General features: G+C 47.3%; 2 protein-coding genes across 2 annotated transcripts in view; one reads left to right on the top strand and one right to left on the bottom strand.

Moving 5' to 3' along the window:
* Positions 1 to 12,435: 12,435 nt before the first annotated feature.
* Slc34a2 (solute carrier family 34 member 2) lies at positions 12,436 to 33,239 on the top strand. The gene is made up of 13 exons (XM_052735894.1): positions 12,436 to 12,810; positions 21,528 to 21,642; positions 21,739 to 21,873; positions 22,643 to 22,771; positions 24,347 to 24,490; positions 25,005 to 25,116; positions 27,423 to 27,618; positions 28,212 to 28,307; positions 28,958 to 29,078; positions 30,205 to 30,372; positions 31,241 to 31,357; positions 31,452 to 31,576; positions 32,185 to 33,239. The coding sequence occupies exons 1-13, from the start codon at positions 12,694 to 12,696 to the stop codon at positions 32,812 to 32,814; spliced, it is 2,205 nt and encodes a 734-aa protein (XP_052591854.1). The 5' UTR covers positions 12,436 to 12,693; the 3' UTR covers positions 32,815 to 33,239.
* Positions 33,240 to 67,591: 34,352 nt separating this feature from the next.
* Positions 67,592 to 71,424, bottom strand: part of Sel1l3 (SEL1L family member 3) — a 112,054-nt gene continuing 108,221 nt past the window's right edge. Inside the window, exon 24 of the mRNA XM_052734937.1 lies at positions 67,592 to 68,721. Within this exon, the coding sequence (XP_052590897.1) occupies positions 68,582 to 68,721 (140 nt within the window). The 3' untranslated portion in view covers positions 67,592 to 68,581. The remainder of the gene's footprint in view (positions 68,722 to 71,424) is intronic.

A 71,424-nucleotide genomic window follows, 5' to 3' on the forward strand; every position in this document is an offset into this window, starting at 1 on the left:
CTACATAGTGAGTTCCAGGCCAGCTTGAACTACAGCATGAAACACTGTCTTAAAAAAAAAATCCTTGACTTTAGGTGGTGATGCACACCTTTAATCCCAGCACTCCAGAGGCAAAAGCAAACAGATCTCTGAGTTTGAGGCCAGCATGGTCTGTAGTGTGAGTTCCAGGACACCAAGGCTACACAGAGAAACCCTGCCTTGAAAAACCACCACCACCACCAATAATAATAATAATAATAATAAATAACAGTAATAATAATAATCTTACCCAGGCTTGGTGGTTCACGCCTTTGATCCCAAGCCTGGGGAGACAGGGGCTGGTGTACCTCTATGAGCTTGAGGATAGCCAGAGCTATATAGCGAGACCCTGTCTCAAACAACAACAAAAAAATCCTTAGTTGGGTGTGGTGGCACACACCTTTAATCCCAACACTCTGAATTCAGGGCCAGCCTGGAGTTCTAGGCCAGCCAATGCTACATAGTCAGACACACCTCCCCCCACCTCAAAGACACACACACACACACAAAAAAAAACCAAGTAAGCAAGCAAAGACCAAAAACAAACAAAACCCAAAACCATTTGAGGTGGGAGAATCTCTCAGTGCTCATTCACAAGTACTGCCCCTTCCTCTCAAAAAAGAGAAAGGATTAGGTGGGTGCCGAGAGGTAGCTTCGATGACAGGGTTTAGAGGGAATTCTGGGTAGGGTTTTTTTTTTGTCCCTAAGGGTGGAGCTAAATTAGCCTGGCTATATAAAAGCTAGCCTCTTCTTGGTTCTTAGGCCAGTAGCTCCCTGTGGTGCTTAGCTCACCAATGGCTTCCAGCTCCTCAGCGGTTCCCAGCTCAGGCTCCCAGCTCTTCCGTTGTTCCAAGTTGTCCTGTTCCCAGGTATGAAAGCTGCTGTGGGGTCTGAGGGTTACAGCAGTGGTCTCTGGGGAAGTGTGTGGGGGGGGTGTCTGTGAAATATTGGAGGCAGGCCCAGTGAAGGTGGTCCTGTTTTCCAACCCTGATGGCTCTGTATATGTTGGTGACTACCTTTGCTTGGTGTAATGGGGTGTTCCTATAACTCACCCCTCAAGGCAGCCTGCTGGAGAACTAGGGAAGGGGTCATGTGAATCCATGCCTAGGCCTGTGGGAAGTTGGCTCTTAAGGGCCTGGCTCGTGCCTAGACACAGATGCTGTGTTCAAACTTGGGGCAGAACATGAACCTGTTATCTGCAAATGGAGGTAAAAATCACCAGATAATTTAACAGCACGTGTGTGGCCTGGATGGTTCAGGTGAGAAGTACAGGGTTCTGGCATCCTGGTTGGTTGTGTGGTGCAGGGATTCCGCAGCAGCAGGGTGATGGCTCCAGGCTCCCGGGTGGCTGAAGATTAAAGAGACTCAACCCAAAACCCAGGGCTTAGCCAGCCTCAACTCCTGTCACTCCATCTTTGGAAAATACGGTTTCTGGGTAGATTGCCTCTGCTTGGCAGGAGGTCTTCGCCCTCTTTCAGGCAAAGAAGGGTTGGTTGTTGCAGAGAGACGGGGCTCCTGCGTGGCTTGGCATCTTGGCTCAGTTAATGATCACTTTGCTGTTCTTACCGCTGGGGATGAAGGCTGGGAGGGAAGTAATGATCTTTGGGGTAGTTGTGGGGCTGACTCCTCCTTTGGAAGGAAGGGACCCACAGAGCCTGTTAATGCAGCAGAGGGTCCCTCTATGTACAGGGCTCCAACTCCATAAAAGATGGGAAGGAGGGAAAGGGGGAAGGCACAACTCTCAGCAAAACTGGAAAGTATTGTGAATGTGTATTTGGGGGTCCAGCCCCTTCAGAATATTTAGTGACAAGCTGTCAGAGCAACAGTGGCCATGCCTGAAGCAAACATTTGGAAGGCAGAGGAAGGAGGTTCAGTAGCTCAAAGGTTATCCTTGGCTACACAGAGAGTTCCAGGCCAGCCTGGGGTACATGAGACCCTCAAAATGATAATGGTGTTGGAGATTGTTCAATTGGCAGTGTATGCCTAGCATGCATGAACACCCTGAGTTTGAGCTACATAAAGTAGGCATGATGGTACTCACTGTAATCCTAGCAGCCTATAATCGATCCCAGTACTTGATTTCAATTCCAAGAATGGAGGAGGTAGGAAAATCAGAAGTTCAGGATTATTTTTTACTATCAAGAAAGTTCAGTCTGGGCTACACTAGACCCTATCCCAAACAAAACTCAGAGCCAGCCAAATTTGGTGGCACACTTTTTTTTTTTTTTTTTTTTTTTTTGGTTTTTCAAGACAGGATTTCTCTGTGTAGGTTTGTGCCTTTTTCCTGGAACTCACTTGGTAGCCCAGGCTGGCCTCAAACTCACAGAGAGCTGCCTGCCTCTGCCTCCCAAGAGCTGGGATTAAAGGCGTGTGCCACCACCGCCTGGCGGCACACACCTTTAATCCAGCACTTGGGAGGCAGAGGCAGATAGATCTCCTGGTCTACAGAGCAAGTTCCAGGACAGCCCAGGCTACACAGAGAAATCCTATCATGAAAAAAAAAAGAGTAAATATTAAAAATTAGAAAAAAGAGAATTCTCAGAGAAGAATTCAGGAGGAGACTGGAAACAGGAGTTATGTAAGGAACAACACAATCTTATTGCAGATGACATCCCATTTGCATGCTGGTGCTACAGAAGATCCTATTTACAAGGTCCCATCTGAACACTCTGGTTGTTTATCAGCTCTGAGTCTGGGGTGGCACAAAGTCCCGCAGAATGTGGAGTTAGGATGATTTGTGGCTTTTTCTTTTAGAAAAAGGGTGTCTTAGTCAGGTAGTGGTGTGCACGCCTTTAATCCCAGCACTCAGGAGGCAGAGGCAAGCGGATTTCTGAGTTCAAGGCCAGCCTGGTCCACAGAGAGAGTTCTACAATAGCCAGGGCTATGCAGAGAAACCCTGTCTTAAAACCACCCCCACCCCTAAAAGGGGAGGGGGATGTTTTGTAGCTGATGACATCAACTCCTGATCCTCCTCTTTCTATCTTAGAAACCCTGGGGTTACAGGAGTCTACCACCATGCCTGGCTTTGGGGGTTGGAACCCTTGCTTAAATATAAGGCTTATAAACACACAACTTTGGTACAGAGGAGAGAATTCACATTTTACACCATCTGACTGGCAGCGAGGTGGGTAAGCCAAGGACTCTAAATATGTCACTACTGAAGTAAGTGTCCTCCAAGCTTGCCCTTGACAGGAGCCCAGCTAGACAAGGTATGCCAGACCAGTGTAGATTGCTGAAGGCTCTCAGTTAAGACCTTCAGCGGGTCTTCCTCCTCACAGGGAATCGTAGAACAGCAGCCCATCAGGTGACAGATGGTGCCTGGATGATGTCTGGAGGGCTGCTGAACTTCCTTGGTGGGACTTCCTGAGTTAGTGACACCTGCCGCCTTCCTTCCTTCTCACTTATAGAATGATCGGGGTTCTATAAGCAGTGTATCTTGGGTTAGATTTGGTTTGCTTTGCACCAGAGCTTAAATGCTTCAGGGCAGCCGGGCGGCGGTGGTGGTGCACGCCTTTAATCCCGGCACTCGGGAGGCAGAGGCAGGCAGATCTCTGTGAGTTCGAGGCCAGCCTGGTCTACAGAGCAAGTTCCAGGACAGGCTCCAAAGTTACACAGAGAAATAAACTCTGTCTCGAAAAACAAAACAAAAATGCTTCAGGGTAGGGTTTGTTCTCTACTTAGAACAAACCCCCCACATATCTTCCTACACACACCTATCTCTATTTCTATCTTATCTTTTCTTTCTCTTCCCTCCCTCCCTTTCCTTTCTTTTTCCCTTCTTCCTTCCTTCCTTCCTTCCTCCCTATGTGTGTAGTACAAGGAGCAAGAACTACACCAGTAAGCCTACACCATCAGCCTCTTTTACCTATTCAGAGACAGTTTCAGTTGTCCAGGCTGGGCTCTCAGTTTACTCTGTAGCCCAGGCAGGTCTTGCACTTTGATCCTCTTGGCTCAGTCTTCTGTGTAGTTTGGATTATATATAGTCCTGCATTATCAGGTTGAGATTCATCAAAGTAAACACCACCGATTAGTCACTGGCCTTAGCTACTCAGAAGGACCTGTGAGTCGGAAACTCAACCTTAAGGAGCTCGTGGTCTGTGGGAAATGGAGAAAGTAAAATAAATACAGAGCGGAATTACGTGGTGATTAGTGTGAAGGAAAACTAGGCAAAGGAAAGGCAGAGAGGGAACGGGTGGATACACCCCGCATCCCAGGGCTTGGGAGTGAAGTAGGTGGACGAGTTCAAGTCATCCTCTACTAAAAATTTGAGGTAACCTAAGCTACATGAGACTCCGTCTCAAAACACGAACGAAAAACAACAACAACAAAAACCTGACCAAACAGCTTCCAGGCGGTTACAGAAGCCTTTCCAAAGCTGGTAACATCTGAGCAGAGATCAGAGAGGGTCAAGGAAACTGTTTGACTATCCAGGAAAGGGGACCAGGAAGGTCAACGGCCCTGAGACGGGAGCGAGCATGAGGGAGTCCAGGAAGACTGTACTGCCGTAGGTGGTTGTGAGGCCGGGCCAGCTTTGTTTGGTTCTGGAAGAGTTCCCACTGCTGGACAGTTAGCTGGAAGGTAGGAAAGGCTGGGGCTTGGAGCTTGTGATAGAGTACTTGCTTTGTATGCAAACCCAGGACTCTGCAAAAATAAAACAATAAAATAAAAAGGAGAAAAGGGCAGAAGCTGACTGGGACTCTGTCCTTTGTCTATCATACTGGAGAAAATACTGGAGTGGGTGTAGCTCAGGGTGACCCTAGAAATTCACACTGGGGAGGTCTGGGTTCCCAAATCACAAGTGCTGGGATAGCTCTGCTCTTTGAGCCCAGGCTAACTTAGAAACTGCTCTGTAGTTAGGTATAGCCTTTAACTCATGATCCCTCTCCCTCTGCGTCCCAAGTACTGGGATTGCAAGCATAAGCCATCAGCAGCTGCTATTGGTTCTTTTCTTTTTAGTTTATCTTTTTATTTCATGTTCATTGGTATTTTATGTGAGGTATAGGAAGTCCTGGAACTGGAGTTATAGGCAGGTTTGAGCTGCCATGTGGGTGCTGGGAATTGAACCTGGATCTTCTGGAAGAGCAACCAGTGCTCCTACTAACCGCTGAGCCAACTTCAGCCTCTTTTTAATTTTTGTTTTACAAGGTTTAGCTCGACTACAGATGTTTCATGCTTTTGTTTTCTGTGCTGAGGATCAACACTGGCTTTGAATGTGCTAGACAAGCGCTTGACGTTGCCTAAGTTTCCCAGCTCTCACTTCTGACATGTCTCTCTGTTTCCTCTTTCTTCTCCTGCGTTTGAATCAATTACACTTTATCTTGCTTGTAAGCTGCCCTAAATCTATGTTGGAGCAACAAGTGGAAAAATACCCACCACGAGAGAGCACTACTAAGAATGCTTTTGAGTACTGCTTTTCAGTACATCCTCTGCATATTTATGAACAAATCCAAGTGAGGTTGAAAATGGACTACCATTACATCAGCCCTGTGCTTTCCCCTCACGCTGCCTCATTTAAGCCTGGTTCTTTGAAGTCTGGTGCTTTCTTGTGACTATGAAATGTATTCTTTGACATTTCTCGAATTCTGGCCTGAAAGGATAGATTCCCTGGCAGTAAGCCTGACCAATCATTCTAAGATTATCGAAATTGCCATAGGGCCTGGGAGAAGCTCCTGAGGAATACTTTGAGCTCAAAGTGGGTTTGTTCAGGTGGTTTATTGGGAGCCACTGTCTCAAGCATGTATGACACAATCCACTTCTGGCCCCTTGCAGCTGCTCAAGGTCAGGAAAGAAAAGAGCCAACAGTTTGTTCAGTGGCTTCAGAGGAGACCCCAACAGGCAGGCACAGAACGCAGATGCCTCCTCTCTGCCCTCGCCTACTGGGTCAGCTTGGAACCATGCCGCCAGTATTGACCATCTTCTGGCTTAAGAACCTGGCGTGTTTGCACTGAGCAGGGCTAGTCTGGGCTCTCCCATTTCATTCCATTCTGGGATTTTCCCAGGCCTGATGACTCAGAGGGCGGGGCGGGGCCCCGAGGAAGAGAAACTAGAGCCTGGCTGTGGGTGGCCGGCTCCCTCTCACAGGACAGTCATCTCTGGGGGCCCCTGTAGAGTCTTTCCATCATTTCCAGTCCTTGAAGAGCTTCGTTCCAGTCAGTGGCTTCACCGACAACCAGGAAGAGAAGAGAGGGCCCATAGACGCTGGCCAGAAACAACAGGCACCGGAGATGACGTCAGGGTCAGAGTGAGCATTGGTAGTCCACATCTATTTTATTTGACTTTCCCAACATTTCAGTTTATTTATTTCTCACCCAGTAAATATTTACGTATTTATTTACTTATTTGTTTGAACTCACAAAGCCTGGGTGTCTGGCTTCTCCAGTGAAGTCCAAAGATCTACCAGATCAGATCATATCTTGCTGTACCTGCCCCTGACCAGTGCCCAGCTCCACCCAGGACTTTTCTCCTGTGACTGAACACAGCACTTCACTTGGCGTGCTCAGTTGCTGACTTCTTCACTCAGTGGGTCTGTTCCCTCACGTGCTTGACTGGACTCAGCTGAGGCTCCAACAGCCAGCGGTTAAAAATAAGATGTTTTCCTCTCATTCCCTGCTGTGACTCCCCACCCTCAACCCCACTCCCCACCACAGGCCACCAGCTCCAAAGGTGGGTGCTGTAGACTTGGAAGGCGGGGCGTTTGGGGAGGCAAGGTCTCTGAGAATGCTGGGTTCTAGGAAAGAATTGGTTCATCTGAAGGAAAGCAGCTTGAAAGATGTTTGGGGGGGGCTGGAGAGATGGCTCAGTGGTTAAGAGCACTGACTGCTCTTCCAGAGGTCTTGAGTTCAATTCCCAGCAACCACATAGTGGCTCACAACCATCTGTAATGAGATCTGGCATCCTCTTCTGGCCTGCAGGCAAACATGCTGTATACATAATAAATAAATCTTAAAAAAAAAAAAAAAAAAAAAAGATGTTTTGGGGAAGAGGTCTCAAGTGTGAGGTGGGTACCACGGTGGGTCCGCTGATATGAGGAAGGGCGCTACCACCCTTTTTAGCAGGTTTATCTTGCACCTGTTTACAAGTCACCAGTGTGTGCCCTTCAATACCCACACCATGTATTTGGCATGACAGACAGCATGTGTAGGCATCTATACTACGGTATAGGGTGGCCATCATCCATTCGTACAATTCTTTACAGTTCCGAACTGTACTAGAACATTTCAATGTGTGAGTTAGGTAAGGGCTCTGGTCTATACACTGTGCCCATTAAATAGGTGAGGAAACTGAGACTTGGATTAGCCAGCCTGTCTGTGCCAAGTAACAACTAAATGGGTGGATAACCATATCATAATTTTAAAGTGCTTTCAGATTTCAAAATTGGCGTGTTTGGATATAGATTTTTATAATGATAAGAATATGAATCTCCTTCTGTTATCCAGGCTCAGGTTGGCACCAATCATCTAACCTAGCCATGTGAAGGCGGTGGCTGCCTGCCTGCCTCTTCAGAGCCACTCCTTCCCATGGTTGGCTCGGTATGAAACAGAAAATACATTGTTTCTTTGGTCTATTTTCTACTGCTCACAATGTAATACCACACACTGGGTTAGTCACAAAGAAAATGTTTATTTTGGTTCAGAGTTCTGGTTCAGAGTTCATCTGATGGCCTTCTTGGCACAGCCCAGAAGTAGTGCTAAGAAGTTCTAGAGACACAGCCAAACTGGCTTTTATGGCAGACCCACTCTCCAGATAACCCATTAACCACTAGTCCACTAATTGCATGGGTAGATTCATTCATTCATGAGGACAGGGCCTTGATTAGCTCATAATGGAGATTATAATTTGGCCTGTCTCACTCTGCAGGGTGGGGTGGCTCATGTCTATAGCCCCAGCATTTAGGAAGCTGAGGTAGAAGGATTTGGAGTTTAAGGCCAGCTAGGGCTTTGCACTTTTTTTTTTTTTTTAAGATTAAACCCTCTTTCTATATATCAGTGTGAATAATGCAATGGATTTTAGACAGTGCCTCACTCCGTAGCCCAGGCTGGCCCAGAACTTGTGCTCTTTCCTCAGCCTCCAGAGTTGAGCTATACATCTATTTAATCTCTCTCCAACATTTGGCAATATTGTAATACAAATACATCATGCAGCAAAGACTGAAGGAAGAGATTCACCCCTAAAAATCCACACACAGACAAACGAAAAGCATGGCCTATGCAGAATAACCACTGTGATGCTTAAGGGATTATGGGGTGGCTTTAGGGTTAGTAAAATGATGATAGAGCTTCAGAAGGCTGTTCAATTTGCTTGTTCCCAGCAGGAAAATGTCTCTAGTTTGTCATGAGATGGGATCTCACTGTGTTTCTCAGGGCAACCGCATTCTGCGGGGCCTCATGCATGCGATCTTATGTCTCAGCCTCTCTGGTTACAGGGTTATAGGTGTTCATCACTGTCCGCCTTCTCCATTTTAATATTTTCATTGCATGGTGGGATAAACATTTGTGACACTGTGGTTTGGCTTAGAAGAAACGTATTCGGAATTAAACTACAAAGATTGCAGCAGAAAGCACAGATTTTTGATGACGTGCAAACGCCGGAGCCAGACTGCCTGGTTAGATTCTAGCACTTATCATGACTTTGGGCAAGACGGTCTCTATCTCGATTTGCTCATCAATAAAATGGAGATGATAAACTTATCTTGTAGGAAGAAATGAGTCAGTGTGTGGAAAAACTTAACAGTGTCCTTCCTGCACAGAGTAAACAGGCTTCATAGCTATGCTGACCACAGTACAGTTTATGTGACAGCCGGCAATCAGGTCAAGTCTCTAAAGCATTGGAATTGTTCTTCAACCAGACCCCACTTCACCACGCAGTCATGGTTCTGTATTGTAAACTGCATGCTTAATCAATGTGTGGTGGTCCTTACCTATAATGACCCTGTCTCAACCAAATCCAAATACACAAAATTAGCACAAGACACAATTCTAATTAGTAAAACTTGTGAATTGACCACAAAGGAAATGACCATTCCTAAGACTAGTTAGGGCCTCATGCCTGGGCAGTCGACACTATCTTCCCCGCAGAGTGACTTCTGTGGCAATGCCCTTGCTCCTGAACTTCGTAGTTACACCACTTAAGTATGCATTCCTGATGTTAACATTCAGCTGGGGCTGGTTTGGGGATTTTAAATTAATGGGAGCAACTAGGATCTCTCCTGACTTTGACTTAACTCTGTGTTGGTAAGATGCGCTTCCTTTAGAGTAAGTTGTTCATTTTCTTTGCTGTGTATCATCTGGCTGCTCTGACAACAATGGAAGTTAATCATTTGAGTATTTCTTGGTTCATTTCTATTTCTGGGATGAGTATCTGAGCCATTCAGAGCTGTGTTCTTCTGGTCTTGCTGTGTTGATCATATGTACACGTATTTTCTTTGATTTATTTGTGACCATTATTACCAGTGACTGTTACCCTCCACTCTGGCTTGCTCATGTGTTTTTTTTTTTTTTTTAAGTTTCTGGAGACAGGGTTTCTCCAAGTAACCTCTACGGCTGTCCTGGAACTCACTTTGTAGACCAGGCTGGCCTCCAACTCACAAGAGATCCACTTGCCTCTGCCTCCTGAGAGCTGGGATTGTAGGCGTACACCACCACCGTCTGGTTGCCCATGTGTTCTTTCTGTTTAATTTTATACATATGTATGTGACTTATTTACTCATTTATTGAGACAGCAACTCTCTCTCTACGTAGTCCTGGCTGTCCTGGAACTCACTATGCAGACCAGACTGGCCTTGAACTCACAGAGATCACTACCCTCTGCTTCCCAGTGCTGAGACTGATTAAAGCCACACCCCCAGCCTTGTTTAATTTTTTTTTTTGAGACAATGTCTCATGTAGCCCAGACCTGTCTTTCTACACAGTCAAGTATTCCCTTGAGCTCCTGATTCTCCTGCCTCTACCTCCCAGGACTGGAATTAACAGCTGTGCCCACTACTGGCTTCTCCATCATTTTAGAGGTGTGTTCTTTTAATGTCTGGAATATTAATGCTCCTAGACTGTTGTCTCGCCCCTCTGGATTCATTATGTGTGTCAGGTAAGGGGCAGGGTCCATTCCACTGGTTTTCATTTGATGGTTATCCATTTACTGGAGATTACTCTGCAGGATATCGCTGAGAATCAAGTGTCCCTTTGTACATTTATGGTGTTCGAGACACGGTCACATGTAGGTTAGGCTGGCCTTGAGTTCTGATCCTTCTGCCTTTATTTTGTAAGTTCTGAGATTACAGACGTGAGCCACCACACTTGGCTCTGGGTTCTCCTTCACTCCATTCACAAACAGGTACTTTTGGGTTCTATGAAGGAAAAGCCTATTAAAGAATAGGGAAAACCGTGCTGATATGAACTGGTTACATCTTAACTCAGTCACTTCTTAGTGCGGTGACTTTGCAAATAGGTCACAAATGGATGTCCTATCCTCGGTCTTATATATGAGTTTATATGAGAAATCAAACATGTTCTACTCAGTATTAGTGTATACATTTTTATAGTAAAAAAATCACAAAATCAGCCGGGCGGTGGTGGCGCACGCCTTTAATCCCAGCACTCGGGAGGCAGAGCCAGGCGGATCTCTGTGAGTTCGAGGCCAGCCTGGGCTACCAAGTGAGTTCCAGGAAAAGGCGCAAAGCTACACAGAGAAACCCTGTCTTGAAAAACCAAAAAAAAAAAAAAAAAAATCACAAAATCTAAAAAAGCCATGATTTAGAGTGTTTTCATCCCACTGGACTGTCTATTTCCCTAAACACCAGCCCCAGAGGCTCAGGCTTTACACTTGTACCAGTTGCACAGAACTATCTTTATGTAGCATAGGGAAGATGGTGTGAGCCTAAATTTCACATTAGTGACATGATTTACCAAATTCCACCTTATAGTGCAACATTAAGTAAGCCGAGCTGAGCTGGTGTGATCCACATTGGTGATAGACAGTATTTTAGAAGTTTATATGTAAACATATAAGCTTTATATCATCAAACGAGGATATTCAGTATCTGAGGTCAAATGAAACTATCAAATGAAGGCCCTATGGGAGTGTTCTTCTGCAGGCCACATTCTGATAAAGGGAGATGAGAGCGTGGACCCTGCAGAGAAGTAATGCAAGGAACTGCCGCCAAGCAGAGGCAAGCAGATGCCACCCTGGGAGCCATGCATACGCTGTAAAAAAGCCTCTTGGACTGACTTCCCTTGTCTACCAGAACATAAGGGAGCCTTCCCAAGGTTTTTGCAGAGCTGGTTTTCACACTTCACCTGCATTTGGGGGCGTGATTTTTTAAAGCTAGGGGAAGGCAGTTAGGTCCCTGCCTCATGAAAGCTTTTAGCCACTGGAGGCAGATTCGCAGGATGGATGACCAGAGAGTGACTGACTGCCTCAGGAAATCTGGAAACTTAGCGTAGGTGGAATGTGCAGCCTGTCTTGTCCACCGTTGACTACAGGCAAGGCTGAGCTCCTTGAACGTGTGGGGGTGGAATCCCTTTACTCTGGACTCCGTGCTACAAGCTGCTGGTTGAAGAGGTGCTTGTCGAGCCGAGCCACTTAAATGTCTTAAGTCCACCTTAGTGCAAGCATCATCCCTCAGCAGGGCCACCAGGCGGATTAGCTTTCTGCCCTGTCTTCAGCGAGTCCGTGCTTTGGGCTGCTGTAGGCAGTATTGGCATTGTGATCCATTTAATACCTTCCTATTCCTCCGAACACCACAAGCTCCCATTTGAAAGCAAGGGTAGTGAGTTAGCGCATTGAGTGCTGTGTGCGGCGGCTGCATTCCTGAGTTACACAGGAGGGGCAAACTGGACAGTGGAAAACAAGGGGGCAGAGCGGGGAATTAAAAGCAGACAGCTGAGCTCCTGAGGGCTTGTCCCAGGGCAGCACTTCAAATACTAGGTAGGGACATTTAGAAATCTGGAGTTGAGGCAGAAAGGAGTGGGCTAGCCTCTGTTTTAGCAGATCTAGAGTGAGCCTCTGCCATCACCCCTACGTCTTAAATCTTGGCTCCTTGGCCCTAGGCAAAGCTTTTATGCTCTGATCAGAGGTGATGTCTGTCCGCAGTGTTCAGTACTAGCCCGGGGGCTTCCCACGGCAGATCTCCCGGCCATGTTATAGGGGGTGGAGGTAGAGGAAACGGACTGAAAAGAGCCATGACAAACCCTGGGCTCTCACAGTGGAGACAGCAGCCCTTTTCCAAGCCTGCCCCTCAAGACCTGCCCCAAACACTCTTAAGATCCTCGCTGGCCTTGTTCTAAACTGCCCAGTCCAGACAGGTCTCAGGGCAGAGGCACCTCCGACAATCCAGGCTTTGTTGCGAACAATCAGTCCCTGAATTTCCAGTCTGTGGCTCAGTGTCTAACCTCTATCCAGCCCCGGGAGACCGGAAGGCTCAGGCTCCCGGGGAGATGGAGTTAGAGGGCAGGGGGCGCCGCTGACCGGCCGGCGTTCACAGGCACCCCGCGTGGGAGGGCAGCCGGGGGATTCGGGGGCTCGCGGGGCGCCATCCGGGCGCAAGGCCGTTCGGCCGTTCGTACTGCCGGCCTGCTCTGAGGTTACTTCCCGCAGCCCTCGAGGTCGCGATGGGCTCATTAAGCCGGCAGGTAGGCAGTGCCGTGGCGGCGGCAGGCGGTCCTGGAATGTGCGAGGGGCGTGATGACAGCGACTGCCGCCGGCCTCTTTGCGCAACACCTTCTCTGTATATATACCGGGCGCTCAGCTGCGCTCCACCTGGGTGCCTCCTGCAGTCCCTTACCTGCGAAGGGAGCGCTGGTGAGTACACCCGCCCGCCGCTGCTACCACGCTGCCGGCTGCTTCTGCCCTCAAGGACCTTCACTGAGTTCTTAAGTGACTTCATTCTTTGTAGACGGCCCCTCCATGCTCAGCACAAGAGACTTCGCTGGCTTCCCTGGCTCGGGGCTGCAGAGGAGGAAATAGAACATTTAATCTTTCGGAAACTTTCAGATCTTTGCTGTCAGGAACGACTCTTGTTACATGAGTGAGGTGGACACGCCTCACCTGGAACTTCTGGGATAGCTGGCTTGGGGTGGGATCTCTACCCGGCTGGGCTCACTCTTTGAAAGGTCACTTGTGTGACTCCCTTCAGGTCCCTGCCATGCAGTTGCCCTCCTGATGACACTTGGGTCTTTTCGGCAAATTATATGTTTCTGGCTGCTGGAGGATGAGTCGCCTCAAGGGGGACTCAGCTAAAGGCTTCCTCCTCCTCAGATGTGTTGAACAGAACTTAGGATATGATTCCTGTTTAAGGCAGAGAGTACTAGGGAACCAGGTGTTAGTAACTTGAAGGAAGAATATATGCACAGGGTTGGGGAAACCCAGCATGTTCAGGCCAGAAAGAGGAGAGTGCCTGTTTTGGAGTTCAAGTTCCATGGGGGCAGATGCCTGCCATAGGTGCTGTGATTAACTTCTTAAACCTATGCTTTCCTAGGGAGTCTTCAGGAGAGTTTTTGTGCTAGCAGGGATGGCTCTGTCATACTGTGTCCACTTTCCTAACTTGGAAACTGTAACTTGCCCTCTGTTAGGCATTTTCTAGAAAACCTCAGCCTCCCCTCAGTGGCCATTGTTTGGGATTGGGAGACTGTCTTATCTTATGCCAGCTGATAATGACCCTTTGTTTTGTAAACTTGTAAATGGATGGCAAGAAGGGCAGGCTTTATAATAGTTTTAGATGCTACACAAGCTACCCCTCTCTGTTCCAGCCTCCTCAAGGCTACCACAACTGTGGCTGCTAGATACAAGCCAGGCACAGACTAAACTTATGGATAAAACAGCCTTTGGGGGATTTGGAGTACACTAGCTTTTGATAATGATGGCAGTATGCTTACAAATTCAGCTTTTTAAACTCCCACAAACAAGGCAGAATATAGTTACAGGTCAGCTACCAAACTCAATTGCAACCTAAGGGTTGAACTCAGAACCTTGTCAGGCTAGGTAGTCACTATGGCACTGGGATACACCACCAACTTCTGGGTTTTTGAGACGGAGTCTCATATAGGTCAAATAGTCTTGAATCAGTTATCCTCAGGCCTCAGCCTCCCAAGTGCTGGGATTATAGACTTGCCCTACCACACCTGACTAAAAGTTAAAATATAAATACAAACTAAAAGGACACTATGACAGATTGTTTGGGCCCAAATGTATAGCTATAGGCTAAAATGTCTTTTAAAAAATTCACTAGTATCATTCATATAAGGTCTAAAACTGTAGTCACTCTCCACTGTAAGACCTAGAGCAGTTAGTTACCCCCCCCCCCCCGCTTTTTTTTTTAAAAGGTCTTGCTGTCAACCTCAGACATGGCAATCCTCCTGCCTCAGCTTTTGCAATGTTGGGAATTCAGGCATGTAGTGCAACCACCACGTGTCTTCTGATCACACCCCTACCTCCCCCTTCACCGAGATATTTTTTCTGATGCTTAAAGGAAGTGAAGGAAAAGCAGCCATTAATTACTCTCAGTGATTTTGCTTTTTTTTTTTTTTTTTTTTTTGGTTTTTCAAGACAGGGTTTCTCTGTGTAGCTTTGCGCCTTTCCTGGATCTCACTCTGTAGCCCAGGCTGGCCTCGAACTCACAGAGATCCACCTGCCTCTGCCTCCCGAGTGCTGGGGTTAAAGGCGTGTGCCACCACCGCCCGGCGCCTTATTCTTTCAAAGCATAGGAACTTCTCAGGCCCCCAGAGAGCATTGGCTACATAGAGTTGAATTGTCTTTGAAGTTGTAGTGATTGTCTGACTGAGCAATCTTTCTGCATCTCAGGTTTCCTTTTGGTATGGTCATAAAGTTAGTACCAAATGGTATAAAACAAATCTCTCCCTCTGCAGAATGGTGTGAAAGTTGGTCTCAAAGATCACTGATGGCTGAGTATGGTGATACACACCTGTATGTAGCCCCACTTTTGGAGAGGCTGAGACAGGAGGATTGCCAGAAGTTATGTGCGTTATATGGTATATTCTGCACCCCCTCCCCAAAGTGCCTTAAAGTGATTGGCAATTAGATGAGTTGATCAGTGTGTATGACTTACAACATAGCCCAGAAGGTGCTCAATAAACGTTGGCCTGCCTTTCAGTGCCAACCACTGTCCATTGGTCATTCTTGTGCTATAGCCATACCTGGTGTGAGGACACAGGGCCACTGACCTGGGCCATTTCACTTTCTCATTCTTGGGCCTTGGCTAAATACAGCTGCCCCGCGACCCCCCCCCCCCCCCCCGTCAGGTCCTGGATAGAGAAGCTCAAACATGCAAAGTAAAGGGTATGGGTGACTGCCAGGTGCCCCACACTTTCCTGTTTGGTGAGTCCTAGAAGAGCCCCGAAGTTTCCCCTTCTGGGCCTGCCTAGAAGGAATGAGTTCCTCTTGGCATTGTGTGTGACACTGTGAAGTAGAGCCAAGAGCGAGGCTCCCATCCAGCTCTGTAGAGATGGGTCTGGTGTGGGCTCAGAACGTGGGGCCCTTGTGATGATAGTTCTTGGTCTGGCTGGGGAGCTGACACCCTGTTAGATGGAGTGTTTCCCTCTGTGCTTGCTGCTTCTGGCGGGTAGCAAGAGAGTGCAGGAATCCAGTGTTGTTAGGTGGGAAAGTAGAGGGAACAGTGGCATCTGGAGGTAGGAGAAGCCTTTGGAAGGGCCCAAAAGGTAAGGCCCTTTCTTCAGGAAGCAGGTTTGGTGCCTGCCATGTCTCTGGGTCAGTGACCTCAGATTGACACCCCATCCTCTGTCCACCCTTCTCAGTAGACTTACCTGGAGGACTGCTGTCTGAAGACTTTCTTCAGCCAGTCATTACAGAATTCTTGATCACTGTATTTGGGTATCCAATTGGACACAGGAGTGATTCCTGCAGTCACGTTCCTGAGTCCTTGATGAGCCAGACTGAGGCTCCTGGTGCTTGAATGGGACATGGGACATGAAGGCTTCCCTATGGCCCCTGGCTGTGAAGTTTATGGTGTATGAAGGTGTAGCTAGAGTTTTCTGAAGGCTTCTGGCTTTGAAAGTATATCCTTGGGTTCACAGACACAGACATACACACACACACACACACACACACACACACACACACACACACACACACACACACACACACACTGAGCTATGTGACTTTTAGACAAGTTCTTTTCACCTCTTTGCCTTCATTTTATTGTATCCTGGAAAGAAAAATTCCTCTGTAGGAATAATGTCGCCCCCAGGCAATGGTGTGACTATAATCTGCTTCCTTGGTTCTCTTTGCCTCTGCTTCATTCTGCCTTTGAAGGGTCATGTCGCAAGACATCACCCATATCCCTTGGGATCCTTATTGTGCCCAAAGCTGGCAATGGACTCTCTGTAGACCAAGTGGGGCTTAGACTAGTTCATGATGCAACTCACGTCTCCATTTGGGGGGACTCTGCCAGGCAGTACTCAGGCCTTACCGAAACGGATTGTCAATTAGTCTTCCAGACAGCTCCGCGAGGAATGTGCCACTCTTCCATTTCTGAAATGATGAACTTGAAGCCTAGATGGAACTTCAGGGCTGGCCACCCTCTACCACAGCTCTGTCTCACAGCCAGACACTGTAGTCTCCACAGAAGTATTACCTGCAGCGACCTGGAGGGTCCCTGGAATGATGACCTACTCCAGGGGCCAACTGCAGGGTATTTGCTTGCTCCAGGTCTAGCCTTTGCTCCAGAGTTCCAGCTGCAGGCTCTGGGTTACCCTGCAGAGAAGGCTGGGAGAATGGAGCCCGGGTAACTGAGCAGCAGAGTGGCACGGCTGGATGGTTGCCAGATGTCCTGCGTCTCCTGCTTTCAGGATACATTATCTGTGGGGGTAGAAAAAGTCAGGAAGGGCATGGCCAGCCGTTTTTGACAGCCAGGGCTGGGTAGACTGTGCTCCTAGATGCTTGCCAAGGGGCTAGTGCCAAGTGTGTGGATCTATGGCTTCTTTCCTGATCCACCAGGATATAGCCTAAGTGGTGATGGAGGAGACCGAGTACCTGAATTGCTTCCTATGGGAAGTGTATTGAGTAACTGAGCTCAGGATAAGGTGGTCTCCCAAGAAGGAGCACAGGTAATCTACAGAAGTACTTCTCCTTTTGATGGTTCAAACTCATAGTAAATGGCACTGGAGGTGGAGGTACCACAGACTGGGGACATTTTTTCTGTTTGGGTCCTGGCCAGTCATAGACATCTGGTCACAGAACACATCCTGTAGCTAACAGGGAAGTAGCAACCCCAGTCACACCTGACTGCTGTGGTGAGTTCCTTGGCGGGGTGTAGTGGCATCCGGCCACAGTTTCTAGGGATAATTGCTCTAGCCAACAAATCTTGGCCAATCCAACTTGCATATGGTGACGAGGGACAGCCTCCTGTCAGGAAGACTCAGGCTCAAATCGCTACTTAGTCACAGTCAACATGGAGCAGTGCATTCCCTCAGCAGGCCCTGAGTGCTGGCTTTTCCACTTGGTTGCTGTGTTCATTCCCCTGGGCACTGGAAGAGAAGCCAGCAGGCTCCTGCCCTCTGAGAACTTACATTTTATTTCTGAAGGTGAGGTAAAAGGTTCATGAGGGGGAAACAGTCCCTGCGTTTAAGATTGTTAGAAGTGGGGGATGGCTCTACAAATTTCTCAGCACGCCTCCAAGAATAGAGAGCCGTTAAGTGAGACCCCTTAGCTCCTTGGGTAACCACAAATAGCTCATTACAATCCCAAAGAAAGGCATGTATCTGTGTCCGTCCTGCTTTCTATTTTACATTTGTTTCAATGTCCTGATCTTGCCATTCTCCTGCACCAGCCTTTCAAATACCAGGGTTACAGGAGTTCACTACCTTGTCCAGCTTAGAGTTGGATTTTGGGGGTGGGGAGGGGTCTGGAGACCAGTTCTCACTATGTAGCCCTGGCTAGCCTAGGTTGACCTTGAACCTCAGAGATTAGCTCGCCTGAATGCTGCACACCTGAGTGCTGCAATTGGTGTGAACTTCGATGCTTTTTATTTCCTCTTTTTGAGACAGGGTCTCACTGGTGCCTTGGCTGTCTCGGGCTTGCTATATTTCCCCTTCCTCCAAGTGCTGGGATTACAGGTGTGCCGCCACACTCAGCCTGCAGTTTTAATTCTGTCACTCCTAGTGAGACAATAATCTTCTATGATCGTTTTAGCAAGACACTGCATCATCGCAAGGGTACAGTGCTGGACACTGTTCTGAGAAGTCCCATTAGCACAGGTGTGTGTCATTTTGCATATGGGGAAACTAAGACAGAAAGGACTTACCCAACATCACGGAGGCAAAACTGGATCTTGAACCCAGGAAGTTGCAATCTGAAAATCCAAGTTTCCTTTGGAAATGGTCTTCAGTCCCTTAGGATATTTGACAATGTTTGGACATATTGTCAAAATTGGGGTGAGGGTCTCAGCATTTAGAAGGGACAGGGCTGAATACCCTATGCTAAATATCCCTCAGGAGACAGGACTCCCTCCCCCCACACCAGAGACCTGCACGCCCCAGTTGTCAATGTTTAGGTTAATAAACACCTCAATCCACGAAAACAGTTTATCTGGAGCATAAATCATATACCAGTCATGGCCTGCCACCCTTTCCCAGTTCCCTAAGTAAAACTGTCTGCAGGAAGACAAGTCATGCTGATGTTACTCCTTAACATTGTGGGTGAGGCTGGGCAGTGGGCAGTGGTGGCGCACGCCTTTAATCCCAGCACTGGGGAGGCAGAGCCAGGTGGATCTCTGTGAATTCAAGGCCAGCCTGATCTACAGAGCAAGAGTCAGGACAGGCACCAAAACTACACAGAGAAACCCTGTCTTGAAAAACCAAAACCAAACCCAAACCAAACCAAACCAAAAAAACCCCAAAAATTGTGGGTGAGGCCCCAACCCGGCAGAACTGTAGAAAGTGCTGTCCTTCGCTGCTAGGCTGCTTCTGTGGTAGTTTTGCCAGCCCTTTTGTGCATAGAGCCCGACTAAGAACGTATATCAGGCACCAGCTTGGCACCGGGTAGCTCTCTGATGCGCGTTAAATGGTCCTGGTTATTAGAGATTAAGAGATGTCACAGTGATATGTGCTGGAGTGCCAGATGAGTCACACCCCTAGCGCGTGCGGGGACTGAGAAGGGCAAGGCCAGAGCAGAGAGGAGGTGGGGTTGAGGACTGAAGCACTGTCCCTATCAGATAGAAGTGGGACCCCAAAGTGGCAGGGAGAGAAGAGGGATCAATTGAGGGCGGTAATGGGCCATAGGATGTTGGGGAAACAGTGTATGGCACAGCTGTGTTAGGAAGGGTCACCCATGGGGAGTCGGGGGACAACACTAGTGAAGCTGTGACTTCTGTTCACTTGGGAGCTGCGGAAGGTGGGACATGCGTCCAGGAAGAGCCAGTAGCTCTGGGGGTTTGGGAACAGTCGGATGACTTTAAAGGTCTAGAACAGTGATGGGCAAGTGTTACAAACGGGAAAATTCTGCTGCAGGGAACATGTGTTTTGACAGAAGGGTTAGCTTAAATTGGGGTGAATCTGAAGTAGAGCCTGCGAGAGATGTCCAAGAACAGCAGCCTGCAGGTGGAGAGCGCCAGGGAGAACGCAGGTCAAAGGCTCCTCGGTTCAAGCGCCTAGGGCAGGAAGCTCTGGTTTTGGCCACAAGTCCGATTCTTCCTTCCACCTGCCTTGTGTGCCCAGGAAGGCTGCCACTGACTCCATTTTCCACGTGAGGCGCAGCAGCAAGGCGTCCAGTCACCTTGCGCTGGACCCTCACTCTGAACCATTTCCTCCTATGTAAATACCATGAGGTCACCTCACAGAGAGCTGGGGGTGTGGCAAACGTATACAATTTTATTGTTCCTTTATGTTGTTGTCTGGGGTCTTGGTGGTCTTAGCCGTGTTAGAGAAGTGTTGGGCCCCTGAGCCAACTTCCCAGCCCAGTGCGTGTGTGCCTGCATGTTGAGATAGGGTCCTCTAGCCCCGCCTGATCTGGAATCCCCTATGTAGCCAGGCTGGCCTCAAAATCACCACAAGCCGTATACTTGGCTAGAATCAGCCCTTTTAACAGGAAGTTGGATAGATGTGGATATCCCGCCCCCACTCTGAACCCCATGGAATGATTTTGGATCTTAGTTACCCTAGTGCAACCTTGCCAGATTGGGACAAAGTATGCCTCTTATTCATACTAAAGAGCGCTTGCCTGTGTTTGGTTTTCCTGACCACCTTTAATGATTTGCTATCCGTTATACTTTGATCTGCCTTCCTCGTTTTTTTTTTTTTTTGTTGTTGTTGTTGTTTTTTTTTTTTTTTTTTTTTTATTTTTACAAATCTGTAAATGACTGGGCAGGAAATACCTTTTTGTCTGTGTTTCCATCTCATCAATGAATATGTATTGGGCCTTATCTCGGGCTAGGCGGAGCTTCGGGCCCTAAGGATGCCCCTCTCGGTGCTGCCTGTCCTTTGGTAAACAGGAAGTAAAGGTCAACTGGTTCAGGGAATCTTCTCGAATTGACCAGGATAAGGCAGGTGTTTCTGAGAGCTCATGTTCCTTCCCTTCTAATTCCCATAAGGGAAATGGGTAGGGCTGAGATGCAGGATGAGTGAAGGTACATTAGCCTCAGGGCCATACACTTTTGAGAGCTTCCAAGCTGATCTTACAGCATCTTCTCCAGTATAGTACATTTTTGTCCGGAGATATGCTCCTTCTCTAGTCCGGGCTGCCCTAGAGCTCTACTACATGACCCAGGCTGGCCTTGAACTCATGGAGATCCTCCATGCCTCAGGCTGCTGAGTGCTGGGATTATAGGTGTGGAACAGCATGCCTAGCTACCACAGCACAGTAGATTACATTCTGCCGTCACCACTTAATTTGCATATCTTGAATCGCTGATGAGACTGAACTCTTAGCTGTCTGTACTTCCTTTTCTGTGAATTTTCTGTTCTTTGGATTGTTCTGCTTCGTGGTGTCAGGATAGGCTGCGAGCTGTGGCCAGACAGGTGAGCTGGCATTGTAACTGAGAGGGACATTGTGGAGAAAATGGGTTACGGAAACAATGCAGCTCTTATAAAAGGGCCATTGATCATGGTAAGGTGACCCAGTGATAGATGCGATTTACCAGCCCTTTGACCTCCTTACCAATCCCAGAGCTCAAGAAGTATGGAGGAAATGGGTACCGAGTGCTTGGAGGCATAAAGAAAGGCCCTTGGTCCTAAGGCACATCTACTCATGAGTGACACTATCACATTTTCACAGAAGACCCAGATGGTAGGGAAAACAAGTGGGCTGCCTAGGAGTATATACATCATACACTTGCATTAGCATATGTGGATGTCAAGAGCACTGGGTGAGGCTTGGTGCTGATTTACAGTTGAACTTGCCTCAGTGCAATGAGCAGATGGAGTCCATTGGTACAAACACCTCTTTCCTGCTTCCCATTCCTAAGTAGAATATTTGCAAAGGAGTGACTTCTTCTCAGGCAACTGTTATATCAGTGACGACATCCTTAAGCTCTGTCTTCTCTTTCGCAGATCATGGCTCCTTGGCCCGAGTTGGAAAATGCCCAGCCCAACCCCAATAAATTTACTGAAGGGGCCTCAGGTCCACAGTCTAACCCAGTAGCCAAGGAGAAGGAGGCCAGCAAAAGTAAGTGTTCCTCACCAACTGGGGGCCGGCCCCCCCCACCCCTGCCCCCGAGATTCAGCTCTCATTGCTCACGGCCTTTGCTACTTGTTTGAGCAGATGACAGTGGGACTCCTGTAACCAAGATTGAACTTCTACCCTCCTATTCCACCGTGGTCCTGATAGAGGAGCCCACTGAGGGGAGTGACCCCTGGGACCTGCCTGAACTCCAGGACACCGGGATCAAATGGTCAGGTAAGTGGATGTCCAGCATCCAGCAGAGACCAGCAAGAAGGACAAAGTCAATCTACAGCATTTCCCTAAGTCTGTCAAGTTATCTAAAGAACGATAGCTTGGGGACCCTTTGTTTTTTCAAAGTACCAGGGACCAAGGCAGTAACAGACAGATTCGGTGTATGCTGATAGGTTGTAGATTTCGTAAGAGGTACTGAGAACACAGCCAGCGAAGCTGGGGTGACCGTGAGCTTATTTCTCTTCCAGGTGTGGGGTTCTGATCAGCCTGTGGACCAGTCAGCTAGGATAGGCTTGGGTGGTGGGAAGGGAAGGGAATGAGTAGGAGAGGCAAGAAGATGACACTATTGTAGATTAGTTGGATGGGTAAGGCCCGGGCCCTCACCAAACTGCAGCTGTGATTCCAGGGGTTATCTGTGCTGTTCTCAAGGTGCTTTGTGGAGCCATTGCCTGTGACCCTGCATCGGGTGGCAAGTAACTACCTGCTCCCTCAGTGACATTGTGGTTCTTCACTTGAACATCCCTTCTAGTCTGCACAGCGAGCTCCCCCTCCTCTCTGACTCTAGAAGCACTCAGGAGGGTCCAGTGAACTGCATCATGCTAAAGAGAACTGCCAGGAAACCTGCGGCAGTGGAAGCTGCCCCGTTTCCAGGCCTTGATATAGGAGCCAGTGGCGACAGGAGGTAGAGCTGAGAGCTCCCTCGCCAAACATCACTGTTCCAGCTGGAAAGATTCTAACTGTTGTGCCTTCCTTCCCGCATCCCCCCCCACAGAGAGAGACACCAGAGGGAAGATTCTCTGCGTTTTCCAGGGGATTGGGAAATTCATCCTTCTCCTGGGCTTCCTCTACTTGTTCGTCTGCTCCTTGGATATACTCAGCAGTGCCTTCCAACTGGTTGGAGGTAAGGACCTCGCCGAGGCCTTTAAGGCTAGAGGTGGGTTATTCTTGACTCCCGAATTTCATGTCAGGTGGACGCAGCTCGCAGGCCTTCCCACGCTTCCACATGGTTGGGAGTGTGTGAGGGCAAACCTGACAGGCAGCTCAGATGTCCCCTATCATGGAGAAGAAGATTGTAACTTCTAAGTGGCTTAGGTGGCTTAAGGCAGCAACCAGGGCTGGAGCTGATCTTGGCTGTTAGAATCGCTTCCGTTGTACACAGCAGGAAATTGCTTGACTCCTTTTATCTGGGGATCCCTGCTGTCTCTAGGCTTCTGTCTAGAGAGTATGGGGAAAACAAAAACAAAAACAAAAAACCTCACAGGCCAAAGCAGGTAGGAAAGATCAAAGCTGGCTAGGAAGACCCCACAGTAGATGGCTTCCCTGGCCTGAACCCAGGACACAGAGGCTGGTGTTCCCGAAACCCAGAAGTGAAATGGTCATGTGTGCTCAGTTAACTTGGGACCCTTCATGGATGACAACAGATAGATAGCACCCTGAGTGGCCCTGTCTGGAATAGTCCTTCCTAAAGTCCCTCCCTTTTGTAAGAGAGAAGTAAGGCTCAGAGGTCGCTAACTAACCAGACTTTAAACACAGCCAGAGCACGGATCAGGATCGGGGGTCAAAAAAGCCTGTGGGTTCTGCTTCTCCTGCTGCCTCGAGCTAAATAAATAGAAATTTAAAAGTCTGGGTTTTTTGTTTTTTTTGGAACAGGGTCTCTATGTAGCTCTGACTGTTCTGGAACTCCCTATTTAGACTAGGATGCCTTCTAACTTTCAGATCCAATTGCCTCCAATAGGATTAAAGGCATGCTCCACCACATTCTTTCTAAGCCTGTTAGGACCGGGTCTCACTATTTCTGCCTGGTTTGGAACTCACAGACACCCTCCTGTCTCTGCTTCTTCCCAAGTTCTGGGCTGAAAGGGATGGGCCACCATGTCCAACTGAGCTGATCTTTCTGACCTGAGAGATATAGGTGAATGTGATAAATCTCACTGACCCGTGGGAACATCCATAAGAGGCTTGGCTTATGATGATGATTATCTGGACAATTCACATCCAGTCCTTCTGTAGGCATCCATTATAGAATGGGTTGGGGAAGGACTGAGGGTCACATAGGTACACTCCCAGAGAAACCTGGAATTCAGTGATGAGAATAGCTGGAGGTACTAGGGAATAGATGAGAGAGAATATAGAATAGAGAACAGAGGAATTAGGATTTATACTAAGCCCAGAGAAGACTGGAAGGCTGGCTGACTAAAGAGGTTCAAGGTAGGAAGCTGTAGAGTGAAGGGATAAGACCCACGGCTGAGGGTGGAGGTAAACCGTTTCCAAGACGTGGAACTGGAGGCTCACATTGATAGACAGCTTCCCTCTCGGGACAATGCAAGGAAAAAGAATGGCAAACAAGACCCACAGGCCCAGCTGAGCTGGAGTCTGAGCTCCCACTCCACAGACAACTGGCCTTGGGTGGACCTTATTTAGGACTGGGTACCACCACCCCAACCCATCCTCACATGACCATCATTTGTTCCTCCAGGGAAAATGGCCGGACAGTTCTTCAGCAACAACTCCATCATGTCTAATCCCGTGGCCGGGCTAGTGATTGGCGTGCTGGTGACCGTCATGGTGCAAAGCTCCAGCACATCCTCGTCCATCATTGTCAGCATGGTTGCTTCCTCATGTGAGTTGGACTTGCTCAAATTCCAATTCCCTTTCTCATCTTTTTTTCTTATGCCAGGGTTTTAGCCAAAATTAATAAGACTTTTTCTATATTGTGAATTTGAGGCCAGCCTACGCTACACAACACAATGACTCATGAGCCTTTATGCCACATATGGCATCCTTATCAGCCATGGAACTCATCTATTCTTTTAGTCACTGACTGATTCCTAGTGTCCTGTGAGATGATTTGACGTCTGTCTTAGAAGACGGGGCAATTTTAAAGCAAGGACCATAGGGCTTGAGGGGATCAGCTAGTGCCTTAAAATTACATCAAGAATGGGATTCATACAGATTCATCGACTCCCCTTTCTGGATTTTAATAGCTGCATACTGTTATGTATGACACCCCGCCCCCCTAGAATCTAAGAGCTGCTTTCTAGAATAATCATTCATCCCACATTGGGATGTGTGGAATATGGCTCTCCTGCCTTGCAGGCTGCCCCACAGTTCCTTTCTTCTTCTCTACCTTTCAGTGCTGACCGTGCGGGCTGCCATCCCCATCATCATGGGGGCCAACATCGGAACCTCCATCACCAATACTATCGTGGCCCTTATGCAGGCAGGAGACCGGAATGAGTTCAGAAGGTAGGTATCTCGGGGCAGGCTTTTTGTGCCCACCGGGTCTGTCATTGGAGTCCATGCCTAGTCATGAAGCTGTGCTCGGAGGTTTACCCGGAAGGAGCCTCAAGAGTCCAGTGAGGGTTGGGAATCCTAGTTGATTAAAATCCACTTACTGATCTGCAGAGCCAGAATGATACTATCCAGCACCACTAGGTTATTGTACCGATTAAACAGCCATGCAAGCAAGCAGCTGGCACCGAATCAGGGTACATGAAAGGTAAGCACTAGCTAGACATGTACTGCTGGGTGGTGGCATTAAAACAAGCGCGGGCTTCACCGGCTCACTTAGTCATAGATAATTATAACTTCCTAAAACTTCCATTTGGGGCTAGCTCAACTAACACTACCTCTTCACCTGGAAGCCGGCGCAGGCAAATATAGTCTATGATGTATAAGATACGAAAATAGCACAGTTGGAAATAGGCAAAGGGAAACCCTCTTAAAATGTTAACGTGGGAATTAAGCCCATTCCCCAGCTTTTCTAACCAGCGATAGACTCTTACCAGAGCTTATTAAAACACAGAAGCAATTCCCAGCTTGTCTATGATGCCATCGTGGTGTGGTCAAGCAGCTGACATTACAGGGGGGTGTCGGGAGACAGGTCATGTTTGTGTGTCTGCTGGCGAATCGACTATCACCATGGTCCATCTACCTGAGCCACCTCATTTGGTTCCTGATGACATGTCTTGATGGACGTGATAATACACATTATTAAGGCAGGCGCTCTCTAATTTGATCTTCTCATCAAGCCAGACAGCCTGCTCTATTCCCCATCATACTCATCTTGAAGCCAAAGGAGACGAGGTGATGTCATTGCCTGGCACAGGCAGGACTCCAGTTAGGTTTCCATTCTGGAAAATTTGGGCTCATCTTAGGATTACTTACACCGACTGCTGCCTTGTAGCCTAAGATCTACTGAGGTACCTGTACGCTTAGGTATAACTGACCTACACGCCCCTTACTATTTCAGTACGCTTTCCATAACCAATACTGGTTGTGGGATTGGTTGTGTGTAACATCCTTCTCAAAGGTTTGGATTATTGCCTTAGATAGCTACAATAATTACTATATCGAATGTTTATAGGGCTCCTGCACATTTTACTGAGCACCAGAAAATGTTTGAATCATTTTCTATATCATCAGTAGTGTATGCAAGTCTCTTAAATTGCCTTCTCCAGGACGAATGAGAGTAGCTAATACCATAGAGCAAACATCGGAATTTGCAATGCATTTCTTTTACTAGTAAATTAGTATTTCCCTATCAGCTTATCAAGTGCTTCTCTCATGAAGGAGAGTGTCATATACCAAGTACACCCAGTGGTAGGTATTTTCTGACTTGGAGATATTTCTAGAAGGAACATTTTCAATTTTCATTGAGGAAAAAGCCTACAGCAGTATTTTCTGCCTGGCTTGGGATAGTTTCTTAATTTGAAAGTTGTATGTCTCAGAATTTTGAGGATTTTTAAAGGTTTAGAATTTGGGGGCTGTTAAGATGGCTCAAGTACTTATATCCTCTTCAGAGGACCTGGGTTTAGTTCCCACCACCCATATGGTGGGTGACAACTGCCTGTAGTTCAAGTGTACAGGCTTCTGGTGGGCTCCTGTACCATTGTAGTGCATGTACACCGAGGCGCACACGTGCAAGTTGGTAAGAAGATCCTGATTGTCTTCTCTCCACTTTTCAAAGGTCAGATTGCTTTCCAAGCAGTTGAAAATGGTCTAAGCACAGTTGAAGAGGTGGCTCAGGGCTTCAAAGCACTTATTACTTTTGTAGAGGAACAAGATTTGAGTCCCAGCACCCATACGGTGGGTGACTCTAAACTATATATATATAACTCCAGTTCCAGAGGATCCAGCAAACACAGAAGTGGTGTACACACAAGCATGCAGAAAAAACATTCACAATAATTTTAAATTCAAAAATTATTAGTGTACTTGCCTGTATGTATGCACCACATGCATGCTTGCTGGCGCTGGGGCTGTAGGCTCTGGGAATTGAACCCAGGTCCTCTGGAAGAACAGACAATGTTAAGCCATTCTTGAGCCTTAAAAATTGGGGAATGGAGGGCTAGGGGGTGGTCTTAATGCAATTCTGCTAAACAATAGTTGTTGGGATCCTAGCTCTCAAATACTATACTGGCTGACAATATCCCACTAGACCAACTCACTACCTGTGTGTACTCCCGGGTGGATGACAGCAGATACAATGTCCAGCTGTCCGGCATCACCTCACTCAGAATATAATATTAGTGGCGGCTTCTGTCCCTTAGGGCATTTGCAGGGGCCACTGTCCATGACTTCTTCAACTGGCTGTCTGTGTTGGTGCTCTTGCCCCTGGAGGCTGTCACCCACTACCTGGAGCTCTTGACCAACCTTGTGGTGGACACCTTCCCGTTCAAGAATGGAGAAGATGCCCCCGACATTCTGAAAGTCATCACAGACCCCTTCACAAAGCTCATCATCCAGGTAAGGGCTATGCTAGTACAGCCCTCGTCTCCAGAGGCTAGGGACTAGAACAAAAGCCGTGGGTGTAGTTGTGAGTGAGTGTCACCTTTATTTCCTTGACATCAGCCTGGTTTGGCCTCTTTATTGGGTTAGGGACTGATCCGGTGAGGTTAGGGGTGATTGAGCACTTCTGAGTGAGCATTTGTGGCCACATTTTTTCCCCCATTATTGTCAACACAGCTTATTGATGGTTACTGTCCTTCTCACCTGAGACCAATCATGCCCTATGGTCCTTGGTGTCTGTCCTAGATATTGATAGAGAAAGGGCCAGCTGGGACTTGAACTTAGACAGCAGGTGTCTACAGCCTACTGGCTATTAAAGCCCTTGCCATACAGTCCCCCTCGGAGTATCTGCCAATCTCTAGGGGATAATGCTCTTCTCTTGGAAGGTTATGATTGGGTGGCGGGGCTAGAGGTCTTTGCACACAGTGAGTGGATTGGCTCACAGTCAACGGCCCCCAACACACACACTTCAAAGTCCCCTGACAGCCACCACACCTGTTAAGCATCACTACCAGGATGTGCTGACCCTTCTCCCCTATTGATCCCCTCAGCTGGATAAAAAGGTCATCCAGCAAATTGCAATGAGCGACCCAGAAGCCCAGAACAAGAGCCTGGTCAAGATCTGGTGCAAAACCATAACCAATGTGGTAAGTGTCAGGAATGTCACGGGGCAGGTGGTGGGCGATGATGGATGAGTAGGTGTGCCACCTGAAGGATTCAAAAGCAGCAAATCAAAAGTCAGTGGGGGGGGGGAGAAATGAGGCTCCTGGGAATCCAATCTGGCCCCTTCCTTTCGGGGAGACAGCCATCTCTGCTTCACACTCCTTGACCTGGTATAATGCTGCGTCTCTCACAGAAGACTGACTTGTTTCTGCTACCTCTTTGCTCTTGTTTTGGAGATCACAAAGTCTATGCCCCACAGCACAGATGCAGGCAGCAGAGACATCTCAATGTTCCAGACTCTTCTTCCTGAGGAGGCACACATATTATATTATATTGCGACTCTGAAATAGGAAACTTAACCAACTTGCTATGCAGTGTGGGTGTGGCTTTCCCTTAATTCTTGTGTGTGTGTGTGTGTGCACACACATGTGCACATGTGTGTGCACAAGGCAGTTGATAAAATAATGAAACTGATTTTATCCCAGTGGCTTCAAGCGATTTTCCACTAACTCTTCAAGGGGAGGAAGGCATCCCTATGAAGGAGCCATTGCATAGACCCAAGGGTAATGTCTCCCTCAGTCCCCACTTTGTCTGTTAGTCCCCACCATGGACACTTCTCATGTTTGTCATTTAGACTCAGATGAATGTCACCGTTCCCTCATCCGATAACTGCACCTCTCCTTCACATTGCTGGACTGATGGCATACAGACTTGGACCCTCCAGAATGTCACCCACAAGGAAAACATTGCTAAATGTGAGTGGGAGTTGGCCGACTGGCCACCTGGGTGGGTAGTCTAGTGACGACAGGAAAGAAAGAAAGATTAACCCAGGCCTTTTGGTGACTCTATACCACCCAAAAAACTTGTGATGGGATTCTACCGCTCCCTTGGTGTGCCTAAGTATCCCTTTGTCAATCAGTCAGGGGTAATTGATGGCTGCTTTGATTATGTGGGGTCTATTCACTCGGTGAGTTCCCATCTGAACAAGGCACTGAGCCCACCTGATACTCCCATATTTAGGAAGACTTTCTTCCTCTTAACCTATTTGGAATCCCGGTTCTTCCCTATCCCATCACCATGAATGCTGAGCACTGAGTACCTTGATACAGTGTGATTCTTTCCACAGAATCAGGTGAACTTGTCACCCTAATCCTCGAGTTGCTCCCTGTCAGTAAAACTGTGCTTCCCTGGATTTGTCACAAAGGATAGATTGGAAGGACTTTAGTTAGTAATGCCTCCAAATGCTTTGTAGTAAAAATCACGCAGGGACCAGTGGTAGAAGAGTTGGGCTGGACACCTGGGCCTGCCCATCACAAGCTATGATTTAAGGACCTCACTTCACCACCTTCCATTCCCAGGAAGTGCAACTTGTTAACACACATTGGGGTCAGAACCGGTGGTACCTGCCTGTAATCACAGAGGTTGACGTAGGAGGGAGGATCAAGCTATTCTCCAGTTTGGAGACTTAACTAGGCCAGAACTATACCAGATCCTGTCTCAACAACAAAAACCAGGGGCTGGAGACATGGCTCACAAGTCAAACTCACATACTGTTCATGCAAAGAGCTGCAGTTCCTGCATCAGGTGACTTACAACCACCTATAACTGTACTTCTAGGGAATTCTGACTTCTGGGTGGTCTCTACAGGTACCTGGCATGGGCACGCACACACATAGGCACGCTTTAAAATGTTTTAAAGCTTGTTTTAAAACAGCTAGCAAACAACACTGTCTCAAGGCAAACTTCAAAGAAGAACATTGTTAGCCTGAACTCCCAAGTGTCCGACTGACACTCATTGTTTCTATGAAAAAGAAGGAACAGACGCCAGTCTCTGGACAAGGCATCCCCTGCCATCTGACAAGACTTTTTGTGTTTCTTCAGGCCAGCACATCTTCGTGAATTTCAATCTCCCAGATCTTGCTGTGGGCATCATCCTGCTTACCGTCTCCCTTCTGGTCCTCTGTGGCTGTCTGATCATGATAGTCAAGCTCTTGGGTTCTGTGCTCAGGGGACAGGTCGCTGTTGTCATCAAGAAGACACTTAACATGGGTAGGTCCAACCCTTCAGCCCTGGTCTGGCCTTTTGGGGATGGCACTGTGTGGACAGCTGAGTGGGGCTCTCCGATTTTCATCTTGCCATTTCCTGTATGTGGAACTCATTCTTGGATCCACTGAGCTGTAGTGATTAAGCTGTTATTTTCCCTGGAAATTGTCTGAGATGTCCCATGTAGGTCAGGGAGGGGAAAACAGGTACAGGCTCCCATTGCAGGGTGGGTAAGGCCCTGAGAAAGAGCCAGAGGGTTAAGCCTTCTCATGGCCAGGACTGTAGAAGTACCCAGACTATCACAGATCTGCTCTTAGTAGCTCTTAGGGAAAGGGAAATTGGTAACCAGGCTAGCTCACATTTATCCTCATTTCTCCTGGGGCTCTGGAGAACTATGTCAGCCTATGAAGCTCACACTGTTCCAATAGGAGCTAGTAAAGTACCCCACCCAATGAGCATGAAAACGCCATTCCTCAAATCTCAATGTGGCCATGAAATGCATCCCAGGGCCTTCTTGAGAGGGAGCCCCGTGCTTAGGTGTTTGCCAGAACCAGGGGCCTAATTCCATGAAGAGTTCATAGCTTATCTCTGAATGTGAAATGATGCCAGACCCGGCTAGGGAAGGGGGCAGGGTAGCCCTAACTCGCCCTCGTCTGTCTGTGTTTGTCTGATTCTCACCATATCCTTGGCTTACATGTGAATTTGCAGAATGATCGAGGTTGGGGAAGGAACCTGACAATCTCAGATCATGTGCGGAGTACAATCCTTTGCCTTAGCCTCTGCTCCTGGGTCCTCAGGAAGTGCCAGCCAGGCCTCCCCCTGCCCCCCATGCCATCCCCAGGACTTGTGGCATACCTTTCTCTGTGTCTTCCAGATTTCCCCTTTCCCTTTGCCTGGTTGACTGGTTACTTAGCCATCCTTGTGGGGGCAGGCATGACCTTCATCGTGCAAAGCAGCTCCGTGTTCACTTCCGCCATGACGCCACTCATTGGTGAGTTTTTGTCCCAGGGTTCTCCCTCGGGTCCCCATTGTCTCTTCCCATGGTTACTCAGGCCCATGCCCTGCGTTCTGTGCTTTCTCACCAGGTATTGGAGTAATCACCATCGAGAGGGCGTATCCACTCACGCTGGGCTCCAACATTGGCACCACCACCACCGCCATCCTGGCGGCCTTAGCCAGCCCAGGCAGCACCTTGAGGAGTTCTCTCCAGGTCAGTACCTGCTGCTGGGCTCTGGGTGGGATACAATCCATCTGTGGTTTTGCAAATCAGTGGTTTTATTTATTTATTTATTTTTTGAGTTTTGAGTCAGAATCTCACAGAGTCCATGTTGGCTCCAAACTCATAAAAATGGCCTTGAGAACTCCTGTGACCTCTTGTGTGCTGGGATTAAGTGCACACACCACCATACCCAGCATGCAGACTCTTTTCTCATATATAACATGCCTTCTGTGTTATAGCCAAAAGGCAGAACAAGGAAAGATGCTGGGAGAAGCCACAGGGAGCCAGGTGTGAGGAGAGCCAAAGCTATGAGTTCGTAAGAGGCAGGTGTTTAAAACCGCTCTGCGGAGACACTAGAGGCCCAAGGCATGGTGAAGCAGCAGGCAAGGCCACGTTAGGTGACACCTTCTGACCCAAAAAGCTGAGCTATTCAGAGGAGTCATTTGCTTCCTTCCATTATCCAAACAGTGAAGTAAAGTGTGTTCACAGAATATAAAGCTCTGCACAGGCCCAGCCATGCACATACCCTGGAAAGACACTGGGTGACCTCTGTTTCTCCCCATCCCCCTAACCTCTCTCTCCGACATCCTCGATTTCAGATTGCCCTGTGCCATTTTTTCTTCAACATCTCCGGAATCTTGCTGTGGTACCCCATCCCATTCACCCGCCTGCCCATCCGTCTGGCCAAAGGCCTAGGCAACATCTCGGCCAAGTACCGCTGGTTCGCCATCTTCTACCTCATCTTCTTCTTCTTCCTGACCCCGCTGACGGTGTTTGGCCTGTCCCTGGCGGGCTGGCCGGTGCTGGTGGGCGTGGGCGTGCCCATCGTCCTGCTGCTGCTCCTGATCCTGTGCCTCCGGATGCTGCAGGCCCGCTGCCCTCGCTCCCTGCCTCTGAAGCTCCGGGACTGGAACTTCCTGCCCCTGTGCATGCACTCTCTGAAACCCTGGGACAACATCATCTCCCTGGCCACGACCTGCTTCCAGAGACGCTGCTGCTGCTGCTGCCGCGTGTGCTGCCGCGTGTGCTGCATGGTGTGTGGCTGCAAGTGCTGCCGCTGCAGCAAGTGCTGCAGGGACCTTGAGGAGGGGGAAGAGGAGCAGGACGTCCCAGTCAAGGCCTCTGGGGCCTTCGACAATGAAGCGATGAGCAAGGAGTCCCAGGATGAGGGCAAGGGTCAAGTGGAGGCTGTGGGCATGAAGGCCATGTCCAAAACTACGGTGTTCTAGGGGCAACCTAGGAGGCAGGGGAGAGGAGGACCTCAACCCCATGGGATCCACCCCTCCCAGGGCTCTTGCCACCTCACCAGGGTTCCTGAGGAGAGACGGAGTTGACATCAACTCTAGCTCTCCCTTCCACCAGAGCATCCGCCTGTAGGTGAACTGGACCTTTCTTGTCCCAATTCCCAAGCGCCTCCCTCTCAGAAGACAGAGTTTAGACTGTGGCCCCACAGATGACAACATCCACTTCTTGCCTAGACTATGCTTTCCAAAGGCCATCCTCACCCAAAGGACAAGTGTTAAAGGAGGCACTAGGGAAGGTTCCGGAAAGGGGCCTATGGAAGACTATATGTAAATATATGTACAAAGCTGACCTTTCTTGGTATAAAGCTTCAACCGCTTTTTCTTTTTCTTTTTTCTTTTCTTTTTTTTTTTTTTTTTTTTTTTTTTTTTTTTTATCAAAGTCTATTCCCCTCTACCCAGTAGCTCCTCCTAGGCATCCCTGCCCCAGACCAGCCAGTTCAGACAAGATGAAGTAATTGTTTGGAGGCCATAGATAGGTGTGATCCTTTCTAGTTTACATCACAGGACAACCCATTCTCCACCAGGGCTTCGGCTAAATGGGTATGGCCAGTCCAAGCAGTTGACCACAGTGGTCTCATCCTCAGCTTTCTGGGATGGGGGGGGTCACACCTGACTAGGGGTTCATGACATGTTGGGTTCACCCATTGGTTTGCACGCCTACGATTCTTCACTGGACTCCTAGAAGCAAATTGTGAGGCATTGTGGCTGCAGACCAATGGCACTCTCTTGGTCAGGTAGCGATGTTACTGATGGGGCTTTACAGACTTGTGTCCCAAGTCCTCTCTGCTTCATCCTGGATCATCTGCCTGTGAGGGGTCCTGGTTGGTCCATTTCTTTTGTGCAAGGAAACTTTCTGGGCCTGCTTTGGGTGGCCTGATTCATCCATCCACTTTCCCTCCCCGTCATGTATTCAATGAGATCCTTCCCAGCTTCCACAGGTCAGCTCTGTCCGGCCTCCCTTCCACACCTACAAAGCTCCAAGGGAATTCTCCGGAGGGAGGAGATGGGGAGTGGCTAGACACCCTCAAAATCGTGGTGAAGCTCAGAGTTCGTGGGTGAGCTCTGGGTAAAGGGTGAGCTCCTATTCACACCAGATAACCTTTACTGTGCCTTTTAGAGCCCCCCCTGCCCTGTTATTCCTACCACAGCTTTTTCAGCCATCACACCCCCCTAAAAAAACAAGCCTCAGCTTGATTCAAGCGAGGCAGTGTGACTGTACCACAAGGCTGCCCTCCACATCCTCTCCCAACACACTCTTCACCATCTGAACAGGCTGAGATGCCAAATTGAGCCCTTCTGTAGATAAAAGTTCCCAAACAGCCATTTATGTGGCATATTTATAGCCCTGCATCTGTACAGAATACTCTGTAAGTTATATAGTACATAGTGATGTATTTTATAGTGTCTCATTTGGAAATGAGGCAGGGTTCTTTTATGTACTGTGAAGAACAGAAAGAGCACCTTTGTATATTTTGTAATACTGCCTTTAAACACGCCTCTGAGGCCACCCCGCTCCGCCCCCTGTAAATATGTATGTTACACCCCAGGAGGTGGCTTTGACTCTGTTGATTTCTTAAAAAATGGGATCCCAGTACCTGTGTTAATTGTATTTTTTTAAAACTGGTTGAGGAAAGAGAGAAATAAAAGAATCACCCCCCCCCCCCCCAAAGTGTGTTGCTTCCAATTATGGGATGCTAAAGGCATGGGCCATCTTGGCTTACTCAAACCCCACCACGTGCCAAAGGGAAGCTACATAGTTTGTGGAGTCCCCCATGTCTTAAGGACACAAAGAGGACTTAGCCCCAAATTCACTTTTCTCTTTTCCAGCTTGCAGGGATCAGCTAATGAGAGCCATGCTAAGTAAATCATAGATTTTATGGTTATGAACGTTACCAGGTTTGGAGGCGAGGAGTATAACTCATGCGGAATCTCTGGAAGCTTGTGCAGGCATTTCATTCTCTCAAGAGTGGACCTGACTGGAGACTGTACCATCTGCACTTTCTACCAGTGCTCTGCACCTTAATAATAAGGAAGGGTTGAAAGGAGAGGAAATGGGAGGGGCTACTTCACTTCTGTGTGGCTTCTCTGTCAGCCTTTGTAACTAGAACAGGAAGAAGGGAGAGGTCACTTGTATTTCCCATAAGGCCATTGCTTTCTTTTAGTGCCTTGTGCCAGCCAAAATGCATGCACACAGACTTTTCCACTTCCAGCACCTCCGGGCCAGCTGAAGGAACTGCTGGGGGCCAAGTCTCACCGTATAGTGGTGCCAAGCTTGGGTCAGTTGGAGGCCTAGGCTCTGAACCTAGCTGCTAGTGTCGGTTTTTAGAAGCTGGACAGTACCACTTGGCCTGCTGTGATTATCAAAAAGAGTTGCTGGCCCTAGGATCGGATCCTCAGGGAAGATTAATTCTAGGACCACTTCCCCACCACAGCAAAATCCAAGCTGTTCTATCCGGTCTTTTCTATAAAATATGGCAGTATTTGCCTTGTACTATACACTTTGAATCATCTCGTCTATAGATTGTTTATAATGTTCAATGCAGTTGTAAATACTCCAAGGAAATAGGCAAGAACAGTCTACATGTCCCATCTACATGCGATTGTTTCGAGACAGAGTCTCAAGTAACCCAGGCTGGCTATTTATCCCTTCCTGCCAACAAAGCTCATCCCAAATCAATAACTTAACAAGTTAACCAATGAAATGGTGATGTGTTTTATAACACCAAGCCTAGGGTTGTTCATTACAGAGCACGTGACTGATTCTCAGCTCTGCCTCTCAAGTGTAGACATTGTTATAATTCCTGACCCTACCTACCTACTTGTTCTCTCCGGGGCTCCTTTGGTTAAATTCCCTCACAATGAGCCTCCTGTCTGTTCTGGGTGGGTAAACTGACAGGCTCCCCAACTCTATTATTTACTCATTAGCTTTAGCATAATGTCAATGGTGTGCTATATTAGCAGAATAAACTGTCGTCCCCTGGCTCTGGCTAAGGCGGGGCCTGTGATCACAGCATCTTTAGAGCTGCTGCTGTGAGGTGAAGCCGAAGCCGCCTTATTTGGCCCAGGTTAATTATATAGAAGCTGAAGGGATTCCAGGGCCAGCCTGTTTATGCTGATGTTGGAGTTCTGTAGGGCACACTTTGTTGGTGTCCAAGGCAAATACGTAATTAACATCCCTTACAGTATTGGAATTAATTTTTAAAACAGGACCGAAGAGAGCATGATGAGATGAAAAATATCCATTTTATGAGTAAGAAACTGTAAGATGCACCTGAACTGAAGTGTAAAATACATCCTCAGTTTTGAAGAGGTTTGAAGACAGGGATATGAAAGTCTTACTAACAGATTTTACACTGTGTCCATGTTGAAATTACAGTATTTGGGGTTAAGTGCAATATGTTAATTAAAATTAATTCATCCACTTATTCAGAGGCTGTTGGATCCCCTGAAGCTGGATGTGGGTGCTGGGAACAAAACTCAGATCCTTTGGAAAGGAACAATTGTTTTTGACGGCTGAGTCGTCTCTCCTGCGCCATGCCTGCTGGTCTGAAACTTGTGGCCATCCTCTTGTCTCTGCCTCTGAGTGCTGGGATTACAGTAGAATGCCACACCTGGCTCTTTTTCCTTTTTAAATATGGCTGCCAGGACATGCTAAATGATAGACACATGACTAAATGATAGAACCAGTAGGATCAACCTATCAATGTGCTGAGTCTTGTTCTCCTTAAATATGAAATAAGGCTTCTCTAGTTTTCCTAGAGCATTCTAGAATTAATTTTACGTCATTTGACGAAGTTTCCGATGTATTAAATGTAACTAGGATCAGTAAAGCTACCCAACCTTATGAAAATGAGGTATTCTCTCCCCCCAAAATGTTTGTTAGTGATGAGATTCAAACTATGTTTAATCCCAGGAGACCAAGACAAATCCCAAATAGGGAGCACACCTAACCCTGTCTATCACAACAAAAACCCGATAGCCTCAGGCAAGACATAATTGGACAAGTCTTTGGCTTGCGATTTCTAACTTAAAGGAGTTTTTAAAGGTTTCATCTGAGACGTGACTCTCAGGATTCTGGGGATTTAGTCAGTTTGGGGTCATTTTCCTTATGGTCATTGCATTTACCTCCCTACTAAGTTCTATCCTTCAGAGACTTCAACTATGTGTCAGCGTTACACATCACGTGATTGCTGGATGAGTTAGCCACCTGGGAGAGCTCGGTGCCACTATCAGCCAGGCCTACAACAACTATGATATTTTAGATAATGATGGCGGATGTGACCTTACATTCCAGTGCACCTGTGGATATAACTCAAACACTAGGGGTGATAAAATCTAGATGGCTTTGTTCCTGGGAGTGTGCCAGGTGTGATGACTGGGAGAAATGCTGGATTATTTAATTACATTATCAGTGTGCTGAGAGGATGATCAAAGAGCTGGAATTGTTAAAGTCAATGAAATACAGTGAGACAAGGTCTGAAGAACCCCTGAGTGGAAAACACTGCTTAGGTTTTATAAGGGACCTAAGCCTGGATGGATTTGCACAAAGGTAAGCAAAAATTAGCTTCGGCGTGTTGGCTTGTTTTGTGTTGAGGTCCAAGTTTGGGGCTGTGCACACTCTAAGGACATTCCCTACAACCTTAGCCCCCCGAGCTGGTCCTTCTAAATGCCTGCAGTGGGGCTAGGGGACGGCTCGGCCGGTAAAGGCACAGCTTGATGACCTGGGCTGATACCCAAAAACCACATGGGCGAAAGGTAGGCAGAGAGAACCCATCCCATAATAGTTGTCTTCTGATGTCAATATAAGGACCATGGCATATTCACCCTTCCTTCTGCACATTGTCAACCCCATATTCACCCCTCTTCCCTACATACTGTAACCCCCCACAAATTAAATAAATACATTAATTAATTAATTAAAATGCCTACATTGAAGAGAAGCAGAACTCCTTCCCACCAGTCAGAGGTAGCCAACAGAGCAGGAGTTTCGGTGGACACACTGAACTGAGCAACCGTGACACCCACCAATGACATGTTTCTTTTGCTTTATTTCAGTCTTTCTGCAAAGTCCCCTCTTGTACCACATCCAGTTCACAGCTGCCTGTTAGTGAGAAGTCTGGCCTGCTCCCATAAGCTCTTAATATGCCTTAGTTTACCATTTAGCCATCCAGAGCGGCATCTGCTCCCCCTTTCAGTACTCCGAAGTTCAAATTCCTCCACTTGAGTCCAGTGGAAACTTGATGATAAGCGCTGGGCTGTAAAAGTCACCAGAGGGCAAGCATGCTGTGTGATCAAGTTTTTCCAACTGGCTAAAGTCCTCAGCTAGCACACACTTGGGCTTCTGGGGCCATACGCCTTCCAGACAAGAACAGATCTTTAGCCAGATGTTGTAACACACCTGAATTCTTAGCATAAGCAAAAAATGTCTGGCCACCGTTTTTTTTTTTTTTCTACACTGGCGTTTTCCTTTTGAGGCAGGGGTCTCTTACGTATCCAAGGCTATCCTCAAATCTGCTGTGTAGCTGAGGGTCACCCTGAGCTCCTGTTCCTCCTGCTCTTCTTCCTGGGTGCTAGGATGGCAGGCCTGCACCACCGACGGGGATCGAACCCCGGGCCTCGAGTGTGCTAGGCAAGCACTCTACAAATTGAGCCACATCCCCAGCCTGATGCTTCCACATTTCCACTATTTAAGTCAACGTTTATAGGATGAGGGAGAGGCGTGAGCAAGCATGTGACCGTGTGGACACCCAAGTGTTGCTCCAGTCTCTAGACGGTTCCTTTAGGATCCATCCTCTATCTAAAACAATGGTTCCCTCCCCTCAGCTTCTAAGGATTTCTAAGTGCTAGCTGTGACTGGTCACTTCTAGTTCAGACTGCCACTGTCCTGTCTGCGGTCCCTGGTCATCAAATTGCAGCTGAGTCCCACTTAGTCCTTTCTGTCAGCCCGCAAAGCACCACACCCGAGTTATTTAAAGCCACAGGCTTTCCCCCAAACTTGAAAGTGCCATAGAGCAGGTAACATCATCATAAAGAAAACTGAAATCTCACGGTTGTCTGCGGGTCACGTGATCCCCAAGTCCCTCCTAGTCTGGCTTTCTCCTCAGCTTCCCAATGTGGTGCAGCGCCTGTTGTATTCAACCTCCAACCAGGCACAGGGGCCTTCCATGTCCCCGCACCACAGACCTCAGTTAACATACAGGCCAAGGGAGGGATGCACACCCTTCACCACACACACTGGTCGGACTTCCTTCAAAACTGCAAGTGTGGGTTGGGGAGATGACCCAGCAGATACACGTGCATGCTGCACAGGCCTGATGACCTGAGTCTTGCTGCTCAGAACCCACACGAAGACAGAACTAACTCCCCAAAGTCCTCTGACCTTCGCAAGCACACCATGGCACCCATGTGCCCACACTCACATGAACACACTACACCCCTATACACACACACAAGAAAATGAAATTGAAAGTCGCAGGTGCCCTGCTGGACCTGGACAAGAGTACTGGAGTGATTTTTCTCTCCTGACATCGTTCCCCACTGCCCTCCTGTCCCCCTTCTCTCTCCCTCCCCCGTTTCTCTTCCCTCCTCCTCCTCCCTCCTCTCACTGCTTCTCCTTCACAATCTCGATTCCTTTTTACTATAATGACACGAAAATATGTATCGTCATTGCTGGGTGGTGAAATTACACATCGTTTTTTTAGTTCCCCGTTTATATTTTTTGTTCTCTCATTTTTACCCTTTTTTTCCCATAATGAACTTGTTATTGTTCATTAGTAAGGAAATATAATAAGAAATAGGAAGCCTCAAATGTCCCCAGGAAGAGTGACAGTAGAGAAGCTGGGCTTTGCCCCAGGGTCTATTCTTGCTCAGGGCTGATGGATGCCCCATCTCCCTCCAGAGACATTGTTTTTCCTATAACTCAAAATAAATATTTCATTACATTTTATTTTAGTGTGTGTGTGTGTGTGTGTGTGTGTGTGTGTGTGTGTGTGTGTGTGCGCGCGCGTAGGACAGAGGTTGGCGTTCAGTATCTTTGTTCTCTATGTTATTATTATTATTGTTATTATTATTATTATTATTATTATTATTATTAAGACAGGTCTCTCACTGAATCTGGAGCTTATTGATTTTGTTAGCCTGGCTGGCCAATGAGCTCCATGGATCTCCTGTCTCCGCACCTTCAGCAGTGGGTCACGGATGGAGCCTGCTTGGTTTGGCTTTTCCCCGGGATCTGGCCCTCCCTGGAAACTAGGGCATTCGGCTCTAGTTTGAAACGTCACTGTTTTCTCCTGGGTGCCCTCTTCTCCGGTGTGTCATTGTCACGAGTGGCCACCACACTTTGGACTCAAACCTCCTCAACTATGAGATACGTAAACCTTTCCTCTTTTTAAGGTTAATTGTCTCCAGAATTCCATCATAATAACAGAGATAACTGACGCATTCCATTTCATGGTTCTGTCTGCTCAGATGAGCTACCTGACCTTTGTGATCCTTAGGTCTGTGTCTTTAAAATGAGAACACAATGTTTATCACACAGCATAGCTGGATAAATTAGAAATTTCTACCAAATCTCTTATAATCATGTCTTGCCTTTCAAATGCTTGCTCAGAGACAATGCCTCATCTTCTCCGCCTCCCCCCCCCCCAGTTTTTTTTTTCTGTAACACAAAAGAAATATTTCACAACATCTAATATACTTTAGTGTGCTGTGTGTGTGTTGCCACAGCACACATTCGGGGGGTCAGAGGACAACTTTCACATGGGTCCTAGCATGCACAGGGTCTCAGGTTCAATTCCCAGTACCTTAAAAATAAATAAAAATTGCTAATTCTATCTCTTAACCCCTACATTAACATCACTCGAAGCAGCAATATTTGTGAAGTCAGGGGGTTGGAGTGCAATCTTAATTTTTCTAAAGAAATGGTAGAACAAATTCACAGTTAAGTTACTATAATTTTTTTTTTTTTTTTTTTTGAGGCAGAGTTTCACCGTGTAGCCTTGGCTGGCCTGGAGCTGGCTATGTAGACCAGGCTGGCCTCAAACTCACAGAGATCTGCTCCAGCCTCTCGAGTGCTGGGATTAGAGAGAGGCATGTGCCACTATGCATGGCGAGTTATTAGAACTTTAAAAGTTCCGTGAGGTTCTACGTACAGCATCTCATTTTCCCCGGAGGGCATCGGCACAGGCTTGAAGGGTACCCTCTAAGCACCCACCCTAGGCTGGGTGCCTGTGAAGCAGAGACACGCACTTCTGTCTGTTCTGAAAGCGAGCACAGAGAGGTGAGGGACCGCAGGTGCAGGGACAAGGGGCGGGAGGGGACGGCAAAGGACACCACTGCGGCCTGAGCTGTCAGGCAAGTTAAAGGGCACAAGGGTGGCGCTTTCCTAGAAGACGGAGCAAAGGTCAGCAGGCGAGGGTAGCAGGACCTTGGGACACTTGAAGAACCGCCTGCTGCGGAGGCCACCAGGAGGGAGGCAAGTGAGAGAAGCCAGCTGGAGATAAAGAAAAGCATGCCTGTTCTTGGGGAAGAGTTTGGACTCTGTCCCCATGTCCATGGGGGAAAACAAGAGCTTTAGACCAGGAATCACATGCTCCATTGTGTGGCTAGAGAGGTTCTCAGGGTAGTTACTGTGAGTGGCCCCTGATGCTCACAGCATGTCTGTACCAGTGTCCACGCTTTCTCATTCCTCCTGTGTTCCCCTCGTTGTTTAACATGGGTTTCCAGGTGGACCAGACCATTCATTCCTGTAGAAACGAGCAACCTGTTCTGTTTGCACTGTCTCAAATAAGCTGCACTTGCTTGGCGGTACAAACCTGACCCAGAAGCTGCTTGCAGTTCCTTCCCCTGGTCCATTCTCCACCAGCAGCACCAGGAGGCCCCAGAAGCCCCATCGGTGCTTAGCACACCTTGTCCCCCTGGGCACCATTTCCCTCTTTTCTTGTCTCAGAGCGTGTGTTGCAGTGATGTGCAGAGCAGCTCCTCTCTGGGTGTGTGCGCCTCCCCAGTGGCGACAGAAGCCTAAGCAAATACCTTCCATTCATTGAGTCTCAATGTCTCCATCTGTCAAACAGTCTGTGGATACACACAGCTCATAAGGCTGTTGTGGAGATCACGTGAGACAGTGAGGGTAAATCACTTCTCCTGCGTGGCACGTAGACGTTCAGTAAAGACTTGGTATGAGTATTATATCCCGTCCTGTCACAGGAGATGTTTGAGTTCGAACCTGCAACCTGGCACACCCCCCCGCCCCAAAGTCAGGCTTCAATATGCCAATGAAACAGAGAAGTGATAATGAACAACGGAAAGAGGCTTTTTCAATGTGGCCACACTGGGGACAGGCGCAAAGGAGGTTCAGGACCCCCTAAGTGCATCTCTGGGACCACAGCTTGAGGTCCAGTTTTAACTGGAGGATCCGAGGGATGCACAGGCACGCAGGCCTGGTCATGGTGTTGTCTCACCCAGTGTCATTGTCTCAGCTCCGGTCCCTCCTGCTAGGTGGCTGACAGATTGTCAGCACTGTGGGAATTGTTCTGGGAGACAAGCTCCCCCACTGGCGAGCACCAGGCTCCTGGTTTGTTCCTTCTCCCAGCAAGAAGTTCAATTCTAGTTTCTGAGGTGTCTTGTTTTCCTTCCTTCCTCCACCCTCCTTCCTTTCCTCCCTCTCTCCTCCCTCCCTCCCTCCTCTTCTTCCTTCCCTCTCTCCCTCCCTTCCTTCCTTCCTTTTTTATTCTTTTTTTTTAAGACAGGGTCTCTACATAGCCCTGGCTGTCCTGGAACAGGCTGGCCTTGAACTCACAGAGATCCACCTGCCATTGCCTCCTAAGTGCTGGGATCAGGGTGTGTGCTACTGCACCTGGCTAAATTTTAGTCTTTACTTTTATTTTTTTATGTGTATGGGTGTCTCCGCACCATGTATATGCAGTTCCTGTGGAGGCCAGAAGAGGGCATCAGATTCCCCTGGGACTGGAGTTACAGTTTTGAGTTGTTACGTGGGTGCTGGGGATCGAACTTAGGTCCTCTGGAAAAAGCAACCAATGCTCTTAACCACTGAGCCTCCTCTCTGGCCCCCTGGGAGTGCCTTGTCTTAACTGTCTGATATCCATAAGAGGCCATGGTATCTGTTTCTAATATCTTCACTCCTGCAAGTACTTCTTCACCCTCATTACAGCCGCCTCAAACATCCCTACTAGGGGCTTAAAGTAACACATTACAAATGATTACTTCTGGCTAGGCAGTGTGGCACATGCCTTTAATCCCAGCACCTAGAGGCAGGCAGATCTCTGAGTTTGAGGCCAGCCTGGTCTATAGAGTGAGTTCTAGGACCGCCAGGGCTACAAAGGGAAACTGTGTCTCAAAAAACAAACAAAACAAAACAAAAAATCACTTCTCACCTTACAGAGTTTTGGAGTGAACTGGACTCAGCAAAATGGTGGCTTTACAAAAGCTTGCAGTTGGATGGTGGCTGGGGTTGGAGTCCGCTCAAGGTCTTATTCCCTCACATGGGCCGCAGTTAACATGCGGTCTGGCCCAGGCTGGTTCACCAGAAGGCACCTGGGGATCAACAGAAAATGTCCCAAGAAACCCGTGAGGTTGTGTCACCTTTTATGACCTGGCTTCAGAAGTCACATTACTGGCTGGGCCTGGTGACCACAGGACGCACATCTGTCATCCCAGCACTCAGGATACGGTGGTGGGAGAATAAGGAGTCAAGGTCAGCCTGAGCAACGTGGGAAGACTGTGTCTCACACACTACCCAACAGCAGACAAACCCCAATGCCGAGACTGTGGTGAGTCCCTGAGACAAGGCCTAGTCTATTGTGGGACATGGAATCTGCCTTTTGATAGACAAGAAACTTGCAAGTATGTTGTTGAAGCCGCCAGAGCGCAATCTATGGTCACAAGTCACGTTCCTCTCTGTGTCCTTTCAAGACTCCGTCCCACTCTTTCTACAGCACCAGGTTTAGTCTAGAGTTCAAGACCCTGGCACCCACATTAAGTTCAAGTGTGCATGAAGACCCTGGCCTGTGATTTCTCAGGTCTGCACATCTTGAATGCCATTTCTCTCCATCTGAAGTCCTGTGAGATTGGGATATAAGTCATGAGCTCCTTACATGCCCAGCATTCACTGGTAAGAGGCATCTATGACAGACCTTCACATGAATGTGATGTCCTCATTAAGTCTTGGTAATGCTTTGTTTTTCTTTTTGAGACAGGGTCTCTTTATGCAGCCCTAGCTATCCTGAAACTCACTGTATAGACCAGGCAGACCTTGAATTCACAAAGATACACCTGCCTCTGCCTCCCAGGAATCATAGTCATTTGAATACTTGATCCCCAGTTGGCCATTTGGGGAGGATTAGAAAGTGTGACCTTAGGCTGGAGAGATGGCTCATCGGTTAAGAGCACTAGCTGCTCTCCCAGAGGACCTGGGTTCAACTCCCAACATCCACATGGCATCTCACAACTGTCTGTAACTCCAGTTCCAGAGGATCTTACACCCTCCCACAGACATACATGCAGGGGAAACATCAATGAACATAAAATAAAAAATAAGTTAAAAAAAAAACCAGAAGGTGCAACCTTGCTGGAGGAACTATGTCACTGGGGGTGTGCTTTGAGATTTCAAAAGATGCATGCCATGTTTAGTTAGCTCTTTCTGCTTCCTGCTGGTGGTTTGAGAAGGGAGCCTTCACCTCTCAGCTTCTGCCCTAGCTACCTGACACCTGGTGCCTCCACTCCGCCATCATGGACTCTAACCCTCTGGAACCATAAGCCCCAAATCAATTCTTTTTTTTTTCTACTATAAGTTGTCTTGGTCATGGCGTTTGTCACAGCAGTAGAAAAGTGACTAATACAGACCTCAACATATCTTTTTGTGGAAACACAGTTTGACTCCTAACAGCTGGACTCAGTGAGCTGCTTCTCACCGAATCTTTCAAGCAACTGTCGTCAAATGCTGGCTTGGGCTGGTGTGGTCCCTTCCTCCCTTACATGGATGCTGCTATCAGCTAGACTTCTTCTTCTTCTTCTTCTTCTTCTTCTTCTTCTTCTTCTTCTTCTTCTTCTTCTTCTTCTTCTTCTTCTTCTTCTTCTTCTTCTTCTTCTTCTTCTCCTTCTCCTTCTCCTTCTCCTTCTCCTTCTCCTTCTCCTTCTCCTTCTCCTCCTCCTCCTCCTCCTCCTCCTCCTCCTCCTCCTCCTCCTCCTCCTCCTCCTCCTCCTCTTCCTTTTCCTCCTCCCTCTTCTTTTTCCTCTTCTTCTGAGACAAGGTTTCTCTGTGTAGCCTTGGCTGCCCTAGAACTCACTCTATAGACCAGGCTGGCCTCCAATTCGCAGAGATCTGCCTGTCTCTGCCTCCTGAGTATTCTTTGAACTGCCACCACCCAGCTTAGCTGGAATACTTCTTGAGCTCCCTCCACACACAAGGTTGGACACCTCAGAGCATGGCTGTCAAAGAGAAGACAATCAGACTCCACCCCTCAAGGGCAGATTTATCAATGAATTCACAGCCCTATTTTAAAATCACTCCCTTTGTTCCCTAATCCTTCATGTTGACAGCAAAGCTGTTTTGTAAAACTCTGACAATGATGTTTTCTTGGTTACAATTCTTTGTGTGAGTGTGTTATGTACATGCATGTGTGTCTGGGTGTTCATGTGTATATATGCATATGTATGCATTCATGCAAAAAAAAGTTGACATGAGGTGTCTTCCTCAATTGCCTTCCACCTTGTTTACTGAGGTGGAGTCTATCTGGACACAGGGGTGCCCAATTCAGCTAGTCTAAGGTAGAGTCTATCTGGACACAGGGGTGCCCAATTCAGCTAGTCTAAGGTAGAGTCTATCTGGACACAGGGGTGCCCAATTCTGCTAGTCTAAGGTAGAGTCTGTCTGAATACAGGGGTCCCAAATTCAGCTACTCTAAGGTAGAGTCTTTCTGAACACAGGGGTGCCCAATTCGGCTAGTCTAGATAAGCAACTTTCTGGGAATCCCTATTCTGTCTGTTGGGTGTCGAGATTACAGGCAGCTGTCACATCTGTCTAGCTTTTTACGTGGGTCCTGGGGATCTGAGCTCTGGTCCTCATGTCTGCACAGCAAGAACTTGATCCACTGAGCCATCTCAGCCCACCACAATTCTTTAATAATGTTTCACTGCTGATGAGATAGAAGCCAAATTTTTGTTGTTGTTCCACAGCAGAGACCAGGCTGGCCTTGAACTCACACAGATCCACGTGCTTCTGCCTCCAAAGTGCTGGGATTCAAGGCATGTACCATCATATCTGCCTAGAAGCCAAACTCTTGAAAGTGACCCCTGAGGCTTGCGTTTCTGTTGTCCTATCCACCCCAGACCACGTAGAGTCCATGGCTGTCAATGTGACATCTCCTTGAAAGTAATGGAACAGGACTTCCACTTGAGGAAGTTTCCAGAGCAATACAAAATGAAATCAAAGCAGGCCTATTCAGGCACCCAGAAGGCACCTATAAAACCAACAAAAGTTACTGCATCAGAAGTGACCTTATGCTTGCCAAAAGCATGTGCGTATGGTTAGCCACAGAGGCCATTCATCAGTGATCCTTCCAGCGATATCAGGAGAGAGGAGACTTGGCCCAACGGCCCATTCTGAAACCCCTACAGTGGAGACAAACTATCTGGATCTCTTAACTGAATGACTCCACGCTCAGCTGCTCTGATAATGGCCTGGCTCCCAGGTGCTTTGTGTGGGAGAGAACACACTAAGCTCTAAGCAGTGCTTTTGGGGCATTTGACTGCTAAACACACCCACAGCTCTCCACAGATGAATAAACTGACCTTCTAGCACTCATCGTCAGCCTCCTGGGGGTGGGGGTAAGTGGGAGCCAGTCAGATCTGCAATGCACCTGATGGGCGGCTGTGGATTTCGGAGCCCACGTGGCTGAGGAGCTCCAAGAATGAAATTGGAGAGAGGCAGCTAGGATGGAAGATCCAAGACAGAAGTCCCTCTCAGGACCTTGCCGTCACTTCCTTTGGTCCTGAGCACTTGATCCTCTGACTCACCCTAATCTCAGCCTGGGGACACTCAGCAGAGCACATGCCATGAATGTCTGAATACATGATGCCATGTTTTTTATTCACTAACAGCCTAGTCGTAGAGGTGAGGGTAGCCTCCCGTTGAGAAGTGAGGTTAAGTCCCGCTCCAGTTGTCTCTAGTTGGAGAGGTCCTTCAACAGAGAATCAGGCTCCTGTTGTGAGCAAAAAGCAGATAAACACGTGTGTTTCTCTTAGATGCCCCATGACTCCCAGGACAGGGCAAGAGAGTCCTGGGTTGATGAAGGTTTCTGCTGACTCAACAGAAGGATGAGTATCAATGTCCTGAGTGTCCACATAATAGGACTGTCCAGGGGCAGAGATCTGCACCCAGTCCCAACCACACCAGGCTGGCTAATAGGCAGGTATCTTCCGGTGTGTAAACAAACACGTGACCCTGTGCTTTCATCTCCAGCTCAGTCTCTGCTAAGGGAAACGTCCCTCAGTTCAGCCGTCGGCTGACCTTGTCCCAAAGTCACTAAAAGGTGTGTAATGATGGTAGTCATTTATTTCTTTGATTGCTTCATCAGCTGTAGGTTGCTGATGACACAGAGAACTCTAGACACCACTGGGTAGGATCTTGGCGTTCTCGGGTGTTATTGGACAGAGATGTCATTCACAGAGTTGGGACGGGGGGACACTTTTGCCTGAACCCATCTCACCCGGTGTGAGTGGAATGATGGGTAAGGAGATCTAATTTGGAACGAGATGATGGGGCAGTTGTTGCACATGTGGGCATACTAGATGCCATTGCATTTTCAGTGTGAGTTACGCAAGGGGCCCGGGATGGGAGAGAGATGGAACCAGAGGGCAGGGAGAGGTCTCAGACTTGCCATGCATCTGTCCTGTCCAGTGTCTTGGAACTCCTTTCAAATCAGTGGGGTAATGTAGCGAGGCGAGACCACATCAGGTTGGTCCCAGTTTGCTACTTGGGATTAATGTATCATGAAAGAAATAAAGGATGTGGATGGGGCCAATTATAAAGTCAGCAGTGTTAGGAACACCAGCCAGCAGGCGTTTCACCCCGGGGACTTCCCGTTTGTCCTGTGGTTCTTCCTTCTTCCTCCACCTCCCATCCCAGCTCTACCCCAACCAGCTTGCCCCAGAAAGAAGGCATCTCATGGAGTGGACCTCAGTAGTTAGGAGGAAGAGACAGCTGTGGGTTCTGAATTGAATTCTGGGTCACCACTGACCATGTGAGAGAGTGTGTGCAAGTTATTTTAGCCTCTGTGAGTCCCAGTTGCTCCAGATGTGAAATGGAGGCTTTACACCTGCCATGAAAACAGAAGGCTTAATGGGGTGTTACCTGAGAGGTGTCTGGCAGGTAGCACCTTCCCATTCCACTCATGATGGTCACTACCAAGTTTACTCTGTGTTTTGGTTTTGGTTTTCAAACGATGGCTGTTCATTTGTATAATCTTAATAGGAATGGAGGAAGCGATTATAGCCCAAGTTTTTGAGGAAGTGGTAATAATAGTAAATCCTATGTGTGGTGTCTTATACGGTCTACTTCACAGGCTCCAGCATCATCCTGGAGACAAAACTCTGGTGCGTCTGTGAGGGATTATCCGGGTTAGGTTCAATGAAACTGAAGAGTCACCTTAACTGTGAGTGGCAACACTTCCCTGGGCGGGGGTCCCAGGCATCACCCAAGGAGACAGCTCTCAAGCCTCTCAGCTCTGACTGCATTCATGTGACCAGCTGCCACCCCCTGCTTCTGCCGCCATTTCCTCCCTGTCACGATGGACTGTGTCCCCTTTAATTGTAGGTGGATATAAACCCTTCCTTTCTTAGGTTGCTTTTGGGCAAACGTTTTGCCACAGCGGTGAGGAAAGTGACTAATTCACCACGTACAGGACCTTTCTCACATCGCAGCCCTGTTTGAGTCCTTTGTGAGGACAACTCACTCCTCCCCGACAGCTCCAGGACGCTGGGTCCGCTGGGATCTGATTGGACACAAGAGGAGAAGCGGTAAGAATGCTTCCCAGAGAGCAGGCTCGACTCTACCATGAGTGGTGGCTGACTCTAGAACTTTTCCAGGAGAAAATTTGAACAAATCTCTCCTGCCTCAAACAGGACACCAACAGCAAACCAAAGTACAGTTCCCCTGAAGTCCTCCTCGGGGAACCTGTGAGTTTATTGAGCTTACTTACAGAGCCTGGGTGACCCCAACACAGCTGCACCCCTGAAAAGTCTCACAGGAGCATGGACAATGGTATCCTCATCGCTACATAAAGTCCCTCTTCAGATAGCCTTCCACCATCCAAGCATTCTAGCACTGTCCTAGACTGTGAAGCCCATGCAATGAGGGCACAATCAGACATCTAGCTGGGAGGTCCAGTGGGGAGGGACTGGAATCCAGGGGCAGGTCCAGTGACCTCTCCACCCCATCCTTCTGCAAGCAAATGTGAGCAGTCAACAAGCCCGATGTGGAGCATATGGTGCAGGAACTCGCAGCTGCTGTGATGAAGACAGTGGTTGTTAGGAGTAGAGGAAGGCACTCAACAACAGTAGTGCATGTCCCTAATCCAAGTGCATGCACTTGGGAGGTGGAAGTCACGAGTTCAAGGTCAGCCTTGGCTACTTAGTGACTTTGAGGCAGCCTGGGCTCAAAATCCAATAAAACAAAGCAAAAATAGAAACCAGGTCCAACTCTTTACCCCTGCTGATATGCTTATTTGTTGAAGAACATCTTTATCCCTCTCCTTATTTAACAAAAAACAAACAAAAAGTTATTGAGGTGAATTTTGTTTTTTGGTTTTTTTGAGATAGGGTTTCTCTGTGTAGTTTTGGTGCCTGTCCTGGATCTCGCTCTGTAGACCAGGCTGGCCTCGAACTTGAGGTGAATTTTTAAAATGGTGTTTTAAAGATTTCTTTTTTAATTTATCAGTACAGGTGGGATAGTTATTGGAACTAGAGTCACAGACAGCTGTAAACTGCCATGTGGGTGCTGGGAATTGAACCTGGGATCCCCTGGAAAAGCAGCCAGTGCTCTTAACTGGCATACCATCACTCCAGGCCCCTGAAGTGAAATTATTATATAATGAACTACTATAAAGTGAAACAGTCAGCTGCATTTATTTTATTCATAATGTTGTACAGCTACCACCTTTGTATAACTTAAAAACATTTTCTTTACTTATTACACAGTTCCCTCCTATTAAAATCCACCCCAGATCCTGGGACTCACCTGTAGGCAGAAGTTTCTGTCCAACCAGCAACTCCCAAATACCCAGCAGTTGCTTCCCCAATTACTACACAGAGGCTTATATTAATTATAAATGCTTGACCAGTAGCTCAGGCTTATTACTGACTAGCTCTTACACTTAAATTAGCCCATAATTCTTATCTAGGCTTAGTCCCTTTCCTCAGTATGGTATTCTCATCTTGCATCTCTGCGACTGGCTGGCAACTCCCGACTCCACCTTCTCCTTCCCATCATTCTCAGTTTGGCTTTCCTGCCTAACTTCCTGCCCAGTTACCGGCCTGTCAGTTTTTTGTTAACCAATGAGAGCAACACATATTCACAGCATACAGAAGGACATCCCACAGCACCCACCAATCTGTATTCCAGCTCTAGACTGATCTAGTCAGGACGCTGCATATAATAGAATCATGTATGTAATTTCTGTGAAAGACAGGATCTCACTCTGCCGCTAAGCCTGGCTTGGAATTTATTATGCAGCCCGACATGGCCTCAGATTTATAGTAATCCTCCTGCTTCAGCTTCCTGAGTGCTAGGATTGTGGGCATGAGTCACCATGCCTAGCTCAATGTGTGAGTCTTGCTGTTATTTCTGTTCTTATTTTGCTTAGTATAGTGTTTTGCAGGTTTCTCCACGTCATGGCACGCATTAGCACCTCTCTGTGATGGAAGAAATACTTCATTGTGCACGGAAAGCACAACTTGCTCATCCATTCATCATGATGGACAGTTGGTTGGTTCCGCCTCTTGTGTGTCATAGAGGTGAGCACACATGGACATGTCCCTTCTTGTGTTCCTGTTCTCAGTTCTCTGGAGCTCACACCCAGGAAGAGGACTGTGCTGTCATGTGTCAATTCCACACAAAGCTTTTTAGAGGAACCACTGAGCTGTTTTACTCAACATGCTCGACAACACCTGCCACTTCTTTTTGTGATGCTAGAGACTGAACTGACAGCCTTAGGCAGGCTGGACAAGCGCTCTAACACTGAGCTACATCCTGAGCCCCAAAACTTGTTCTTTCTGTTTTGTTTTCTTCTTTAACATGATCTTGATGGGTTTAGGAAGTGGTAGCTCACTGTGCTTAAATAATGATGCTGAATTCTCCAAGACGTCCCTTTGTGTATCTTCTTTGGAGAAATGTCTGCTCTAGTCCTGTGTCTACTTCTTTGTCCCTCTCTTTCTGGATTGAGTTGTGTCTTCATCTGCTACAACAACAACAAAAAAGCACAGAGTGGGTATTTACAATCACACAGGGTTTACTTTGTTCATGGTTTTGGAAGCTTGGAGATCTGAGAGCTTAGCACCAAATCTGTGGATGGCCTTTGTTCTGTGTGACGACATGATTGGAGGTGACATCATGCGAAACCACACAGGAGAGTCACAGAGAGGATGGGAACTGGACTTCCTTTATCAGGAGCCTACTCCTGCAATTCTAACCCACTCCACAATAGTGACACTAATCAGGTCAGAAGGGCAGAGTCCTCAGGATATAATCACCTCTTAAAGGTGGCAGCTCTTAACACCTACAGTGTAATTCAGTTTCAACATGAGTTTTGGTTTGGACACTCAAACCATAACAGGTTATGATTTTTGTTGAGTTATGAAAGTTCTCTGGACAGAATTCCGTGACTTAGAATGGGACTATGTCCAGATAAAGCCATCATACATTGAAAATACCATAGATCAGAAATGCTCCAAATACTCCAATATAGCAAGCACACAATGAAAGGTTGATTGTTTACCCTGGTAGTTATCTTCCTGCTTTGCCTGTAACTGGCTCCCAGACCTTAGTACAACAGACTTCATGATGGAAGTACTATTCAGGCCTTGAAACTCAAGCATGCAGACAGTATCACCAGCCAAAATGAAAACAAAGACCTAATCCACCCAAGTCCATAGTTCTGAAAAAGTCTCTAAATGTACTAACCTTGCTTTTTGACTTCTGTAGTTCTGCTTCTGGCTAATTGTTCTTGTTAACTGAAGTATGTCAACCCAGAACATGTTTTTGTGCTTAAAAGCTCCCCCTGAGAAAGGCTCGGGGCTACACAGGGATCCCGAGCACCCAGTGTACTCACCAGCCAGCTAACAAAGACTTTTTATTGGCTTAAACCCATGTCTGTGCAGTCTTCTCTTGTGAAGCGCCAGCATTGTGAGATTATTATATTGGATGTTGCTTGTCCATGAACAGATCTCACAGTTCAAAACTTGTGATAGAGTCCTCAATACGAGTCCCAGTTTGCAGGGTTTTTAGATATTAAACCCTGACCGGATATACAGATAGACAGTTACTTTTCTATTGCTGTGATAAAAGACCATGACCAAGGTGACTTGCAGAAGAAAAGTTATTTGGGGCTTATGGTTCCAGTGGGACAATAGTCGGTGATGGTGAAGAAGCAGTTGCAGGCAGCTGAGGGCTCACGTCTCCATCCACAAACTGAGCTAACTCAAAATCATACGAGTCTTTTGAAACATCAAAGCACGGCCCCCTCCCGCAGCCCAAGTCATATACTTCTTCCAGCAAAGCCACACTTGCTACTCCTCCACTAACAGTCACGAGTGGGGTCCAAGTATTGAAATGCCAGAAACTTATGGGGGTGTGTGTCATTCAAGCCACCACGGTCGCAAACATTTTCCCCCATCTACAGGTTGTCTTTCACCCGCTGGTAATGTCCTCTTAGTTTTGTTTCACTTTTTTTTTTTTTTTTTTTTTTTTTTTTTGGTTTTTCGAGACAGGGTTTCTCTGTGTAGCTTTGGAGCCTGTCCTGGATCTCGCTCTGTAGACCAGCCTGGCCTCGAACTCACAGAGATCCGCCTGCCTCTGCCTCCCCAGTGCTGGGATTAAAGGCATGCACCACCACCACCCGGCCACATATTTTCTTTTTGAAATGGTCTTCGGTGCTCTGGCACTTCCTGTGTTAGCTGGGCTAGCCTTCGACTCATGGTAATCCTTCTGCCTCAGCCTTTCAAGTCCTGGGCTTACAGATGCACAGCACCACACCTAGCCTGATAATGTCTTTTGATGCTCAGGAGATTTCAAATCTGACGAGCTGAACCGATTTTTTCTTCTCGGGCTGCGGATGCTTTGATGGCGCACCTCAAAATCCATCACCAGATCCGAGGTCGGAAAGCTTTACCCCAGGTTTCTGCTAAGATTTCAGTGGCTATAGCTGTTATGTGTGGAGTGTTTGATCCATTTATTTATTTATTTATTTATTTATTTATTTATTTATTTATTTATTTATTTATGTTTTTCAGGACAGGGTTTCTCTGTGTAGCCTTGGCTGTCCTAGAGCTCACTCTGAGGACCAGGCTGGCCTCGGAACTCACAGAGATCCTCCTGCCTCTGCCTCCCAAGTGCTGGGATTAAAGGCCTGTGCCACCAATGCCTGGCTTAAGGTAATTTTTTATATAATTCTTTTGCATGTGGAAACTTGGTTGCCCTTGTACCTATTACTCCAGAAATCACACCCTCCCCCCCCCCCTGCTCCGCTGAGCAGTCTCCTCATACGCTATCCATCTCTCTGGGGTAGGCAAATAGAGAAGAGCTGGTGACTCCTCTCTTGGTCTAGCCACAGGGGATTAGCCGGGATGGGTTGCTCAGCATGCCGGAGGACACTGAAGAGACTTTCCAGGGACTTACTCTAAGTGTTTGGTTGATGCCTTGACCAAAGATAAGCTGAGCAGCACTGCAAAAATGTTTCAATCATAAAATGCATAAGTCTAATACATGCTGCCAGCCATTATGACAATAGCCCCATTAAATAGTCGGAACTCGTGCATGTGACAGGGGAGGTGACATGATCTCCCATTGCTTAGATACTTTACTTCTTTTGTTTGTTTTTCTAATACTTTTGAATGCAAGGTGTTGTCCAAGCTGGTAATTATAGCTGACCTTTCACTGTATACACCTTCTTGTGGTGGCCTGTAAAGTATTCTTGTCTCTGCTTTACAGATGTGGAAACAGAGGCAAAAATAAGCCAATATTCTTGCTTAAGGCAAGTTCTTTTCTTTTTAAAAAATGTGTTTTTATTTTATGTGCGTTGGTGTTTTGCCTGCATGTGTGTCTATGTGGGAATGTCAGGAAGCCTGGAATTGGAGTTACAGACATGTGTGAGCTGCCATGTGGGTGCTGGGAATTGAACCCCGTGCTCTTAACCACTGAGCCATCTCTCCAGCCCCCAAAGATCCTGTCTTAAAAACCCAAAAAAATGCAAACAAAACAAATAATATACAAGAGTGAGTGGGGTCTGAACCCTGCTACACATTGTATTCCAAAGAGTGTCAGCAGAAACACAAGCCACCTTAATTAAAGAACAAAAATATAAATAAGCCCCAAACAGACCCAACTAATTAAATCTGGAGCTTCTGTTGCCTATACATATTCCAGCCAATTAAACTGAAATTAAGCAGTAATAGTGCACAGGCCTCCAATGGATCAGAGCAGAGCCAACCTAGTTGAGTCCTTTATCTAGATAGGCTTAGGGTGCACCGTATATATATATTTTTGTTTTGTTATGCTTATTTGCTTGTTTTGCTTTGTTTTCTTTTTAGACTACATTTCAACATGTAGTGCAGGCTGGTCTTGAACACTCTATGTAGCCCATGCTGGTCTCAAACTTTGGGTCCTCTTGTTTTAGCTCCGCAGTACTAGGATTACAAGCATGAGCCACTGTACTGGCTGTATGTAATATATTTGATACTTATGTACACAGTGAGGTTATCACTATAGATAAGCAAGTTAATGCGTCTTTAAGCTTCCACAATTATTTTGTGTGAGGTGTGTGTGTGTGTGTGTGTGTGTGTGTGTGTGTGTGTGTGTGTTAAACGTACCTACAACCTTTACTCTTATCCGATTTTCAATGTACAACACCCCAAGTTAATTCTTTGACTTCCTTATGCAAATCAGACCCTTTCAGAGGCCGTTTCTTCCTCTTCTGATCCTGTCAAGCAGACGATCCCAAGAATTTTCTAAAGTTGGTTCTGATATGACGGTGTCAGTTCTAGAGTTCAGAGAGCCAGGCAAGATCTGCTCCTTCCCTTGTGGTGGATTCAGGACAACAGCATCAAACAGATGAGGAACTGTTTGGACTGCTCCAAGCCCACTGGCCAGCAGGGACAAGCCAGCTGGCCTGTCTAGAATACTGCTTCACTGCTGGAGGCTGGAGAGGCTGCAATCCAATTAGAGATATGAATGTCTTAAGCCAGAGGCCACAACAGGCCCGGCCCAGCCCGAGGCAGCAAACTGAGATGGCCGTGGGCATTTTAATTTATCTGCCATCTCCAGTTCTGAAAATTTATCCCATAGGAATTAATACAGAAAGTACAAGTATTTTAATATAAAGATTATTTTCCCTTCATAATTGATTAATAACCAAGATCTGAGGTGACATGAAATTCTCACATAAAGGATTAAATAAACCAAATGAAATACAATTCAAACATTTAAAAGATAAAGTTTTTTTTTTCAATAAAAAGTTGTTTAAGGACCGGGAAGATAGCTCAACGATTAAGGGCCGAAACTACTCTTGTAGAGGACCTCAGTTTGGTTCCCACCACCCCGGTTGGGCAGCTCACAACCACCTGTAACTCTGGCCCCAGAGTATCTGACAACCTCTTCTGAATTCCACAGGTACCTGCACTCACATGTAACCCCCCTGCCCCATATACACAGGTTTAAAATTAATTTTTTTTTAAAAAAAGAAGAGTTAAATTAGAAGAGAACCACCTAGGAGACGCACTTATGAGTGTCTCTCCAGCCAGGGAGGTGTAACTACGGTAGAAATATCTACCCTGACGTCATCCCTTGGGCTGGGGTCCCTGACTGAATCAAAGAAAAAGTGAGCTGAGCACCAGCCCTCACCTCCTTCTTCACTATATGCAGTGTGACCACCTGCCTTGCTCTCCTGCCACCAGGCCTGCCCATCAGCATGGACTGCAGTCTCAACCTGTGAGCCAAACAAGCCCCTTGCTCAGGTGACCTGGGCCGTATGTACGTCATAGCAATGAGAAAAGTGACAGATACAATCAACAAAGGATGAAAGTGTAAACCCTGTTAGCAACAACAGACCCGACTGCAGAGGATCCAGGAAGGTTTTGTGCTTTCCTGGTCTGTAGATTTTTCCTGAATTTATACGTCATTTTTATATGGTAAATAGTAAATGTATAATATATGTTTATGCGTGGACAGAGAAAATGTAGCTCTATATGTGCATGCAAAAAATAAGCCAAAGCCAGAGTTTCTTAGCTGTTTTTAGGAAAGAAAACCAAATCTGAGCTCTTCAGTCCTAAGAGGAAGCTTGTCATTTTAGCCGTGTATGGAGGACCTCTCCCTAGCCCACCTGGAGAACTGAGAACAGATGACGTCCAGGCTCTGAAACCTTTCTTCTCACTTCTCACAACCACTATCTCTTACAGCATCAGGGCCTTGTGATTGACATGTCTCATGGCAGCTACAGAGCAGATTCTGGGAGCCCAACATGCAGGGGAGGTGCCTTGCACATGGCTGAGTGTACCGTGTTTAACTGACGGGGTAGAGCTGTTGGACTTCCAGGTCCCTCTCGAACCCAGGATGGAGGTCTGTCTATAACCTCTCTAACCTTCATTGACCTGTTCAGACAGGGAAGGTCTGGAGTATTTTTAAAGGTACTCCTCAAAGTGGGGCATTTCCCCTTCCTGCTCCACGTGTGTCTGCATTTAGCATTAGAGGGATGGTATTAGTCAAGTCTCCGCTCATATCTTCATGGAAGAGACTGTGAGCTCTAAGTATGCAAGGACCACAGCCTCACAGCTTGGTGTGGGGACGGGCAAGAACATGCCCGTGTCATGCTCTATGTCTAGCCTGTGACTTAACCTTGGGCCAGTTTCTCATATTTCTGCATTTCAACAGTAGAAACAAATTCCATGGATAGGGTTGCTAGGAATATTGAGATTCACAAACACATGGCCCAGCCCATGGCACAGTATGGCTGTGTCTGGACATTTTGTTGCTATAGCCAAATACCTAAGAGAAACAATTTAAGAGGAAGGAGTGATCTTGGGTTGCAGTTTCGTAAGTGGCATCCATGGTTGCCTGGCTCCATCGTTGTGGGCTTGAGGTAAAACCAAACAACATGGTAATAGGTGCGTGTGATAGAAGCTGCTTGGCTCATAGTGGTGAGAAAACAAAGAAAAACAGGATACAATCTCCCAGTGCATGCCACCAGCAACCCACTGCCCCGCCTAGACCCCAAATCCCAATAATGCCATCATGTGATGAATTTATTGAGGGTAAATAAGCTGATAATGTCAGAGCTCTCTGGAACCGAGAGCCCAATGCTTGAGTCTTCAGGGAAATCTCAGATTCAAACTACAGCAGCTCTGCTAAGTACCCCCCTCTCCTGATTTCTCCCTGGAGCTTCCCTTGTTAAAGAAAAAAAAAAAAACAGATGATTCCTTAGGATCTTAAAACATATTCTTCAATAAAGGAGGGACTCATGGGGCCCCATCTCTGTTCGAGGAGCTGCTGGTATAGATGGGCACTGGAGGAGACAAAGTCAGTTTTCTTTTGAGGGTTTGACCCATGGTAAGTTTCCCAAGCTCCCATGGATCTAGACTCCATGCATATGGACAACAACACTAATTGGATTCAGTAGGTTATAAAAAAGAAAAACAATTGAATTTGGAAGGAAGTAGAAGAGGTAGAGTGGGAGAATGGTAGTGGATGTGATTTAAACACATTGTATATGTGTATGAAATTACCGAAGAATAAGTCAAAATCATTCCCTAGCACCGGGAGACAGCTCGGTGGATGAAACGCTGCATGAGGACCTGATTTTGGATCCCCAGCATCCGCACAAAAGTGGGTAGTCATTGATCAGTCAGTCTAGCTGAATTGGTGAGTTCCAGGTTCAATGAGACCCCTAACTCAAAAAATAAGGTGGAGAGTGATTGAGAACAATACCAAACATCATCCTCCTGCCTACCCTGCACGCATGGCACACACACGCACACACACGCACACACACACACACGCGCGCACACACACACACACACACACACACACACACACACACACACACACCCCTCCAGCATGAGACTGTGGGGTGGAGCTCAATTCTAGCAAGGCTATCTACCATGAACAGAAGATGTGATGAAAATTACAGAAGAAGAGGGAGGAGGAGGAAGAAGAGGAGGAGGAGGAGGAGGAGGAGGAGGAGGAGGAGAAAGAGGAGGAGGAGGAGGAGGAAGAAGAGGAGGAGGAGGAGGAGGAGGAGCAGCAAGAATGGTTGGCGAACATCATAAAAGTTGCTGATGTTTATCCTAATCAGAAACCCTGACTAAAATAAGCTGTCTCTGCACTCTGTCTGACTAGAAAGGATTCAGAATTATGTCCATCCTAAGTACTTGTGAGGGTAGAGTAGGACAAATACTAAAATCCTCCCTGCTGGTGGGACTTTCAGTTGATTTTATGAAGCTGGTTTCATGGCCCACTCCTAACACTCGGGAGGCTGACACAGAAGATCTTGAGTTCAAATCTAGCCTGGGATGCAGAGTGAGATCTTATCTCGAAACACAAAAACCAACCCCCCCAAAAATGTTTTAACACATTGGAGAGCTAAGAGGTAATAAAGCAGAAAACACACACACACACACACACACACACACACACACACACACACACAAATTGCATTTTTTGGTATGTATACCTGAGAATTCCTAGCATGATTGTGTAAAGAGAACATCCATCAGTATGCTGCTTGTACTAATAACAAACACAAGAATGGATACCATGATGGTATTTAATTGCAGGGAGTTAGGAGCACTGAATTAGGCAATGGTTATCTCTGATTATCTTTCTTCCTCCCTCCCTCCCTTCCTCCCTCCCTCCTCCCTCCCTTCCTCCCTTCCTCCTTCCTCCCTTCCTCCTCCCTTCCTTCCTCCTTCCTTCCCTCCCTTTCATCATCCTTCTCATCCCTCTTCTCTTCCTTCCTTCCTCTCTCCCATACATCTCTCCTCACATCCTTCATCTCCCACATCCTTCCATCCTTCTCTCTTCCTCTTCCTTCATGTTCTGTATTTTGTTAGCATTAGTGTGCAAGCATGTGCGCAAGTGTGTGTGTGTGTGTGTGTGTGTGTGTGTGTGTGTGTGTGTGTGTGTGAACTCCACCTGTGCCATGGGGTAAACATGGAGGTCAGAGGACAAGTTTGGGATTCCATTCTCTCCTTCCACAGTGTGTTCCAGAGATTGAACTCGGGCCATCAGCCTGCACAGCCAGTGCTCTACCCACTGAGCCACATCGCTGACCCACTTCCTGTTCTTTCTAGCCTGGCTTTAATAAGAAGCTGCATTCTAACAAGGAGCTTGCTAATGAAGTCTTCAATGATCCTGGGCTGATTAATCATGTTGTGACTGCTGGTGAAAAATGCTTTAAGATAATGAAGAGCTGTCCAGTCTCACAGCACTGTGGGTCCCAGCTACACACTCAACTCAGTGGTGCTTATTTTTACACAGTTGGCCATGTTGTCCACAAGGGCACTCTTGCAGACCCCTCAGTGGGAAGGTAGGAATGTACACTTGACCAGCCTTCCTGAAATTATGGGCTAGGGTGCAGTACAGTTGTAAAGTATGTGTTTTGCATGCACAAGGGCCCAGGTTAGATCCTTAGCAACACAGAAAGAAAACCAGAAAATATGTATATGTATTTAATATTATAGTCACTTCCAGTGGGCCTTCTTTCTCTCTGTATTCCATAGAACTTGGGGTGTGTTGCTTAGATTGTTTTTATGGGTGGTGTCATCTTGACACAAGATAGAAACATCTGGAAAGAGGGAACCTCAGTGGACAAAATTCTTCCATCACTGCCCCGTAGGTAAAAGTCTGTGGGGGCATTGTCTTGATTAAAGATTGATGTGAGAAGGCCCTGCCCACTGTGGGTGATGCCACCCCTGGACAGGTGGTCCTAGGTTATATATAAAAAAAGAACCTGAGCAGGCAAGTAAGCAGCACATTTCTGCTTCGGTTCCTAACTCAGGTTATTGCCCTGATTTCCCTCAATGATGGATTGTGATTGGGGCACTTAAGCCAAATAAACCCTTTCCTCTCCAAGTTGTTTGTTTGTTTCTCAGCAATAGGAAGCACTTAGGACAGAAAGTTGTGCCCAAGAGTGGGTTACTGCTCTGCCATTCCTGACCATGTTGTTTTCTGGAAGATTGTGGAAGTGTTTGAAACTTTGGGTTGGAAAATGCATTGAGTACTCAAAGCACAGTGGTCTGTTTGGTGGGAGCACGGAAAATAAAAATGTGAGTGATGCAAATCACGGAAGCTTGACTTGCAGTTTCAGAGGGAAGCATAGACTTTGTCGGGGCCAATAATATGATTTATTTAAATGAAGAATCTGGGAGTTCTGGTCATTTGGAGTTGAAGAGTTAGGTGTGATTAACAAGAGTCCAGTATCACCGAAGGGAAACCTTGGCTTTGCTGGGACAATTTGAACTGGTTGGCTGCAGCTGAGAACTCAGTTGTGATTAATAAGAGACTGATATCAGTGACATGAAATCTTCTGAGTATCTCCTCAGGGAAGCTGTGGTCCAAAGGGGTCAGGGCTGCCTCTCAAGTTGGCAGCTGAATTTGGCAATGTGTAAGAGTCTCCTGCGCAGTACTAGTTTTAGCAGCATGGAGGCTGCAGAGTTGAAGGGGTTAAGGAGGCTTGGCACTGTGAGGGACCAGGAGATGCCACTGGAGAAGGTGCAGACTCAGCTGCAGTGGGGACCCCAGGCGGGACACTGGAGGTGCCAGGACAGTGGGGTAACCGCCGAGGACCGTGGCAGGGGTGGAGTGGAACTGGTCTGAGCCTGTGAGACAAGCTGTGAGAGCTCTGAGATGCAGAGCTGGGGAAGTGAACTGCTGACGTCCTTTAAAGGCCAGAAGATCATGAGTGAGTCCCAGACACTGGACACAGAAGTGTTTTTTCCTTTTCACTGTTAGACTTTGGTTTTACTTTGATCTGATTCGGATTGTGTCCTAGTTCTCTCCTCTTGGAATTAGAAAGTACGTGATTGATTTTAGATTTTACAGGAACCCGTAGTTAGTTATAGGGCTTTGGGTAGTTTCAAGATACTCTGACATTTTAAAGTGTTTGAATTTAAATGTTAAGTCATGTATATGCATATTTTTGTCTGCATGTATGTCTATGTACCACTTATGTGCCTGGTGCTTATGGAGACCAGAAGAGGGCATCAGATCTTCTGGAACTGGAGTTGAACACAGTTGTGAGTTGCCATGTGGGTGCTGGGAACCAAACCTGGGTTTTCTGGAAAAGTGCTCTTGACCAACTGAGCCATCTCTCTAACTCATGTTTGAAATTTTGAAAGACTATGGACTTCAAAAGTTATGATTTATTTTATACTGTGATATTAACATGAAGCCATGGGGATAAACAATAAAGGAAAGGTTATGGTTTAATAGAGATGCATTTGTACATCAAGTTGATAAGGGGTCAATTTTGCTGGGTAGTTATTTGTCAACTTAACACAAACTAGGAACAACTGGGAAAAGGGAACCTCAACTGACAAAATGTTTTCATCAGGTATGATGATAAGCAACTCTGTGAGGGCATTTTATTGATTAATGATTAGCATGAAAACCATCTTCAGGTTTTCATGGAGAACAGGCCAGGAAGCAGCACTCCTCTGTGAGTCTGCTCTAGTTCCTGCCTGGAGATTCCTGCTTTGAGCTCCTGCCCTTAATTTCCCTTCACGATGGACTATAAGCAGACAGCTGAACTAAATCTTTACCTCCCCAAGTTGATTGTTGTCAGTGGTTTTTGTTTTGTTTGTTTGTATGAATAGGAAGAAAACTAGGGTAAGGAGTGGCCTGAAAGTGTCCTTGCTATAATAACCCAGCAATTATATGGAGAAGATAAAGCAAATACCAAAGAATGGGAAGGTGTGATGAATGACAAAAGTATGTTCTATTCTCTTAAATTGTTCTGGGAGGTTTGCCAATTAAAGTAATGAGAGTAACAGGTGAAAAGGCATACATTTTTTGTGAATATGTTGCATGTACAGGAGCTTACCAAAAAAAGTGAAACTCCAGGGGTACGAACAGCCCTATGTATCATTTTAACGAAGGAGTCAAGGAAGGATGACTCACGGGAAGTAACTAGGAAACCTTGGGGTGTTGGTGAAAGAAAACGGTTTGGGAGGGTTTTGTGGCTGCTGTTCTGGTTGCTTCTTTTGTTTTTGCTGGGAATAAAACCAAGGGCCTTACTCAAGTCCTCACTCAAAGCTCTGCCTCAGAGAGACATCCCCAGCCCTTAAATGTGTTTATTTTGATGAGGTTGGCTCAGGCAGGCTCAACTGTCAGCTGACTCTTTGTGATCCTGAGTCTTTCTCCTCTGCTGGCACATGAGCTCCCTCCCTTGAGAGGGAACACCTCAAGGGGAAAATCTGCCTTGCTACTCGGCAGAGAAATGGAGGGCAGAGGTCTCTTCTGCATCCATTCATTAAGAATTTTATGCCCAAGTAGCATGCATGTTCATGTGGCATATCCTGGTCTGTTTAAGATAAGCAAGCCCCAGCTGCCCACAAACCCCAGGAGAAGGAAAGTCATATAAAATTCACCTACATCCCCACATCCAGAGGCTGCAACCACATGGACAGAGCCTATCTTGGATCTGCTGAACCATAGCCACCCCACAGGTGCCTGGCTATACGCCTAGACACCTTGCTGTTGTTTATTATTCAGAATTGCTGTAGCAATGTCTGATTCATCTGTGAGGTGCGGGAAGTGTGTTTCTTGATTTGTAACGGCATTATGAGAATCGGAGATATTTAACCAATGTCTCTGATTTCAACACTCGAAGAATGCAGTTGTGGTCACATTCACACGGAGGGCTGATGTACCATGGTTCTGCCACAGCAGAGGAAAACACCTTCCCAGAAGAGGATCCTAAGCAGTGTTGACTGAACCTCTGCTAGATGACCACATTGTGTTTGGTTCAGTTCCTTTGAACGGACTCAGGCTGGTCATGGGTGAAAATGCAGGACAGTTACCATGAGTGACCAGAAGAGGAGTTGAGTTTCACCATAGGAGACAACACAAACATTTATCTCTTGGACAGATGACCTAAGGTATTGTCCATGGTATTTTTGTAATCTGATCAGTTAATAAACTGTCACAGCTTGGCAAATACTATGTATTTGTCACACACCTGTAGAAAGTTATACACTGAGCCAGATGCAGTACTACAGTAATGGCTTTGATAAAGGGGATTGGGACAGAAGGTGTTCTCTGTCTCCTTTGTGCTCAGTAGTGAACCAAAAAGTCTACTCAGGCCACAGGGAGTCACAGTTTGGTGAAGTAGCTCATTTGCTTTGGCAATGCTTCTAGAATGGCAGGTTTAAGAAAAGACCCTCTGACAGCAGGAACAATTAACTCACCCTGTTCTCCTTCAGCCCTTAGGGCTTATGGCTGCTCTGAGCTACAGAGTCCTAGGGCCCACCCCATATCCACCATTGGTGGTCCTCAGATCTGTAAGTCACTTAAGAGTGTCTGGGTCCCAGTCATGAGCAGAGGTCAAGATATTTTCCCACAGGACATTGCAGTTACCATGCTGATCCAAGTCTGCACATAGCTGACATTGACGTGAGGTATCACAAGGCTTCCTAATTCACTGGGTGTCACTGGGATCCCTGCTTACAAGGTGTGGCAGAAAGCACAAGGATGGTGTATTCCATCTTACTGTATAAGGGGACACAGTCTATCATGGAAGGGATGCCATGGCCACAGGAGCTTGAGACAGCTGGCCACGTGGCATTTACAGGCTAAGAAGCATAAAGATGGATGCAGAAGTTCAACTCATTTTCTCCCAGAAACCTGGCCCATGGGATGGTGTTGCTCACATTTCGGGTGGCTCTTCCCACCTCGACGAAGCTGATCTAAAAACTCTCTCATAGATACGCACAGAGTTTTGTTCTAGGTTATTCTATATTGTGTCAGATTGACCGTCAGTGTTCACCACCCGCAGTGATGTGAAAAACAGCAGCTCGGTGAGAAGGAGCATTCAAGCAAGGCTGGTCTCCCTAACTCCTGGAGGGGAGGAAATAGCTGCACCTGGAGCATTCGGAATGGAAAAGGCGGCAATAGTAGTGCCTTTGTACTGTAGGGGCTTGAGGATAGCTTAGGGTTGAAGAGTGAGATCAGGAAGTAGCCGGGATGCTGGCTGTGGATTGTGTGATGGGTAAGATGGAGTGGTGTTCTCTGCATGGGATGACTGATGCTAAAACTCTTCTAAGGCTTTCTAGAATCCCTGCAGACATCTCCTAAGTCCCGGTAATTGCCATTTTTCTTACATTCATTCCTCTTTGTATTCCCTTTGCAAAGCCTGAAATATCAAAATGTCACAGGCCGGGTGGCTTGAGCAACAGAAATTTATGGTTCCATGGAGCCGGAAACTCATCAAGGCAGGGCACACTCCACCCCCTTCATCTGTTTTTCTTTGAGGGTGGGGATCGTGCACCTCCCTCTTTTTCCTTTAGAGCCATGCAGAGGGCAGCTGTGGACATGGGCTTCACATGCCTGCCTCACTCCAGCGCACTGATGCATTGTGTGCAGATAGGCTTGGGTGTGTCCCTTGACAGGAGTGGAGGTGTGTGTGTGTGCGTTTGAGAGAGAGAGAGAGAGAGAGAGAGAGAGAGAGAGAGAGAGAGAGAGAGAGAGACTGGTTTTTGTTTGATTTCAGAAAGGGGCTATTTAGTAGAACCTAGGGGAGCCAGGAGGGATGGGCAGCTGTGCCCAGACCTCAGCCTACACTGACTGGCACTGTTCTCGTCTACACTCCCCAGCAAGACATTCTGCCTGGTCGAGTGGCTCACTCGGTCACCAGAGGTGATGTGCAATGTGAGCCTGATAGTTCTGGAAAATCAATCCGATGCATCTTTGTGGAGTGAAGGGAAAGCAGAAAATAAGGGCCATCTTGGCAGGGTCAGCTGGTTTCTTTATGCTGCTTCCCGGAGGGGAATGACCTTGGAGGCTTCTATGCCCCAGACCCACCCCTGAACCGCAAGCTGACTCTCTCTAAGTGACTTTCGGAAGCTCTTTGCCACTCTGAGAGATGTCAGGAGGACCACTTCCAGCTTCCTGAGCCATGAAGGGAACAGCTAACCTTGGGTGGCCACAAGTCCCTAGCTTCCATCGGCAGTTTCCAGATGGCAAGTTCGGGCCTGTGGAGAGCCTGTCTGCTGATCTCATGCATGACTGAGTTTCTGAGCCATTCTGACCAACTGGAATACTGCTGGTCTCCTCATCAATAGGAGCTTGACTTCAAGCCCCCCTCCCCCCACCCCACCCTCCCAACTCCTGTAGTATTTTGTGCATAGTCCCACCTCCAGGCCTGTGGCCAGGTAATTCTCTCCCCCAGATGACATCTCCTTCCATCCTCCTTGTCAAAATTCTGCCCACCTGTCAAGGCTCAGCCCCACCCCCATAACAATTTTGCATTTAATGGCCACACTCACGGCTGAATACCATGAAACATCTGTTGTATTGTCATGGTAGTGAAGCTGAAATGTATTTATATGACATTCGGATGTGCACTGGAATATATTTTATCTTATCTACAATCTTTTCCTTCTGAGTGTACACTCCCTGGGCACCAATAATGGCAGGTGGTTGCCTAGCTTGGAAACATTATTTTGTTCAATGTAATAAACCAATAGGCCCCTTTGGAAAAATGCTTAGCCTCTTAAGGCCAAATGCCATCCCTCACAGAATGTGCTACCATCCCTCCCTTCCTCCGGAAGTTGGTGTAATGCTTTTGGAGATGCCGGCGCCTCCTGTCAGGCAATGTAGCGTCTTGCTTGGGTCATTCTCACCAGATTCCTCTCAGCGACCAGTCCTGCTTCCAGCTTCTCTGGTGATTACGGATTCCTGTAGACACAGCTGCTGCTGCCGTGCAGCAAGCCAACACTGCCTCTCTCCCCCATCTCTCCCCAGGGCAGATGCAGATGCCTGGATACATCCAAACTGTGCTCAAGTCGGGACATCTCAGAGAAGACACACAGGGTAGTTTGAATGAGAAATGTACTCCACAGGCTCATGTATTTAAAGACTTAAGCCTCTGGTTGGTGACGCTGTTTGGGAAGTTATGGTACCTTTAGAAACTGGTGGCTTGCCGGAGGAAGTATGGCACATGGGGTGGGCTTTGAGAGTTTATAACCTTGACCCACTTCCGGTTTGCTCTGTGCTTCCGGTGTGTGGATGGAGAGGTGACCTCGTAGCTTCCTGTTCATGCTACTTGGACCACGCCCACCCTGCTGCTGTGGATTCTTACTTTGGAACCCCATACAACAAAGAACCATCCAGCCCAAATATCAATGGCAACAATGTGGTTCATAGACTCGGGTATTTGAATACGTGGTCTCCAGTCGGTGGCGCTGTTTGGTGAGGTGGTGTGGCATTGCGGAGCAGGGGGTATCACTGGGGGTGAGCCTTGAGAATTCATGGCCTCATCCCACTTCCGGTTTGCTATGTTTATATTGAAGACGTGATCTCCCAGTCTCCACACCTATCACTTACTGCCTTGCCTTTCTTCCTTGATGGGCTTTTATCCCTCTGGAACTGAAAGCCAGAACCAACCCTTGCTTCTGTAAGTTGGGTTTGGTCGTGGTGTTCTATGACGGCAACAGAAAAGCAGCTAATGAAGACGAGATTGAAAGACTGCTCCTATGGCCATCTTGCAAGAGTATGACCCACTGAGTGGTGTAACTGTGAGTTGTCCACAGCCTAAGATCCCAGCAGATAGGGAATGGGTGTGTTCGCCCTCAACAGAGGCTCTGAGGAGAGCTGAGCGCCTTGTGTGGCGCCTCATATTTCTCTTCCTAACAGCACTGATAACCAGCCATGCTCACAGCACTTTCTTGTGGACTCTCCACACACGCAATCTCATTGAAGCCTTGTGAGATGCACAAGAGGTGGATGTTTTGTTTTATTCTCATTGTATAGCAAAAGAATATGAAGCCAGAGGAGGGTTAATCCCAAGATAACCGAGTAAGTTACAGAACCAGGACTATTAGACCCCGATGTCTGACTCTTTTGCAAATGGCTCAGATAATTAATTTCTGCTCAAATGAAAGCAATGCACACAGGAGAGAGAGAGGGTGAACTGGAGGCTGAACCTAGAGTCCAAGGAAAGACTCATTTCAGAGCAGGTGCCCCAACAGTGTTAGGCTGAGCAAACATCATCCGGGCCAGATGTAGGTTTAGGATTCCCCGGAAGGGAGCTTCCTGCCACCTTCACATCCACGGCTGTTAATGGTTTCCAGGACAAATCCCTTTCCTGTAGGGGGTTGTTTGGTGTGTTGGGGATGGGGAGGCGCCTAAGGAGAACAAGTGGACCTTAGCACTTTGTCGAATGACCACAGTGACAACGAGAAAGAAAAGCAGCCAACTTCCTGGTAGTCAACTGTAGAAAAATAATTTTATTTACTACTGTAAATAAAGTAGTGCAAAGAGCAGTTTGAACCCACAGTATTGCATTACTGATTTATTTACTACTGGAGCAGCAAACAGAATACAGACACTCTGTTCTTCCTTGCCCTTGTCCACACACACACACACACACACACACACACACACACACACACACACACACACACACCCCCCCTATACAGACACAGGCAGGCAGAGGGGTGCTGATGGAACTGAGCTAACGGCTGTCTTCCCGCATATTCCATTACCGCCAGTCTACTCTAATGGTGATTCATGAAGAAGACGACTACACTTAAATACTAAAGGTTTTCTAGATGTTATTGCATGGGCTGTGATGGAAACATAAACGATATCCAATAATGTCATCAAATGATTTGGAAGCACTACGACGCTAGAAAATTCCACAGGGGAGAAAAAAATGTAAACCAATGTACAATGCTATTGTCTTCCCTGTATATGCTGTTTTGTTAGCTTCAAGGCGCCTCCTAACTGCTGGGTTTGGGACTGAGAGAGCAATCTGTCAGTTGGGCTTTGGGGAGCAGGATGTGGCAAACGAGATGCGGAAGCATCATCAGCCTTGGAGAGGAGTTCCTGTTCCCTGGTCAAAGAGGGTGAACAAAGACTAAGACTTTTTAAAATGCCTCTCCACAGATGGGAATATGGATGCTCCACAAGGCAGACTGTGGTTCCCAGAACAATGACCAGGAATGGAAGTCCAATGCCTCAGCTCACCTCCCCACATGCTCCTATTTTCAAGGTGATCCTTGAATTTGTTTGATAACTATATTCTGCTCTGGGTATGTCCTTGTTTAAAAATAAACAAAAAACACCAAGTGCAAAATCGGCATCCAGTTCACAAGACATTTAAGGTATTTATCAGTATAATGCCCTGGCCCTAGCCTTCCCCAACCAGCTGTTGAAAGGACTGTCTCTCAGCTGGAGAGACTGGGAGTGCACAGTTCACCCACGAGACTCAGGGTTGTTAGCCATTGTGGGTGGGTCATCTTCGGAGGCATCTGCAGCTGGAGGCACAGCTGGACTTGGGGTAGATGAGGTGGGGTCTGCCATGACCCAGGCTGGTGCTGGAGAAGAGCCACTGGCTGCAGAGACACATGCAAACAGAGGTGAACACTGAGAGAGGCACATGCAGGACACCCAGCCCCACCCAGGATCCAGCAAGCAGGATGGATACTCCTTGGCTGGTGGTCCCAACTCTCAGAAGACAGACACCCTTGGACCCATTATCTAGGTTCTTTGAACTTTGGTGTCCCCTTCTATAAAATACCAGGTTGGAACAGATGTGTAAAGATCTCTGGCGGCGCACGCCTTTAATCCCAGCACTCGGGAGGCAGGGGCAGGCGGATCTCTGTGAGTTCGAGGCCAGCCTGGGCGACAGAGTGAGTTCCAGGACAGGCTCCAAAGCTACAGAGAGAAACCCTGTCTCAAAAAAAAACCAAACAAACCAAAAAAAAAACCAAAAAAAAAAAAAAAAATCCCTGGTGGCTCTTATGGCCCGAGGTTTTAAGTCACCAAGTGTCTGAAGGGATTTCCAGGCAAAACGTTGCTGTAATCAGTTTCACGAGCTGTGGCCCTTTCCCCACTCCCCGACCCTCGCACCCACATGATGTCAATATACAAACCATAAATAATGTCAAATAGTTGGAGAAGGGCTGGTTTTATTTACATTCTTATGCCATTTGGAAGGTGTGTCAAATTCAGCTCGAGTTACTTTATTTAAATAATTGCACGAAACGGTTGGAAAACACAATTGCTGCATATTCCATGAAATTATTAGGTTTCAGTATTTTTCAAAATATCTTTAGTAGAGAAGATAATGACCCTGATTTTAGAGGAGCTTATGTCAAGTTTATAACAGTAGTTTTCTTTTCTTTTTAACTTGTATTTTATGCGTATGAGTGCTTTGCCTGCATGCATGTCTTGTACAACTTGAGTGTCTGGTGCCTACAGGGTCCAGAAGAGGGCATTGGATTCCCTGAAACTGCAGTTACAGATGGTGGTGAGCTGGCATGTGGGTACTGGGAATTGAACCCAGGTCTTCTGCAAGAGCAGCCGGTGGTTTTAAAAACTGAGCCATCTCTCCAGTCCCCACGTCAATAGTTTTCCGACGGTAGTGATTTTGCCTCCTGAAGGACGGGGCACTGCCTGGAGACATTTCCACTTGTCGTACCCATACAGGGGTGGGGTGGAATGAGGGCATCTAATGAGTAGAAACCAAGGATCATGTTAAGCCTCCTGCAGGACACACGGCAAGTCCCACAGCAATGCGTGACCAGCTCTAAATGTCATCTGCTCTGGAGCTGGCAAAGCCTGCTTTATTAAAACCTAGATGTGCCCCAGGTAAGACCGAGGGCTCTGGTGGCCACCCGCTCTGGCCTTGAAGAGCTGTGTGACTTTGGGTAACTTATCCACATGTTCCCACCTCCAAGAAATGGAGAAAATGAATGCAGCTGCCTCGCTGAGTCATTCCAAGGGTTAAATGAGAAAATGCACTTAAAATGCTTAGAACAGTGTTTGGCATGCATAAGCGTGTGGGAAATGTTACCGGGTTACCAGGGAAATGTGTTAAGATTTGTTCATTTCAGGTACACGGCTTATGGGACTGATAAAAGAGCGGAAGCATTTGTTTTTTGGATGCCTGCAGTCCCCTTTGAGGCTCCAGTACAAAAACAGCATGAACTTCAAAGCCAGAAAGACCACGAGTTGAATAGCACTGATGTTTACCAGTTGGGTAATCTTGAGCCAGCTCTTAACTACCCTGAGCCTTGGTTTCTTTAGCTATAAAAATGGGGAGAGTAACACCCAGAGCTGTGTGATGAGGGGTGAGCTCAGTGGTCAAAGTCTGTGCAAACACGGGCTGGTTTACCTGCAGGCGGCAATCTCAATTAAACTCGAGAGTGTTTTGGTGTTCCTAACTTTGTACAAAGTGGGGTCCTTTTTATTTTATTTATCGGTTTCGTACTTATTTATTTGTAGTCCATATGTGTAAGTGTGTGCATGTGCCGGGCACACATGTGGAGGTCAGAGGACGGGTTCCAGGAACCCTTTCTCTTCCTCCATCACGTGGGTCCAGGTTTCCAGCATTGGTAGCAAGCACCCTTGGCTGCTGAGCCATCCTGATGGACCGATGGAGCCGTTTTTAAAGGGCATTCTGAAATGTGTGTACCATACAAAGATGCCACCCTGTGCTGACAACCCAACTCTTCAACAGCGTCATGTCTGAACGTGGTCACCCCAAGGACCACTGCTGGAAGTTGGGGCATGAGCCTTCGAGCAGGTAGGTTGGCTTTTCTGCCCATGGACAGGATTTTTCTTTAGGGCCTCTTCCAGCACCCACAGGAGATGGGTGGAGACAGAGACAAGGGGAGAGGCCATGGTGTTGTGGAATGGTGGGACATTGCTCGGGTTATTAAAGACTTAGAGACAGGTGACCGAGTGATGAGGTCCAGAGACCACTGGGCCACAGTAGGAGGCCCAGTCCTGGTGCATATTCTTTACCTGCTCTTGGCTACCTCTGAGCTAGCTACTGCCTTTGGATGTTTTAGTGCTAATGTGTTAGAATCCCTGGTTCCTCTGTTTCCTCCCCTGGGAACAGGAGGGCTTAGAGCAGCTGGTGTCTGGACCCCCTTTTGCTATAGGATCTGCCTTCCCAGTGACCCCTGTGGAAGTTAATACAACACTAAAGCAAGCTGAGGGAATGTCTAAGTCACCATGGTAACAAGATAAATCAGCAATTGGTTTTCTGATTAAAACAAAAGGTGCCAATGTGTAAATGTAGAAGGGAT

The sequence above is a fragment of the Peromyscus californicus genome, unplaced genomic scaffold (genome assembly GCF_007827085.1).
Source record: "Peromyscus californicus insignis strain IS unplaced genomic scaffold, ASM782708v3 Scaffold_13__1_contigs__length_99412109, whole genome shotgun sequence".
In the NCBI taxonomy this organism is placed as follows: Eukaryota; Metazoa; Chordata; class Mammalia; order Rodentia; family Cricetidae; genus Peromyscus; species Peromyscus californicus.

Bases quoted from the DNA above. Each gene is read 5' to 3' on its own strand.
- Slc34a2 (XM_052735894.1), top strand. From the start codon at position 12,694: ATGACAGCGACTGCCGCCGGCCTCTTTGCGCAACACCTTCTCTGTATA. The intron at 28,308-28,957 runs GTAAGTGTCAGG...TTTGTCATTTAG, and splicing joins GCAAAACCATAACCAATGTG to ACTCAGATGAATGTCACCGT. The intron at 31,358-31,451 runs GTGAGTTTTTGT...CTTTCTCACCAG, and splicing joins CGCCATGACGCCACTCATTG to GTATTGGAGTAATCACCATC.